The 72,089-nt window shown below is 47.3% G+C and overlaps 1 protein-coding gene across 1 annotated transcript; it reads left to right on the top strand.

Annotated features, from left to right (window-relative positions):
• Positions 1–28,838: 28,838 nt before the first annotated feature.
• LOC119953136 (microtubule-associated protein 1B-like) lies at positions 28,839–51,391 on the top strand. The gene is given in 8 exon segments (XM_038777025.1): positions 28,839–29,009; positions 31,007–31,108; positions 39,782–39,864; positions 40,746–40,886; positions 41,206–44,914; positions 46,618–46,750; positions 46,752–46,821; positions 50,170–51,391. Coding segments are annotated over 8 exon segments (4,521 nt in total). The 5' UTR covers positions 28,839–28,882; the 3' UTR covers positions 50,326–51,391.
• Positions 51,392–72,089: the final 20,698 nt, after the last annotated feature.

The following is a 72,089-nucleotide window of genomic DNA, read 5'->3' as shown; positions in this document are numbered from 1 at the left end:
CCCAGATCTTGAGGGTGGCCGCCACCACCGGGCTCGTGGTATACCTCGTGGGAGGGAGCGGCCATGGTGCCGTTACCAGTGCCCCTAAGCTTATGTTGCCGCAGGACGCCCTCTCCATGCGCTTCCAGGCTGCCCCCTCCCCTTCCATCATCCACTTTCGTACCATCGATGTATTTGCCGCCCAGTAATATCCGGAAAGGTTGGGTAACGCCAGCCCTCCACTATCCCTACTCCGCTCCAAAAAGACCCTTCTAACTCTCGGGGTGCCATGTGCCCACACATACCCCATGATACTACTCGTTACCTTCTTGAAAAAGGCCCTGGGGAGGAAGATGGGCAGACACTGGAACAAAAACAAGAACCTCGGGAGGACCGTCATTTTAACTGACTGCACCCTCCCTGCTAGCGACAGCGGCACCATGTCCCACCTCTTAAACTCCTCCTCCATCTGTTCCACCAGCCTAGAAAAGTTCAACTTGTGTAGGGTCCCCCAGTTCTTTGCCACCTGCACCCCCAAGTACCTAAAACTTTTAACTGCTCTTTTGAAGGGGAGCCTCCCAATTCCCTCCCCTTGGTCTCCCGGGTGTATTACAAAGACCTCACTTTTCCCCAGATTTAATTTATATCCCGAAAAGTCCCCGAACTCCGCTAGTATCCCCATTACCTCCGGCATTCCCCCCTCCGGGTCTGCCACATACAACAACAAATCATCCGCATAGAGCGAGACCCGATGTTCCTCCCCTCCCCTTGTCAGTCCTCTCCACCCCCCTGAACCCCTCAGTGCCATCGCCAACGGCTCAATCGCTAATGCAAAGAGTAAGGGAGATAGGGGACATCCCTGCCTAGTACCTCGATGGAGCCCAAAATATTCTGACCTCCTCCCGTTTGTTACCACACTTGCCATCGGAGCTGAATAGAGCAGTTTTACCCACTTGATAAATCCCTCCCCAAACCCAAACCTTTCCAACGTCTCCCACAAGTATTCCCACTCCACCCTGTCAAATGCCTTCTCCGCGTCCAGTGCTACCACTATCTCCGCCTCCCCTTCCACTGCTGGCATCATAATCACATTTAACAATCTCCGAACATTTGTGTTAAGTTGGCGTCCCTTCACGAACCCCGTCTGGTCTTCATGGACTACCCCTGGCACACAGTCCTCTATCCTGGTTGCCAGGACCTTTGCTAACAGCTTGGCATCTACATTTAAGAGGGAGATAGGCCTGTAGGACCCGCACTGGACCGGGTCATTGTCCCGCTTCAAAATCAAGGAGATCAGGGCCTGCGACATTGTTGGAGGCAGAACCCCCCCCTCGCGCGCCTCATTGAAGGCTCGCACCAGCACTGGACCCACCAAGTCCACAAATTTCCTGTAAAACTCCACCGGGAACCCATCCGGCCCCGGCGCCTTCCCCGCCTGCATCTGGCCTATCCCTTTAATTAGCTCCTGCAGCTCTATCGGCGCCCCCAACCCTTCCACCAGCTCCTCCTGTACCTTTGGGAACCCCAATTTGTCGAGAAAGTTCTTCATTCCCCCTCTCCTCTTCGGCGGTTCAGACCTATACAATTCCCTATAGAAGTCCCTAAAGACCCTATTCACCTCTTGCCCCTTCTGCACTACATCCCCACCCCTCTCTCTCACTCCCCCAATCTCCCTGGCTGCATCTCGCTTACGAAGCTGGTGTGCCAGCATCCTGCTCGCCTTTTCCCCGTACTCATACGCCGCACCCTGCGCCCTTCTCCACTGCATTTCCGCCTTCCTAGTGGTCAGTAGGTCGAACCTGGCCTGCAAGCTACGCCGCTCCCTTAATAGCCCCTCCTCTGGCGCCGCCGCATATTTCCTATCTACTTCTAGGAGCTCCCCCACCAGCCTCTCCCTTTCCTGCCTCTCCTTCCTCTCTCTGTGTGCCCTTATGGAGATCAGCTCTCCTCTAATCACTGCTTTCAAGGCCTCCCAGACCGTCCCCACCTGCACCTCACCTGTGTCATTCGTACCCAGATAGTTCTCAATGCCCGTTCTCACCCTTCTGCACACCTCTTCGTCCGCCAACAGCCCTACATCCAGGCGCCACAACGGGCGTTGGTCCCGCGCCTCCCCCATGTCCACGTCCACCCAATGTGGTGCATGGTCCGATATCGCAATGGCCGAGTACTCCGTGTCCTGCACTCTCGGTATCAGCCCCCTGTTCAATACGAAAAAATCGATCCTAGAGTACACTCTGTGGACGTGGGAGAAAAAAGAATACTCCCTCGCCCTAGGCCTACCAAATCTCCATGGGTCTACCCCTCCCATCTGCTCCATGAACCCCCTTAACACCTCTGCCGCTGCCGGCCTCCTATTCGTCCTGGAACTCGATCTATCCAGCCCAGGGTCTAACACCGTATTAAAGTCCCCTCCCATAATCAGGCCCCCTGCCTCCAGTCCCGGGATGAGGCCCAGCAGGCGCCTCATAAAACCCGCGTCGTCCCAGTTCGGGGCATACACATTTACCAGTACCACACTCTCTCCCTGCAGCCTACCCCTCACCATCACGTACCTGCCCTCCTTGTCTGCCACCACCTCTGCCGCCACAAACGACACTCTCTTTCCCACCAAAATCGCCACCCCCCGGTTCTTGATATCCAAGCCTGAGTGGAACACCTGTCCCACCCACCCCCTTCTCAGGCGGACCTGATCTGCTACCCTCAAATGAGTCTCCTGCAGCATTGCTACATCAGCCTTCAGTCCCTTCAGGTGTGAGAAGACCCTTGATCTTTTGACCGGCCCATTCAGCCCCCTTACGTTCCACGTGATCAATCGGGTCGCAGAGCGACCCGTCCCTACTCCCTGTCGATTAGCCATGTCTTGTCCCTTGCTCGCCCCGGGTCATCCCTTCTTTTCTGACCCGCTTCCCATAGCGATGGCCCCCCCCCCCCCCCCCCCCACCCCCCCCGGCTCTCCCCTTCTCGTCCCTGGTCTTTCTAGCAGCAACCCGGTGTCCCCCCCCAGTCCCCCCCCCTTCCCCCCCCCCCCCCCCCCCCCCCTGGCTAGGACCCCTCCTAGCCGCGATGTACCCCACATCGTACTCCCGAGAGTCAGCTGGTCTCCGCTGACCCGGCTGCTCCTGCCACATTCCGACTCCTCCCGGTTCACCCCATCTGCGCCCGTGAAAGATCCCCTTAAAACCCCCGAGAAAGACCCGCATAATCAACCCGCTCCCCCCCGTCCCGTCTCCCCAACTTAACGATATAAATACAAATACCCAATGGCAACTAAATACATAAATACTTAACTACATACTTAAATAACAAAATAATTAACTAACTATCAACTAACCGCGTGCCCAACCATCACCCTCCATCAAACAGTATAAATAACCGCAGATAACCATAACCCGAAAAGAAAAAAAAAGAACCAAAAAACCCCCCCAAGCACCCAAAGAAAAAGGGTAGGAGGGGTAAATAACTAAGGGAAATTGGAAACGGGAAAAAACACCCCATAAGAAGCTAACGACCCACAATAGAGATTTCAACAGTACAAATAAACAGAAACACCCACCAACTCGAAACCTTCAAAATATTCAGAAAAGTCAACCGTTCGAGAAAAAACACCCCAAACACTCCACGAAACTGTTACCCAGTTCCGACCTGGCCTGAAAAAGCAAAGGGCCACTTGCACAATCAAGAGTCCCCCGGCGGCTACGACCGCCGGTGCTCCCAGGTTTTAGTTCGTGTCCAACTTTTCCTCTTGTACAAAGGTCCAGGCCTCCTCTGGGGACTCGAAATAATGATGTTGGTCCTTGTAGGTGACCCACAAGCGCGCCGGTTGCAACATTCCAAATTTGATCTTTTTCGCGTGTAGCACCGCCTTTGTCCGGTTGTACCGGGCCCGCCGCTTTGCCACCTCCGCACTCCAGTCCTGGTACACCCTTACCGTCGAGTTCTGCCACTTGCTGCTTTTCTCCCTTTTAGCCCACCTCAGGACTTTCTCTCGATCACTTAGCCGCTGGAACCGCACCAGCACCGCCCTCGGGGGCTCGTTTGCCCTAGGCCTCCTGGCCATGACCCGGTATGCCTCTTCCAATTCCAGGGGCGCCGGACCGGCCCCTTCCCCCATCAGGGAGCTCAACATCTCCGCCACATATCCCGGGAGATCCGACCCCTCCAGGCCTTCTTCCAGGCCCAGGATCCTCAAATTTTTCCTCCTCATCCGAGTGTCCAGCTCCTCGAAGCGGCTCTGCCACTTCGTGTGGAGTGCCTCGTGCGCCTCCACCTTTGCCCCGATGACTGTGGCCTCCTCCTCCCTCGCGGCCATCTCCTGCTGCAGATCTTTAATCGACGCCTCTTGGATCGCCTGGGCTCCCACCAACCTGGTGGCCGTCGCGTTCATGGACTCTAAGAGTTCCACTTTCATCTCCGTGAAAAAACGGAGGAGAGCGGCCTGCTGCTCCTCCGCCCATTTCTTCCACTCCTCCGGTGCACCGCCGGCCGCCATTTTGATTTTCTTCCCCCGCTTTTTTTGGGGAGCTGCTGCCGTTTTTCTTGCCGCTCCACTCCGGGTACCGACCATAAAATCGGTCTAGTTCTCCTCAGGGGACCTTCCCCCACCGGGATTCGTTTTTTCAGCGCCGTTGGGGCCCTCCAATTGGCCCAAAAACACCTTTGTTGCAGGAGCTTCCAAATGTGCGGCTTAGCTAGTCATAGCCGCAACCGGAAGTCTCCACCATTGCAACAATAACGGTGAATGCTCAGTGGCGCTATCAGCTGGAGGCAGCTGGTACTGCAGTCACATTGAGGAGACAATCAGTGCTTTGTACCATCTGTAGCCCATGGCTGTCTGGCATCAGGCCAAAGGATATTCATAGAATTCTTGAATACTTTTCATAATTTCCCTCTCTAATGTAGCACATTTCATAAAGATGAGTATTTTTTTATTTGTATTTGCAGCTGATGAATTATTTGAATGTGATCACTCTAGTAGGAGAATGGAAACACCAACTGAAACACTAAACATCCCACAAACTGCAACTGGGTGACAGATCGGGTTATTAGGTTGTTGATTCATGGAGCAATTATAGTACATTGAATCCCTGCGGTGCAGAATGAGGCCATTCGACCCATCGAGTCTTTGGACTGTGGGAGGAAATCGGAGCACCTGGAGGAAATCCACACCGACACGGGGAGAAAGTGCAAACTCCACACAGGCGGGAATTAATAATAATAATAATAATAATCGCTTATTGTCACAAGTAGGCTTCAACAAAGTTACTGTGAAATGTCACCACATTCCGGCGCCTGTTCGGCGAGGCCGGTACGGGAATTGAACCCTCGCTGCTTGCACTGTTCTGCATTCCAAGCCAGCTGTTTAGTCCACTGTGCTAAACCAGGGCATCATTCTTTAATACCATGTCGGAGGTACTCCGTGTGGATTTAGATCCGTATCTGCTGGGAGCCATATTTGGTGTGTCAGATTTGCCGGTGATTCAGTCTGGGGTAGAGGCAGATGTTGTCCCTTTGCCTCACTGTTAGCCCGGAGCCGAATATTGCTTGCTTTGCGGTCTCCCACTCCACCCAGTCACAGTCTCTGCTTGGTCGGGTGGTCTTGATGCCATTCCTGTGTATGGAAAAGGTCAAATTCACCATCAGGGGGTTGGTGCCACCTATCCAAGGTGGCATCCATTTAGGGGATAGTCACCGTCAGTTGTTTGTGGGTTCAGGTTAGATTGAGTATTTAAGTTGTGTGTTTCTGTTTTACCGTTATCTTTGATTGTGACTTTGTTTTCTTTTGTATTCTTTTGTTCTAGTTTGTGGTGATTATTATGACTTTTTAAAATAAACATATAAAAAAAATAAACTGGGCTGTCATCTACTTCTTATGGATCTCAGGTCGATGTGAAATTCTCCTGGTGTATGGGGCCTGACGTTCCTCCAGCAAAGCAAATGGCCTACTTCTGAGTGGCAAGGTGGCAGAGTGGTTAGCGCTGTTGCCTCACAGCGCCTGGGACCCAGGTTCAATACCAGCCTTGGGCGACTGTCTGTGCGGAGCCTGCACATTCTCCCCGTGTCTGCATGGTTTTCCTCCGGGTTTCTACCCACCATCCAAAGATGTGCAGGTTAGGTAAATTGACCATGCTAAATTGTCACTTAGTGTCCAAAAGGTTAGGTGGGGCTACGGGGATAATGTGGGGGCTTAGGCTTAGGGAGTGTACTCTTTCAGAGGGTCAGTGTAGACTCGATGGACAGAATGGCCTCCTTCTGCACATGATTCTATGTGCGTATGGCTAACCGGACCAAAAGAACAACGACCACACTTATCTTCAACATTTGGGGCAAAAACACTCACCTTTTCCCGAATCAAGTGGGTCCTGAGTGGGACCTTACACCGAATTGAGGCTCAGCCAGGCACATGATGATGTGGCATTAACCCTGCTCTAAATCCCATCAGTAAGAATGGGACTCAATTCACATTCCCATTTCGCCATCACACCGCTTCATGGAGCCGAATCCGATGAGAGAATATCGTCATAGAGATCCGAAATAGACCCATTGCCAGGCTGAGCCAGGAAGGAGGTGCCACCAGAGCAAAGACAGGAAACCATTGCACAAAAAATCGGGAACTCGAGAGGGGCAGTGAATGGGTTAATCTCTGATGGAGAGAGGGCAGTGAATGGGTTAACCTCTCTGTTGGAGAGGGGCAGTGAATGGGTTAATCTCTGTTGGAGAGGGGCAGTGAATGGGTTAATCTCTGTTGGAGAGGGGCAGTGAATGGGTTAATCTCTGTTGGAGAGGGGCAGTGAATGGGTTAATCTCTGTTGGAGAGGGGCAGTGAATGGGTTAATCTCTGTTGGAGAGGGGCAGTGAATGGGTTAATCTCTGTTGGAGAGGGGCAGTGAATGGGTTAATCTCTGTTGGAGAGGGGCAGTGAATGGGTTAATCTCTGTTGGAGAGGGGCAGTGAATGGGTTAATCTCTGTTGGAGAGGGGCAGTGAATGGGTTAATCTCTGTTGGAGAGGGGCAGTGAATGGGTTAATCTCTGTTGGAGAGGGGCAGTGAATGGGTTAATCTCTGTTGGAGAGGGGCAGTGAATGGGTTAATCTCTGTTGGAGAGGGGCAGTGAATGGGTTAATCTCTGTTGGAGAGGGGCAGTGAATGGGTTAATCTCTGTTGGAGAGGGGCAGTGAATGGGTTAATCTCTGTTGGAGAGGGGCAGTGAATGGGTTAATCTCTGTTGGAGAGGGGCAGTGAATGGGTTAATCTCTGTTGGAGAGGGGCAGTGAATGGGTTAATCTCTGTTGGAGAGGGGCAGTGAATGGGTTAATCTCTGTTGGAGTGGGGCAGTGAATGGGTTAATCTCTGTTGGAGAGGGGCAGTGAATGGGTTAATCTCTGTTGGAGAGGGGCAGTGAATGGGTTAATCTCTGTTGGAGAGGGGCAGTGAATGGGTTAATCTCTGTTGGAGAGGGGCAGTGAATGGGTTAATCTCTGTTGGAGTGGGGCAGTGAATGGGTTAATCTCTGTTGGAGAGGGGCAGTGAATGGGTTAATCTCTGTTGGAGAGGGGCAGTGAATGGGTTAATCTCTGTTGGAGAGGGGCAGTGAATGGGTTAATCTCTGTTGGAGAGGGGCAGTGAATGGGTTAATCTCTGTTGGAGAGGGGCAGTGAATGGGTTAATCTCTGTTGGAGAGGGGCAGTGAATGGGTTAATCTCTGTTGGAGAGGGGCAGTGAATGGGTTAATCTCTGTTGGAGAGGGGCAGTGAATGGGTTAATCTCTGTTGGAGAGGGGCAGTGAATGGGTTAATCTCTGTTGGAGAGGGGCAGTGAATGGGTTAATCTCTGTTGGAGAGGGGCAGTGAATGGGTTAATCTCTGTTGGAGAGGGGCAGTGAATGGGTTAATCTCTGTTGGAGAGGGGCAGTGAATGGGTTAATCTCTGTTGGAGAGGGGCAGTGAATGGGTTAATCTCTGTTGGAGTGGGGCAGTGAATGGGTTAATCTCTGTTGGAGAGGGGCAGTGAATGGGTTAATCTCTGTTGGAGAGAGGCAGTGAATGGGTTAATCTCTGTTGGGGAGAGAGGGCAGCATACCGCCTCCTCCATTCATTATGCTTTGTCTCACTCCCACCTTGTCAGTGCTGCTCGGGATCAGCAATGAATTGTCAGCTTTGTTCATGAACCCCACCCAGAGAATATTTTTTTTTTAACTGCAAAGAGTAACCCTTACTGTGCTGACTGAATGGTACAAATGCCCAGCCACGTCGCTGTTAACCAGGCCGAACTGAATAGATTCAGGTTCAATAGCGCTTCAAATGTTTAATGAACTAAACCAACCTTTCACATTTGTTTTCTCTGAATTTATCAAACTCATAACCAATCGTACCCCAGTAAAGGGTTAATATGCGGTCAATTATACTGGAGCAATTTTCAGGAGCAGAATATCTGGAGGCTTTGTGAAAAGCACTGGGGACGAGTTTCTCCGTTCCCCGATGCCGATTTTGTTATCGCCGATCGGGCGGAGAATTCCTTCTGACGCCGATATCGGGGGCGGTGCCTGTTTGACACAGGTTTTGTATGCTCCGCCCCCTCCGAACCGGCAGTATCGCAGCACGCGCTGTGCACCGTTGGGACAGCCTCAGCATGTCACCAGAAGGCCCTCCCCCCGAAGCTCCGCCCCCAGTGGGCAGGGCCGGCTCAAGGCACCGGCAACTCGGGCTGTCGCCCGGGGCGCCATGTGCTCGGGGGCGCCAGAGACTCGGGTCCCGCGCATGCGCAGTTGGGCCGGTGCCAACCAGCGCATGCGCGGTGGCCGCCCGCCCCCAGGGCGGCCCCCCGGCTCGGTCCGCCCCCCCCGCTCGGTCCCCCCCCACCCCCCTCGGGTCCGCCCCCCCGCCCCGCCCTCGGGTCCGCCCCCCCGCCCCGCCCTCGGGTCCGCCCCCCCGCCCCACCCTCGGGTCCCCGCCCCCCGCGTCCGCCCCCCCGCGTGTCCGCCCCCTACGCCCCCCCTCGGGTCCGCCCCTCCTCGGCCCCGCCCCCCCCCTCGGCCCCGCCACCCCGCCCGCCCCCCCTCCTCGCCCCCACCCCTTGCCCCCCCCCGGCCCCCGCCCCCGCCCCCGCCCCCCCCCTCGCCCCCCCCGACCCCCCCCCCCCCCCCCCGGCCCCGCCCCCCCCCCCCCCCCCCAAGGGCGCCGAAGTTCAGCTTGCCCGGGGCGCCAGCAACCCTAGAGCCGGCGCTGCCAGTGGGCCGAGTTCACGATAGCGCGGTTCACATCTGGTGTCAGCCTTGCGGGAACCCGGCTTGGCAGCTGTGGACTGTGTCCAGCACCGGCACAGTCGGGCGGACGCCGTGCTGCTGGCCGGGGTGGGGGAGGCTTCTGTAAGGGCTGGGGGGCTGGTGGGGGGGGGGGGGGGGGGGGTGGCCAGGGGATGGCGAGGGGGTGAGCAGAGGGGCACTATCTGGCAGGTCAGGTCCGTGCACGGCCGGCACCATGTTTTACGGCGCAGTCGCCGCAGGTCGTCGCCGTGCCCATGCGCGGCCCCCGGACCCAGCCATTCTCCGGCCGTTTATTTTGTGGAGGCCGGGGGTTTTGTGTGGCATGGCTGCTAGCCACACACCAGTTATAGCATTGGTGAGGGCGTGCTGCCAGTTTTTTCCATGTAAAACGCCACGGATCGTCCTCACTTAGCCTCAGCAACCGGGAATCTGCCCACTGTTCTCGGAGCACAGATATGAGATAATGGGCAAAATTCTCCACCCCTCGAAGCCCGAAACACAAATTGCGATTGGGCGGAGAATCAGGGCGCCAGCCAAAATTCGCGATTCACACCCAGCGTAAACCGAACGCCATGCTCGGGTCTCTCGCTGGTGGTGATAACGGGGATTACAAACCGTGGCGGTGCGGAATGCAAAACTGGCATTTACATTCATTCACATGTCATTAGCGAGTTGGACCCCGTATGCTCCAGGCCTCCGCGATGTTCCACTCTTCTCAGGCAGAAGTCACGCAGTGCGGCTTACTCCAGGTATTTACAAGCTGGGACTGGACACCATGGCTGCTGGTGGGGAGAGAGGTCAGCAAAGTTTTAAAAACCGTGAAAAATTGTAGCACATGCTTGGGGTTGGCTGTCAGGGCGGTGGGGGGGGGGGGGGGGGGGGGCTGTAGCAGGGAGAGACGGTGACAGATACGTGGATTTGGGGTGTCTCCCACGGGATCAGCGTGGCCTGGTTTAGGATTAGGCCATTGCTGCAGGATTTGTTTTAAACGTACCCATTTGGTACAAGTTACAGGCCCCTGGCTGCTCACACTGCTGACTGCTCACTGTGTCCTGTAAATGTTCACAGAGCCTCTGGTCATTTGGGGGTCCTCCCAGGCCGCCCCTCTGGAAACCCTCAGACCACAGCTGACCCATCACCAGGATGGCCTTGGCCAAGATCAATCAGTGACACACCAGGTGCTGCCACTCCTCAGTTCATCCATCAGAAGCTCTACCCCACTGCAGGGGAAGCAGGGGACCCTAAACACAGGACACATGCCTTTGGCACCCTCCCTGGCACACTGCCCTTCATCAGTCACACTATCAGCTAGCCCACTCCTCAGCACCACAGGCATCTCCAAGCCCTGCCTGCTCACTGCATCCCTGCTCCCATCCATCCTGCCCCAGACAGGTTGTCACAACCTGTGTGTCACACCCAGGATCCACATCACACTGCAGCTACGCTCCCAGCAGATACATTCATGGAATAGTATTTTTTAAAGCAAAACAATGTTTATTCTATGAACTCAAGTTAACCTTTTTAAAACAAACAGTGAACATCTTAGCAACCATTAATTCAAATACAACCCCCAAAAAATACAACACTAAGTAATCCTTAAGCTGTCCTTTCAACATCCAGAAGACTTTTTAAAAAACCTTTAAACAGAAGCACATCAGGTTAAAGTCACTACCGAGAGCAGTTATTCATTTTAAATCACCAAAGGATCAACTCCCAGGTACAGACTACAGAGAGAGAGACTCATACACCTTCTGGTTGTGACTGCAGCCATCCAGCTCTGAAAATGAAACTAAAACACACCTTGCAGCAAACAGCCTAAAACGAAAGTAAAAAGGTGACAGGCAGCCCAGCTCCACCCACACTCTGACATCACTGATGAACACCCATTTCTTCAAAGTACATTTAGAACACTCATTTAAACACTCATTTTTTAAAGGTACTCTCACATGACAAGGTATATTATGGAGTTCACCTGACCTATAACTGCCAATTGAATTTGGCTAGGATGAGCACAAGAGCCTGCCTTTCAAGTGTTAGTCAACAGATTTCTTAGATGCTTTAAATCAAAAACCGAGCTTTATTCTAGAAATTTAGCTAACATTTGTGTAAACACACAGAGTAAGATTTTTTATCAACTACAAACATAAAGACCCCACACAGCTGCAGTAATCTATGTATAACCCTTAATGAATTCCCCCTTAACTGTTCCAATTCAATATCAAAATCCAAGTAAAACCAGAAACCACTTTTCAAAGGTGTAGCCCAGCACACGGCATTCTTACTGGTATAAGACTTGTTATTGATACTCTGTTCCCCTTTTCAAACAGCTGGTTTGAATTCCTTCCAGAAAGCAGTGATCTATTTTAAGTTATTAAGCAGTCCAGAACAGCTTTTAAAATGAAGATAGGGAGACACTTCTTTCAACCTGTGCAGTTCAAACCAGTCCAAACTCAAAGCAAAAGTAAAATCCACAGAGCCACAGCCCTGCTCCACCCACACAATGACATCACTGAAGCCATGTGATGAGACACAAACATTTCTTAAAGCGACACTCCCATGTCACCTCCTCCCAAGAGAAAAAAAGTGAACCATCAACATCAAAAATGGGTTTATTTTTCAACTTTTCACTTGCCCATTAGTAACAATTGACAGTAAACATACATTTTTTAAACAAAAATTAAAGAGGCAAACATTTTAATATGTGGTCTTCCGTGGAATCCCTCTTGATTGGCAGTCTCTTTGGACAAGAAGGTCTCTGCACGATCCATCCATTTCTCTACTTTCAGATACGTTCGTTCAATCCGATCACAAAGACTCTTATAATTCTCCAACATTGGAACAGTGGTTAACACAGCCTTCGGGCAGCACGGTGGAGCAGTGGGTTAGCCCTGCTGCCTCACGGCGCCGAGATCCCAGGTTCGATCCCGGCTCTGGGTCACTGTCCGTGTGGAGTTTGCACATTCTCCCCGTGTATGCATTCTCCCCCAAAGATGTGCAGGTTAGGTGGATTGGCCATGCTAAATTGCCCCTTAATTGGAAAAAGAAATGAATTGGGTACGCCAAATTTCTTTAAAAAAAGCAACACAGCCTTCAGGCCTTCCAATGCCTGTGGACACTCCGCTGTCCACTGAATTTTGCTACGCTTCTTCAGCAAGTCCCTCAGTGGAGCAACCATGCTGCTAAAATTTGGCACAAATTTACAGTAAAAACCACTTAGGCCAAGAAATTGCATTATTTCCCTTTGTGTTGAGGGTATTGGAAACACCCCAATAACTTTTGTTTTCACATCGCTTGAGACCATTTGTCCATGTCCAATTGTATGGCCAAGGAAAGTGACTTAAGCTTTCCAAAACACTCTTTTGGCTCGGTTTACCACCAACCCATCTCCTGAAGTCAATCGAATAACTCCATCAGATGCTTCAAATGTTCTTTCCATGTCTGACTAAAAATCACCAGACCGTCTATGTATACCGCACAATTGGGTAATCCTTAAATGACTTTGTTAGTTAACCGTTGAAATGTGGCTGGGGCGTTGTTCATGCCAAATGGCATAACTTTGAGTTGGTATATACCATTTGGAGTCACAAAAGCTGAAATCTCCTTCGCCCTTTTGGATAAAGGTACCTGCCAGTAACGTTTAAGTAAATCCAGTTTGGAAATAAAGCTGATTGTCCCACCTTCTCAATGCAGTCCTCTAACCGTGGGATAGGATAAGAGCCTGTTCTTGTAACTGCGTTCACCTTTCTATAGTCCACACACAATCGTTGGGTACCATCTGGATTTAGTACCATCACTATGGGTGAGCTCTATTGGCTGCAACTCACTTCAATTATGCCATTTTTAAGCATACTTTCAATTTAATTTTGAACCTGTGCAAATTTTAGAGAGTTCAGTCTATATGGATGTGGTTTAATTGGAACAGCATTTCCCACATCTACATCATGTATAACCATTTTAGTACTTCCCACTTATTTCCACAAACTTGCCCATGTGATATTAATAACTGTTTCAGGTCAGTTTGTTTTTGCTCTGGAACGTAACTCAATAATTTATCCCAATTTTTAAGAACATCCTCATTATCCAATTTAATTTGAGGAATGTAAAATTCAGAATCATCTGGATTCGCTTCTTCACTTTGAATTAGAATCACTAAAGCCTCCTCCTTTTGCTCTCCTGCCCTTTCAAAATACCTTTTAAGCATATTCACATGACGCACTCGGTGAGTTTTCCTTCTATCTAGCGTTCTTACTAAATAATTCACCCCATTCAATTTCCTTTCAATTTGATAAGGTCCACAAAACATTGCTTTTAAAGGTTCACCTACCACGAGTAACAATACTAAAACTTTATCTCCACTGACAAAACTACAAACTTTTGCCTTCTTGTCCATTACCTGTTTGATCACATGCTGCGCAACTTTTAAATGTTGTCTAGCCAATTCACCTGCTCTATTTAATCATTCCCTAAAATTTGGCACGTAATCCAATAGTGTAATTTCCGATTTCTCACCCACCAATTTCTCCTTAATCAATTTAAGTGGTCCTCTTTCCTCATGACCAAAATTTAGTTCAAAATGACTGAATTTGGTTGACTCATTTGGTGCATCCCTAATTGCAAACAGTACAAATGGAATTCCTTTATCCCAATCCTCTGGATAATCTTGACAATAAGCCCTCAACATTGTATTTTACGTCTGATGCCACCGTTCTAATGCTCCCTGCGATTCTGGATGCTATGCAATTGATTTCAACTGTTTTACTCCTCAGCTATCCATAACCTCCTTGAAAAACCTCGAGGTAAAATTTGATCCTTGATCCAATTATATTTCTGTGGGTAGTCCATATCTAGTAAAAAAATTAAGTCACTCTTCCATAATCTTATTAGCTGCAATATTGTGTACTGTAATGGCTTCTGGAAACCTAGCAGACACATCCATTATAGTTAAAAGATATTGATTCCCACTTTTCATTTTGGAAGCGGTCCTTTGCAATCAAAAAAGACCCTTGTAAAAGATTCCTCAAATGCTGGAATGGGTATTAAGGGCGCTGGTTTTATCACCGTTTGAGATTTCCCTATCACATAACATGTGTGGCATGATCGACAAAATTTAACTACATCTTTATGTAGTCCAGGCCAATAAAAATGTTTTTTGTGGGCAGCACGATGGCACAGTGGTTATCATTGCTGCCTCACGGCGCCAAGATCCCAGGTTCAATCCCGGCTCTGGGCCACTGTCTGTGTGGAGTTTGCACATTCTCCCTGTGTCTGCGTGGGTTTCACCCCCACAACCAAAAGATGTGCAGGGTAGGTGTATTGACCATGCTAAATTGCCTCTTAATTGGTAAAAATGAATTGGGTGCGCAAATTTATTTTAAAATTTATTTTAGCTTGAGTTTTCCTTACTCCCAAATGACCACCTACTGGTACCTCATGTGCTACTCGCAACACCTCCTTTCTATACCCGAACGGCAATACCATTTGAACTTCTGCCCACTTTTCATCTGCCTGCATATGTAAAGGTCTCCATTTTCTCATTAAGAAATCATTTTTAAGGTAATAAAATTCTGGTATACACCCAGATTCCTCTTCCGTGTATGCTTACTGATACATCTGTTTTATTTTTATATCTTTCTGTTGTAACTCCGCCAACTTTCCTGAACTAAAAATAACCACCTCATCCTCCACCTGTTCTGTTCTTTTCCAACCATCTGATCAAAAATCGTTTCTGATAATTGAACTTCAACTTTATCTTCAATCTTTGATTTCACCTCTTGTCTTCACCTGACTTTGTGACCTTGTTATTACACAATCACGAAAGATCCCAGGATATTCGTCCTTCAACAATTCAGTTGTTTGATTTTCCACTGGCTTATCAACCACAGTAGGCATCACTTCCACCTGCGATCCAGCTATATCATTACCCAAAATAAACTGTGTTCCTGGACAGGATAATTTCTTTATTACCCCTATTACCACTTCACCACTCTTCGCTGGAATTTCCAACCTCACCTTTATATAATGGAACACTACTCTTCTCACCATGAATTCCACATATTACCACCATTTCTGGTAATATTCCTCCCAAACTACATAACTCCTCATCTCTTACCATTAAAGATTGACTAGCTCCCATATCTCTTAAAATTCTGACTGCTTCATCTACTCCTCCTGGTACACAAGAGTAAACTTTACCCACACAAGTACATTCTTTAAAGAGATCTGCCACATTCTTAACAATCACCTCTTGGTCAGGCTGTACATTCTTTTGCTCCTCCCTCGCTTCAATTGGGTTTTCCTTTACCACTTTAACAAACCCCACTGGCTTATCCTGTTTTACCACATCAGCCTTCCCAGTGCTTTTCTTAAACCCTGTGACTTTACATGGCCTAGTTTATTACAGTAAAAACATCTGAAACTTTTCATTTCTCTTCCACTCTCCTGGATTTCTTTTTTAATCTGAGGTACACTATCCTTATTATCTCCCATCAGATCCCATTTACCTTTACCACTTGAGTATTTCTCCTTTCCCCAGTTTCTATCCCTCACAGGCTGAAACTGATGTTGGAAACCAAACTTTGATATATGAACCAATTTATAATCATCTGCCATTTCTGCCGCTAATCTCACAGTTTTAACCCTCTGCTTATTCGCATGTGTTCTCACTACATCAGGAACTGAATTTTTAAACTCCTTCTAAAGTATAATTTTTCTGAGAGCTTCATACGTTTGGTCTATTTTCAAAGTCCTTATGCACCTATTAAAATTACTCTGTTTGATCCTTTCAAATTCTATGTATGTTTGACCAAGTTCTTTCCTTAAATTTCTAAATCTTTGTCTGTAGGCTTCAAGCACGAGTTCATATGCACCTAAGATGGATTTTTTTCACCTCCTCATAAGTCTCAGATACCTCCTCTGATAGTGATGCAAACACTTCACTAGCTCTACCTACCAACTTTGTTTGAATCAGTAATACCCACATCTCCTGTGGCCATTTCATTTGTTTAGCTACCTTCTCAAATGAAATGAAAAAGGTTTCTACATCCTTCTCATCAAATCTTGGCAATGCTTGGACATATTTAAATAGATCCCCACCAATCCTTCGACTATGATGCTTTTGCTTACTATCCTCATTGCTATCCTCAGACTGTACGTTTCTTTTTACCTCCGCCAATTTTAACTGACTGTCAGGTTCCATGGCCAATTTCTGAATGTTCAAAGTTTCTCTCTTTTTCTTTTTCCCTCATCTGTACTTCCCCTTCTCTCGCGTTTTGTTCTGCTTGGGCTATTCGTTATTTTCCCTTTCCCCTCTCTCCTTTTCTTTTTGTTCTGTTCGGGCTATTCTTTCTATTTCACTTTCTTCTCTATCCTTTTCTTTTTCCCTGATCTGTACCTCCCTTTCTCTTTCTTTTCCCCTCTCTTCTCTCTCCTTTACTTTTTCCCTGATCTGTACCTCCCCTTCTCTTTCTTTTTCCCTCTCTTCTCTCTCCTTTTCGTTTTCCCTGATCTGCACCTCCCTTTCTCTTTCTTTCTTGTTCCATCATTTCATATTCAAGCTGCTTTAATTCTTTTACATGTTAAAGCTGCTTGATCTGTAATTGAATTCTTGCCATTTCCAATGATTCTGACTGTGTCTCAGGCAATTTTAAATGCTCAGCCACCGCCGCAATTACCTCTTCTTTTCATATTTTGTCAGGCTATGTTAACTAAAATGTTTTTGCCAAATCTAAAAGCCTTTTTTAAATCTTTGTTTGTAAGGTACTGCGTGTGCCCTTCTCCATCCCCAAAAACTTCTGAGCCTCTGAAAGAACCATTGTCCACAACACACTCCCTATTTAAACTTGAATACAACACCTGAAAAGCAAACACAAATATGCTCACCCTTCACTGTCTTTAAGTTCACTAAGCCAACCAATGATTCTGACTGTGTCTCTTGCAATTTTAAATGCTCAGCTACCGCCGCAATTACCTCTTCTTTTTGTATTTTGTCAGGCTACATTAACTGGCAAGAATTCAATTACAGATCAAGCAGCTTTAACACAATCACGAAAGATAGACTTTTATCCCACGAGCCCCCAAGTTTCTTATGGGCCAGGGTTTTGAAAACTCCAGAGTATATCATGGAGTTCACCTGACCTACAACTGTTTATTGAATTTGGCTAGGATGAGCACAGAGCCTGCCTTGCAGGTGTTATTCAACAGAGTTCTCCGGCACTTTTAATCAAAAAACAAGTTTTATTCTACGAATTTAATTAACATTTTTATAAACACAAACAGTAAGAATTTTTATTAACTACAAGCATAAAGACCCCACACAGCTACAGTAATCTATGTATAGCCCTTAATGAATTCCCCCTTAACTGTTCCAATTCAATAACAAAATCCAAGTAAAACCACAAACCCCTTTTCAAAGCTGTGGCTCAGCGCACGGCAATTTTTTTTTTTAGAAAACATTTTATCGAAGCATTTATAATTTTAGCACACGGCATTCTTACTGGTATAAGACTTGTTACTGATACTCTGTTACCCTTTTCAAACAGCTGGTTTGAATTCCTTCCAGATAGCAATGATCTCCTTTAAGTCATCAAGCAGTCCGGAAACAGCTTTTGAAATGAAGATAGAGAGACACTTCTTGCAATCTGTGCAGTTCAAAAAACGTCCAAAACCCAAAGCAAAAGTAAGAGCCACAGCCCAGCTCCACCCACACGATGACTTCACTGAAACCATGTGATAAGACAAAAACATTTCTTAAAGGGGCACTCCCATGACAGAAGGAACTGAAGGCACTGTTGCTAATTTTGCAGATGATACAAAGATATGTAGAGGGTCAGGTAGTATTGAGGAAGCAGGGGAGCTGCAGAAGGACGTGGACAGGCTAGGAGAATGGGCAAAGAAGTGGCAGATGGAATACAATGTGGAAAAGTGTGAGATTATGTGCTTTGGAAGGAGGAATGGAGGCATAGACTATTTTCTAACTGGGGAATTGCTTAGGAAATCAGAAGCACAAAGGGACTTGGGAATCTTTGTTCAAGATTCTCTTAAGGTTAACGTGCAGGTTCAGTTGGCAGTTAGGAAGGCAAATGCAATGTTAGTATTCCTGTCGAGAGGGCCAGAAGACAAGACCAGGGATGTACTTCTGAGGCTGTATAAGGCTCTGGTCAGACCCCATTTGGACAATTGTGAGCAATTTTGGGCTCCGTATCATAGTGTGTGCTGGCCTTGGAAAGGGATAAGAATGACCCCTTGTGGAATGAAGAGCTTGTTGTATGAGAAACGGTTAAGGACTCTGGGTCTGTACTCATTGGGAGTTTAGAAGGATGAGAAGGGATCTTATTGAAACTTACAGGATACTGTGAGGCCTGGATAGAATGGACTTGGAGAAGATGTTTCCACTTGTAGGAAAATCTAGAACCAGAGGACACAATCTCAGACTAAAGGGACTATCCTTTAAAACAGAGATGAGAAGGAATTTCTTCAGCCAGAGGGTGGTGAATCTATGGAGCTCATTGCCTCAGAAGGCTGTGTGGCCAAATCAGTGAGTGTCTTTAAGACAGAGATAGATAGGTTCTTGATTAATAAGGGATCAGGGGTTATGGCGAGAAGGCTGGATAATGGGGATGATAAAAATATCAGCCATGATTGAATGGCGGAGTAGGCTCGATGGGCCGAGTGGCCTAATTCTGCTCCTATGTCTTATGTTGCCCTAAGCTCACTGGACCATCTGGGAGTGCCCTATGTTAACAGAAAAAACATACAGCTCATTTGCGACCACCAGATGAAGATCATGCACGTGTGCGCACGCTTCTCGGGGAGTGTGCTCCTCGATAGCTGCATCCTGAGGTAGTCGGTCATCCTCAGCCTCTTCGAGGACCACCCCAGGATGGGCGGCTGGCTCTTGGGATATAAGGGGTACCTGGCTAATGACGCCAGTACGGATGCCGGTGACCGAATCGTAGACCCGGTACAACGAGGCCCATATGGCCACTCGGCCTGTCATAAAGCAGTGCATGGGAGTCCTCAAGATGTGATTCCAATGCCTTGACTGCTCCGGTGGTGCCATCCAGTACACCACCCAGAGGGTCGCCTGCTTGTTGTTGTCTGCTGTGCCATCCACAACCTCACACAGCAGTGAGACAATGAGTTGGGGGTTGGTGATCATTCTCCCCCCCATCATAAGAACATAAGAACATAAGAACTAGGAGCAGGAGTAGGCCATCTGGCCGCTCGAGCCTGCTCCGCCATTCAATGAGATCATGGCTGATCTTTTGTGGACTCAGCTCCACTTTCCGGCCCGAACACCATAACCCTTAATCCCTTTATTCTTCAAAAAACTATCTATCTTTACCTTAAAAACATGTAATGAAGGAGCCTCAACTGCTTCACTGGGCAAGGAATTCCATAGATTCACAACCCTTTGGGTGAAGAAGTTCCTCCTAAACTCAGTTCTAAATCTACTTCCCCTTATTTTGAGGCTATGCCCCCTAGTTCTGCTGTCACCCGCCAGTGGAAACAACCTGCCCGCATCTATCCTATCTATTCCCTTCATAATTTTAAATGTTTCTATAAGATCCCCCCTCATCCTTCTAAATTCCAACGAGTACAGTCCCAGTCTACTCAACCTCTCCTCATAATCCAACCCCTTCAGCTCTGGGATTAACCTAGTGAATCTCCTCTGCACACCCTCCAGCGCCAGTACGTCCTTTCTCAAGTAAGGAGACTAAAACTGAACACAATACTCCAGGTGTGGCCGCACCAACACCTTATACAATTGCAACATAACCTCCCTAGTCCTAAACTCCATCCCTCTAGCAATGAAGGACAAAATTCCATTTGCCTTCTTAATCACCTGTTGCACTTGTAAACCAACCTTCTGTGACTCATGCACTAGCACACCCAAGTCTCTCTGAACAGTGGCATGCTTTAATATTTTATCGTTTAAATAATAATCCCGTTTGCTGTTATTCCTACCAAAATGGATAACCTCACATTTGTCAACATTGTATTCCATCTGCCAGACCCGAGCCCATTCACTTAACCTATCCAAATCCCTCTGCAGACTTCCAGTATCCTCTGCACTTTTCGCTTTACCACTCATCTTAGTGTCATCTGCAAACTTGGACACATTGCCCTTGGTCCCCAACTCCAGATCATCAATGTAAATTGTGAACAATTGTGGGCCCAACACGGATCCCTGAGGGACACCACTAGCTACTGATTGCCAACCAGAGAAACACCCATTTATCCCAACTCTTTGCTTTCTATTAATTAACCAATCCTCTATCCATGCTACTACTTTACCCTTAATGCCATGCATCTTTATCTTATGCAGCCAACTTTTGTGTGGCACCTTGTCAAAGGCTTTCTGGAAATCCAGATATACCACATCCATCGGCTCCCCGTTATCTACTGCACTGGTAATGTCCTCAAAAAATTCCACTAAATTAGTTAGGCACGACCTGCCTTTTACGAACCCATGCTGCGTCTGCCCAATGGGACAATTTCTATCCAGATGCCTCGCAATTTCTTCCTTGATGATAGATTCCAGCATCTTCCCTATTACCGAAGTTAAACTCACTGGCCTATAATTTCCTGCTTTCTGCCTACCTCCTTTTTTAAACAGTGGCGTCACGTTTGCTAATTTCCAATCCACCGGGACCACCCCAGTCTAGTGAATTTCGGTAAATTATCACTAGTGCATCTGCAATTTCCCTAGCCATCTCTTTTAGCACTCTGGGATGCATTCCATCAGGGCCAGGAGACTTGTCTACCTTTAGCCCCATTAGCTTGCCCATCACTCCCTCCTTAGTGATAACAATCGTCTCAAGGTCCTCACCTGTCATAGCCTCATTTCTATCAGTCACTGGCATGTTATTTGTGTCTTCCACTGTGAAGACCGACCCAAAAAACCTGTTCAGTTCCTCAGCCATTTCCTCATTTCCCATTATTAAAACTCCCTTCTCATCCTCTAAAGGACCAATATTTACCTTAGCCACTCTTTTTTGTCTTATATATTTGTAAAACCTTTTACTGTCTGTTTTTATATTCTGAGCAAGTTTACTCTCATACTCTATCTTACTCTTCTTTATAGCTTTTTTAGTAGCTTTCTGTTGCCCCCTAAAGATTTCCCAGTCCTCTAATCTCCCAGCAATCTTTGCCACTTTATATGCTTTTTCCTTCAATTTGATACTCTCCCTTATTTCCTTAGATATCCACGGTCGATTTTCCCTCTTTCTTCCGTCCTTCCTTTTTGTTGGTATAAACCTTTGCTGAGCACTGTGAAAAATCGCTTGGAAGGTTCTCCACTGTTCCTCAACTGTTCCACCATAAAGTCTTAGCTCCCAGTCTACCTTAGCTAGTTCTTCTCTCATCCCCTTGTAATCTCCTTTGTTTAAACACAAAACACTAGTATTTGATTTTACTTTCTCACCCTCCATCTGTATTTTAAATTCCACCATATTGTGATCGCTCCTTCCGAGAGGATCCCTAACTATGAGATCATGAATCAATCCTGTCTCATTACACAGGACAAGATCTAGGACCGCTTGTTCCCTCGTAGGTTCCATTACATACTGTTCTAGGAAACTATCGCGGATACATTCTATAAACTCCTCCTCACGGTTGCCTTGACCGACCTGGTTAAACCAATCGACATGTAGATTAAAATCCCCCATGATAACTGCTGTACCATTTCTACATGCATCAGTTATTTCTTTGTTTATTGCCTGCCCCACCATCTCGTTACTATTTGGTGGCCGATAGACTACTCCTATCAGTGACTTTTTCGCCTTACTATTCCTGATTTCCACCCAAATGGATTCAACCTTATCCTCCATAGCACCGATGTCATCCCTTACTATTGCCCGGATGTCATCCTTAAATAACAGAGCAACACCACCTCCCTTACCATCCACTCTGTCCTTCCGAATAGTTTGATACCCTCGGATATTTAACTCCCAGTCGTGACCATCCTTTAACCATGTTTCAGTAATGGCCACTAAATCATAGTCCTTCACGATGATTTGTGCCACCAACTCATTTACTTTATTCCGAATACTACGAGCATTCAGGTAAAGTACACTTATGTTGGTTTTTTACCTCTGTTTTGAATCTTAACATCTCCAGTTTTATTCCTTTTGTTATTACTGGGCCTATTCACTGTGCTCCCCTCAGTCACTGTACCTTGTACTGTCGCCCTTATGGATTTCTGACTATGTCTTCTCTGCCTTGCACTTTTCCCCTTACTTCCTTTTGTTTCTGTCCCTGTTTTACTACCTTCCAACTTCCAGCATTGGTTCCCATCCCCCTGCCACATTAGTTTAAACCCTCCCCAACAGCTCTAGAAAACACCCCCCCTAGGACATCGGTTCCAGTCCTGCCCAAGTGCAGACTGTCCGGTTTGTATTGGTCCCACCTCCCCCAGAACCGGTCCCAATGCCCCAGGAATTTGAATCCCTCCCTCTTGCACCATCTCTCGAGCCACGCATTCATCCTATCTATCCTGACATTCCTACTCTGACTAGCTCGTGGCACTGGTAGCAATCCTGAGATTATTACCTTTGAGGTCCTACTTTTTAGTTTAACTCCTAACTCCCTGAATTCCGCTTGTAGGACCTCATCCCGTTTTTTACCTATATCGTTGGTGCCTATGTGCACCACGACAGCTGGCTGTTCACCCTCCCCCCCTAGAATGTCCTGCAGCCGCTCCGAGACATCCTTGACCCTTGCACCAGGGAGGCAACATACCATCCTGGAGTCTCGATTGCGTCCACAGAACCGCCTGTCTATTCCCCTTACGATCGAGTCCCCTATCACTATAGCCCTGCCATTTTTCTTCCTGCCCTGCTGTGCAGCAGAGCCAGCCACGGTGCCATGAACCTGGCTGCTGCTGCCTTCCCCTGGTGAGCCATCTCCCTCAACAGTATCCAAAGCGGTATATCTGTTTTGCAGGGAGATGACCGCAGGGGACACCTGCACTGCCTTCCTACTCTTGCTCTTTCTTTTGGTCACCCATTTTCTATCTCCCTCAGTAACCTTCACCTGCGGTGTGACCAACTCGCTAAACGTGCTATCCACGACCTCCTCAGCATCGCGGATGCTCCAAAGTGAGTCCATCATCCTCTCTCCATCATTCTCTCCCCATCATTCTCTCCCCCCAATCATTCTCTCCCCTCCCACCCCCCATCATTCTCTCCCCCAATCATTCTCTCCCCCCCATCATTCTCTCCCCCAATCATTCTCTCCCCTCCCACCCCATATCATTCTCTCCCCCCAATCATTCTCTCCCCCCAATCATTCACCCCCCAATCATTCTCTCCCCCCAATCATTCTCTCCCCCATCATTCTCTCCCCCCAATCATTCTCCCCTCCCCCAATCATTCTCTCCCCCCCAATCATTCTCTCCCCCCCCCCATCATTCTCTCCCCCAATCATTCTCTCCCCCCATCATTCTCTCCCCCAATCATTTACCCCCCAATCATTCTCTCCCCCAATCATTTTCTCCCCCATCATTCTCTCCCCCCAATCATTCTCCCCTCCCCCAATCATTCTCTCCCCCCCAATCATTCTCTCCCCCCCAATCATTCTCCCCTCCCCTCAATCATTCTCTCCCCCCAATCATTATCTCTCCCCCCCAATCATTCACCCCCCCAATCATTCTCTCCCCCCAATCATTCTCCCCCCCAATCATTCTCTCCCCCATCATTCTCTCCCCCCCATCATTCTCTACCGCAATCATTCCCTCCCCCCCAATCATTCTCTCCCCCAATCAATCATTCCCTCCCCCCAATCATTCTCCCCCCAATCATTCTCCCCCCAATCATTCTCTCTCCCCCCAATCATTCGCTCCCCCAATCATTCTCCCTCCCCCCCCAATCATTCTCTCCCCCAATCATTCCCTCCCCCCCAATCAATCTCCCCCCAAACATTCTCCCCCCCAATCATTCTCCCCCCAATCATTCTCCCCCCCAATCATTCTCCCCCAATCATTCTCTCCCCCATCATTCTCTCCCCATCATTCTCTCCCCCACCATCCCCCCGATAATTCTCCCCCCGAATAATTCTCTATCCCCCAATCATTCTCTCCCCCCAATCGTTCTCCCTCCCCCCCATCATTCTCTCCCCCCCAATCATTCCCTCCCCCCATCATTCTCCCCCCAATCATTCTCTGCCCCCCAATCATTCTCCCCGCCAATCATTCTCCCCCCAATCATTCTCTCCCCCATCATTCTCTCCCCATCATTCTCTCCCCCACCATCCCCCCCATCATTCTCTCCCCATCATCCTCTCTCCATCATTCTCCCCCCCAATCATTCTCCCCCCAATCATTCTCTCCCCCATCATTCTCTCCCCATCATTCTCTCTCCATCATCCTCTCTCCTTCATTCTCTCCCCATCATTCTCTCCCCATCATCCTCTCCCCATCATCCTCTCCCCATCATCCTCTCCCCATCATCCTCTCTCCATCATCCTCTCCCCCATCATCCTCTCCCCATCATCCTCTCTCCATCATCCTCTCCCCCATCATTCTCTCCCCATCATCCTCTCTCCATCATCCTCTCTCCTTCATTCTCTCCCCATCATCCTCTCTCCATCATCCTCTCCCCATCATCCTCTCCCCATCATCCTCTCCCCATCATCCTCTCTCCATCATCCTCTCCCCATCACCCTCTCCCCATCATCCTCTCTCCATCATCCTCTCTCCTTCATCCTCTCGCCTTCATTCTCTCCCAATCATTCTCTCCCCCATCATTCTCTCCCCATCATTCTCTCCCCCACCATCCCCCCCCATCATTCTCTCCCCAATCATTCTCTCCCTACATCATCCTCTTCCCCATCATTCGCTCCCTCCATCATCCTCTCCCCCACCATCCTTCTCTCCCTCCATCATTCTCGCCCCAGCATTCTCTCCCTACATCATCCTCTCTCCATCATCCTCTCTCCTTCATTCTCTCCCAATCATTCTCTCCCCATCATTCTCTCCCTACATCATCCTCTCTCCATCATCCTCTCGACTTCATTCTCTCCCCATCATTCTCTCCCCCATCATTCGCTCCCTCCATCATCCTCTCCCCACCATCCTTCTCTCCCTCCATCATTCTCGCCCCATCATTCTCTCCCTACATCATCCTCTCTCCATCATCCTCTCGCCTTCATTCTCTCCCAATCATTCTCTCCCCCATCATTCTCTCCCCATCATTCTCTCCCCCACCATCCCCCCCAATCATTCTCCCCCCCCAATAATTCTCTCTCCCCCAATCATTCTCTCCCCCAATCATTCTCCCTCCCCCCATCATTCTCTCCCCACCAATCATTCCCTCCCCCCAAATCATTCTCCCCCCAATCATTCTCACCCCCCCCAATCATTCTCCCCCCAATCATTCTCCCCCCAATCATTCTCTGCCCCCCAATCATTCTCCCCCCATCATTCTCTCCCCATCATTCTCTCCCCCACCATCGCCCCCTTCATTCTCTCCCCCATCATTCTCTCCCCCATCATCCTCTCTCCATCATTCTCTCCCCCAACATTCTCTCCCCATCATTCTCTCCCCACATCATCCTCTCCCCATCATTCTCTCCCCCACCGTCCCCCCCATCATTATCTCCCCAATCATTCTCTCCCTACATCATCCTCTCCCCCATCATTCGCTCCCTACATCATCCTCTCCCCCACCATCCTTCTCTCCCCCATCATTCTCGCCCCATCATCCTCTCCCCATCATCCTCTCTCCATCATCCTCTCTCCTTCATTCTCTCCCCATCATTCTCTCCCCATCATTCTCTCCCCATCATCCTCGCCCCATCATCCTCTCTCCATCATTCGCTCCCTCCATCATCCTCTCCCCCACCATCCTTCTCTCCCTCCATCATTCTCGCCCCATCATTCTCTCCCTACATCATCCTCTCTCCATCATCCTCTCTCCTTCATTCTCTCCCCATCATTCTCTCCCCATCATTCTCCCCCAATCATTCTCTCCCCCCAATCATTCTCTCACCCCAATCATTCTCCCCTCCCCCACCATCATCCCCTCCCCCCAATCATTCTCCCCTCCCCCCATCATTATCCCCTCCCCCCCATCATTATCCCCTCCCACCCATCATTCTCCCCTCCCCCCATCATTCTCACCCCCAATCATTCTCTCTCCCCCCCCACACCCCCAATCATTCTCTCCCCCCAATCATTCTCTCCCCTCCCACCCCCCATTATTCTCTCCCCCAATCATTCTCTCCTCCCCATCATTCTCTCCCCCCCAATCATTCTCTCCCCCCCAATCATTATCCCCCCAATCATTCTCTCCCCCCAATCATTCTCTCCCCTCCAATCATTCTCCCCTCCCCCAATCATTCTCTTCCCCCCAATCATTCTCTCCCCCCAAATCATTCTCTCCCCCAATCATTCTCCCCTCCCCCAATCATTCTCATCCCCCAAATCATTCTCCCCCCAATCATTCTCTCCCCCAATCATTCTCCCCCCCAATCATTCTCCCCCCAATCATTCTCCCTCCCCCCCAATCATTCTCTCTCCCCCCGCAATCATTCTCTCTCCCCCAAATCATTCTCTCTCCCCCCCAATCATTCTCTCTCCCCCCAATCATTGTCTCTCCCCCCCAATCATTCTCTCTCCCCCCCCAAATCATTCTCCCCCCAGATCATTCTCTCCCCCCCAATCATTCTCTCCCCCAATCATTCCCTCCCCCAATCATTCTCCCCCCCAATCATTCTCTCTCTCCCCCCCCAATCATTCTCTCCCCCCCCAATCAATCATTCCCTCTCCCCCAATCATTCTCCCCCCAATCATTCTCTCTCCCCCAATCATTCTCTCCCCCCAATCATTCTCCCTCCCCCCCAATCATTCTCTCCCCCCAATCATTCTCCCCCCCAATCATTCTCCCCCCATCATTCTCCCTCCCCCCAATCATTCTCTCTCCCCCCGCAATCATTCTCTCTCCCCCCAAATCATTCTCTCTCCCCCCCAATCATTCTCTCTCCCCCCCAATCATTGTCTCTCCCCCCCCCCCAATCATTCTCTCTCCCCCCAAATCATTCTCTCCCCCAAATCATTCTCCCCCCAGATCATTCTCTCCCCCAAATCATTCTCTCTCCCCCCAAATCATTCTCTCTCCCCGCAAATCATTCTCTCTCACCCCAGATCATTCTCTACCCCCCAAATCATTCTCTCTCCCCCCCCCCAATCATTCTCTCTCTCCACCCTCAAATCATTCTCTCCCCCCAAATCATTCTTTCTCCGCCCCAATCATTCTCTCCCCCCAAATCATTCTCCCCCAGATCATTCTCTCCCCCCAGATCATTCTCTCTCCCCCACAAATCATTCTCTCCCCCAAATCATTCTCCCCCCCGATCATTCTCTCCCCCCAGATCATTCTCTCTCCCCTAATCATTCTTTTGCCCCCAAATCAATCTCTCCCCCCCTCAAATCATTCTCTCTCCCCCCAAATCATTCTCTCTCCCCCCCAAATCATTCTCTCTCCCACCCCGAATTCATTCTCTCTCCCCCCTCCCAAATCCTTCTCTCTCCCCCCAAATCATTCTCCCCCCCAAATCATTCTCTCCCCCCCAAATCATTCTCTCTCCCCCAAATCATTCTCTCTCTCCCCCCAAATCATTCTCTCTCCCACCCCGAATTAATTCTCTCTCTCCCCTCCCAAATCCTTCTCTCTCCCCCAAATCATTCTCCCCCAAATCATTCTTTCCCCCCAAATCATTCTCTCTCCCCCCCAAATCATTCTCTCTCTCCCCCCAAATCATTCTCTCTCTCCCCCCCATCATTCTCTCTTCTCCCCAATCATTATCTTGCTCTTCCCCCCCAAATCATTCTCTCTCTCTTCCCCCCAAATCATTCTCTCTCTCTTCCCCTCCCCCAAATCATTCTCTCTCTCTTCCCCCCAAATCATTCTCTCTCTCTCTCCCACCCAATCATTCTCTCTCTCTCTCCCCCCCCCCCCGAATCGTTCTCTCTCTTCCCCCCAAATCATTCTCTCTCTCTCTCCCCCAAATCATCCTCTCTCTCCCCCCCAATCATTCTCTCTCTCCCCAAATCATTCTCCATCCCACGCCCAATTCATTCTCTCTCTCCCCCCCAAATCATTCTCTCTCCCCCCTAATCATTCTCCCCCCCCCCTAAATCATTCTCTCTCTCCCCCCAAATCATTATCTCTCTCTCCCCAATCATTCTCTATCCCCCCCCAAATAATTATTCTCGCTCTCCCCCCAAATCATTCTCTCTCTCTTCCCCACAATCATTCTCTCACTCTCTTCCCACCCCCCCAAATCATTCTCTCTCTCTCTCCCCCCTCCCATCATTCTCTCTCTCTCTCCCCCTCCCATCATTCTCTCTCCCCCCCCCCCCCCCAAATCATTCTCTCTCCCCCCCCCCCCCAAATCATTCTCTCTCCCCCCCCCCCCCCCAAATCATTCTCTCCTCCCGCCTTCCCAGATTCCCGCCTCCATCCCTGATATTGATCTGATTTGAAACTAAACAAGGAAATGGAGAAATCGCGCCTCCGTAACTCCGGATCCAGGTGAAGGATCGCCTGGCTCGCCGCCGCTGATTGGCTGGCGGTGTGGTAATCCTGTATATGAATGAGCTGTGACGCGGTGGGCAGGGTTCGGGGCCTGGCAGCAGCAGCGATGGCGGCTCCGCAGCGAGGAAGCGGCTCCGGGAGCGGGCAGCAGCGCCCAGCCTCCGCCCTGGTGGTGCTGGGCGAGTCCGGGAGGCCCGAACTGCTGCGAGATGCCATTGTCCAGGTCCAGCGGGGTGAGGCCTGGCGCTGACACAGTCCCGGGCGGGGGCACGGGAGCTGGGGGATTGCAACCTGGTTATTACCATACACTGAGTAGCAGAAACACCTCCCGTAAAACGCGCCCCTGGGGCTTTGTATCAACCTTGCCGGGACTGTCAACGTGTTGTAAATGGTTAATACCCGATGCTGGGATATCGACACTTCCCCATGGGGGGTGTCTGTACCAACCCCTCGCAAACCGCTTGGTCGCACTTTTTGCATGGGATTTGGGGGATTTTTGTTGTTGTTTGGAGCGATTTTTTTGGGGTGGGGGCTGAAAACGCCCCTTTTGCTCCTTGTCTAAAACCCCAGAGGCAGGAGCTGACTGCGGTCCTGTGATTGCCGGAGAGCCCTGGCCTGTCCCTCTGGAAGTGAATCACAAATGCTCTCACCCTCGGGCTGCTCTCTGGGGGTGGGGGGTGACGATCCTCTTTTTCTCGTAGTTGGTTAGGAATTGGTTTAACAGTTTCTCCCGCTCTCCCAATAACAAAACAGCCGTCCACGTTACCGAGGGCCGCTTGTAATTTTTTTTGGGTGGGGTGGGGTGTGGGGTGAATATTTTCCCACATGTATCCTCGGGGCAGTTGTAATCCGAGATGGGCTCCCGCCTGTCTCTGCAACGGTGGAATTTGAATTTTTTAATGCATTCCCGCAGAAACGCCTCCTTGCGTCTGCTTTGCGGGATATCCTGTTCCTGTGGCATCCCAAAAACATGGGAGGGAGGGGCGACATTAAAATCTCGATCCCGATTTCCCTGTAAATGTGCAGAGATGATCTGCGGCTTCCAGGGTTAGTGACAGCGATTTCCATGTTGCAAGCTCCCACGGTCCCTGTTTAATGTCAGAGAACTGGATACATTGTATCAGAGTGTAATTGACACAATGTGTCATTTCCTGTTGTATCGTCGTGTGTCGGTTTCCTTTTATGACCAATACAATGAGTCAGTTTCATCTTCTGATACATTGTATCTATGGTCAATTTCCTGCTCATACAGTAGTCATTGCCTTGGGCTTATGTTTAATGCAGCTAAATCAATGCAAGTGATGTTGTTACCCCTTCCCTGCCTCACCTCCCCCACCCCTCCCAGCTGTCCCAATTTGCTATTATCCATTAGCTTTATTTAAAAATCAGGTTCTGTGTGATACCCGCTGTCTCCTCAGCTCCCCTCTTCTCTTCCCCCCCCCCCCCCAACAGGACGCCTGATTTCTCCCCCCCCCCCCCCCCCCACAGTTGCTCTGTCATCGCTAAACAATTGTGTACAGTGCGGATCACTCTAACTTTTGTTATCTGGGTAGGCACTCATTCGTGGTTGGAATAGTTGTACAATGAATTGTGAAAATAACAACAGCAGTGTGGGAAAGGCTGAAGCATTTCGGGCTGTGCAGTGTGAATCAGGGTGATGACCCGTGGTCAGGACTGAATCACTGACCTGAAACATTAACTGATTCTTGGTCAGTTGCATGGCTGGGGGTAGGAAGTTGCCCAGTGTCACCAAAATGATACTGGGACTGAAATGGTCATATGTGGCAATACAGTGATTAGAACTGCTGCCTCACAGCGCCAGGGACTTGGGTTCAATTTCAGTCTTGGGCGACTGTGTGGAGTTTGCACTTTCTCCCCATGCCTGCGTGGGTTTGCTCTGGGTGCTCTGGTTTCCTCCCACAGTCCAAAGATAGGTTAGTTGGACTGACCATGATAAAATTGCCCCTTGGCTAGGGATGTGCAGATTAGATGGGGTTAAGGGAATGTGGAGGGTGTGTGGGCCTCAGTAGGTGCTCTTTCAGAGGGTTGGTGCAGGCTCGATGGGCCAAATGGCCTCCCTCTGAACTGTAGGGATTCTAAGATCTATTGGATAAACTTGGCTTGTGTGCACCAAAGCTCTTTAAAGCTGAAGCCTCGCTTCCTTATTTCAGCTCTTTTCCCCCATGTCCATGTGGTTGCCTCCCCCTGACCGCTAGTGTTTCTTTTCCAGGGATCCTCTCCTGGGATATTGATGCTGCTGACTTCAGTCTGGATGAACAACTCAAGCTCTTTGTGTCCAGACACTCTGCTACCTTTCCTGATGAAGAAAAAGGTGAGTCCTCCATTTAATTTGTTGCTGTGACTTGTGCAAACATGTAGACTGCAAACGTCTCCCAGTTCCACCCAATGGTTCTTTGCAATCCTTGGCAGCAGATTTTCAGTGAATTTCAAACACGGAGAGTTTGAGGACTTTTTTGTCTGTGTTTGCTAATATTTCTATTGGGGTGACTTAAGGATGGGCTGGTTTTAATTGTGAGTTGATTATACATTTTTCTTCCTGTCTCAAATTATCTATTTATACAGTGATAGCAGCTTTCGAGATCTTGGACCATCCCCAAACACTCACTGACAGGAGTACTGTTTGAAGTGTAGTTACGGATGCAGCAGCCATTTGTACAGAGCAAGTTCTGTCGCCTGTTAGTTGTGGGATAAATATTGGCCAGGAAACTGAGTGGACCTCCTGCAAATAATGTTGTGTGATCTCCTGCAGTACAGGAGCTCAAACATGTTGTTCCTTTTTAGGGCTGGATGGTTGAGATTCCAACCCAATATCTCTGGATCACCCAGCAGTGGTGCACAGATCAAATCATCAAATGTCCACATCTGAAGGTTGCAATTTTCAAGCTGTGTTGAGTGAGCTGATCTCGGCCTCCATAAGTATGGACTCCCAAAATTGGCTTTGGTACCCATGGCCAGGAAGAGGGATATTGAAGCCAGGGTTCTTGCTTATTTTTTTTGTCCAGGCATCAATCCCCTTAAGTCCAGAGATGTGGGGGTGTAGCTGAGTGGATATCTGTTCTTTTGGAAGGTTTGTGGTGGGGCAAAAATCTGAATCTGCTGTGATGCCCCATAAAGGGGAATATCCTACTGTGGCTGGCTGGCCAACCTCTTACAGGAAAGATGGATGGATGGTTGGACTGGAGGGTTGAAGTCAGCTGATCTCGTGGAGATGGCATCTTCAGTCAAGGAAGATGACCTCGAGTGGATGAAGAAGAGCAGATTTCTGCTCCGTCACCCTCGCCTCTGCTTACTGATTATGGGGATGTGAGCTATGAGCATGTCATAGAATTTACAGTGCAGAAAGAAGCCACTCAGCCCATCAAGTCTGCACACATCCTTGGAAAGAGCACCCTACGTAAGCCCACACCTCCACCCAATCCCCTTAAGTCCAAAGATGTGCAGGCTAGGTGGATTGGTCATGCTAAATTGCCCTTCGTGTCCAAAATTGCCCTTAGTGTTGGGTGGGGTTACTAGGTTATGGGGATAGGGTGGAGGTGTGTTCCTGGGTGGGGTGCTCTTTCCAAGGGCCAGTGCAGACTCACGCAGACACTGAGAGAGCGTGCAGACTCTGCACAGATAGTGAGTGCCCCAAGCCGGGAATCGAACCTAGGACCCTGGAGCTGTGAAGTAACCACTGTGCTATTGTGCCGCCCCTAGGTGACTGAGGGAGTCTCTGTGAATGAATGAGCATCACAGGGTGCTCGAGTCATCTGCCCTGTGAGGTATCCTGTTCTCCAACACTCAGCCCTTTGTAGTGTGGGGTCCTCTGACTGGCTGGACATGAAGCCACAACTTTCACAGCCTCAATGGGCTGAAGTCAGTGGTTCCAACAGGAGGAGCCTGTGTCGCACAAGCTGCATGTTTTGGTTAGCTCCGTGCAGCAGAGGTCCCAGCAGCACTATTTGTAACTAGGGAGTCTGTCTCGGCGATTTACCTTTCAATTGTTTCCCATTGTTCTCACTTCCTGGACCTCTGTTCAAATCTGATGGTGGCATGTGACTCATCAAAGATAAAATATTTGCATTTGTTTGAATAAATGTAATATCTGGAAGTCTAAAGCTGTTCCTTAGTGATTCCATCCTTCTCTCTGGTAGTTTCCTGAGACTGAATTTGCATCTTGATGTTATATTTAATTGATGAGTTTCTGTCACTAAGACTGTGTATTTCCATCTCATTACGTTGGTCCACTCCTGTCCCAGCTCATCTACTGCTGAAACCTTCATCCATGCCTTTTCTATTTGAACTCCTTTCTGGCTGACCTCCCCCATTCCCTTTGTAGACTTGAGGCCATCCAAAGTTCCACTGGCCCAGTCCGAAGTCCCCTTTGATCATCTGCCCTGTGCTCATCGTGGCTCCCAATCTGGCAATGCCTCGGTTCAAAAATTCACATCCTTGTTTGTAAGTCTGTAATTCTGCTCCTCATTGTCGCTGATCTCCACCAGCCCTAAAGTCCCATGAATATCACTGATTTTAATCACTGCACCATTGGCTGTGTGCTCTCACCTAAGGCCTTTAGCTCTGGAAATTGCTTCCCAAATGTCACCATCCCTCCTCCTGTCCTTTGGGACATTTCTTAAAGTCTACCTCTGATCCAAGCTTTTGGCAACCGATCCCTAACACTTCCCTTTGTGACTTGGCATCAGATTTTGTTTGCTAATTGTGCCTTGGGATGTTTTGTTATGTGGAAGGTGCTATATGAATGCAGGTTGTAGTCCCTAACCTCGAGCCAAATTCCAGCCAATGAAACGTGCTGTTAAAATGCAGGAAATGTGGCAGTTGATTTGCATACAAAGATTCATCAATACTGAAGACAATTTGCATGCGATGTTGTTTGAAAGGTAAATTTGACTTGGGCAGCAGAAATTACACCTTTTCCAATAGTAACAGTGGGACCTTTCACATCCACCCAAGGAGGGTTGGTGGAGCCTCAGTTTAACATCTTATCACAAGTTGCCGCCTTCAACACTGCCACACCCTTTCAGTAAAGCACGAGTGCAGAGAGCTGGGATCAATGCCAGCCCTTTAATCATGGATATCGATTGAGTGACGTTCATTTGGGAGGTGTAACAGATATCAATAGATGTGTGGGCACTTAGAATCAGCTGAGCTGATTTGGACGATCAGCCATGATCTTATCAAGAGGCTGAATGGCCTTCAATATTTCAGTATTGGATTCCTGTTTCTTACTGCGTGGCAGATAGTCTATTCTGTGCTTTGATTCTGGTTGTGGGGCACTTGTGGTTTGACTGCCGTGCCTGTTATTTTGTCTGGATTTCTATCCTTCCACACTTCCTCCTCCTCACTCTTGTCACAAATCTTTCCCTGTCCAATGTTAGTCGGGTGGGGGGGGGGGGGGTTGCGACAGGGGTTGAGTGTGGATTCCTTCTGACTGTTGCCAGCAGGTGTTCATGCTTTGGGGCGGGCATGAATGTTAGGAATCTTGGCCATCTGTGTCCATGCATGTTTTGTCTACTTTCTGTTCCTGCTTCTCTCTGCTCCCAGAAGCAGGGTTTAGTGATTGAACACTGAGCTGAATGTGGTTTGAAACAACCTCAGGGAGGGGTGTGCATACTTTTAATGGCTGCATGCATCTCATCTACATTTATAGACACCAGGAATTCATGCAAACAGTTCTGATTTATACCAAGTATAGTTATCAAACCAAAGAGAAAATGCTGGAAAATCTCAGCAAGTCTGGCAGCATCTGTAGGGAAAGAAAAGAGCTAACGTTTCGAGTCCGATGATTCTTTGTCAAAGCTTTGACAGTCATCGACAGAGCTTTGACAAAGAGTCATCGGACTCGAAACGTTGGCATTTTCTCTTTTGTTTCAGATTCCAGCATCTGCAGTAATTTGCTTTTATTAAGTAAAGCTATCATCCTGCATCAAAGATTGTGGCCAACCGACTTGTCCAAAAATGGGAATGAAATAAATAAAAATTGGGATGTTTCTAACAATCTGTTCATTTTGGTAGCATCAGTTGCTAACTGTACAAAGTATGTATGATTGTGCTGTGGTCTGAGCATTCCCCTGCCATCAACATCCTCGGGATTGCAATTGATCAAAAGTTAATTGACCAGCCATATTACCAGAACAGGTCAGAAGCTGGGAATTCACTGGTGTGACACCCCCTCCCGACTCCCCAAAGCCTGTCCAATATCTACAAGTCACAAGCCAGGAGTGTGATGGAATATTGTCCACTTGCCTGGATGAGTAAAGCTCCAGGAAACGTGACACCATCCAGAACAGAACAGCCCCTTGATTGGAACCATCCACCGCCTTCAACATTCACCCACTCTCTCCACCAGCAACTTACTAAGCCAACTGTGTGCACCATCTCCAAGATGCACTGCAGGAACTCAACCAAGACTCCTGTCACCAGAAGGGCATGGGTAGCAGACGCTTATGAACACCAGCACCTGCATGGATTTGCCCCTTCCCCCAACAAAGTCTCGCCCCATCTTGACCTGGGACTAATGTTCCTTCACTGGTGACTGGGTCAAAATACTGGAGCTCTCCATAATAGCCATGAAAATGAAGTTTTGTGAAGGTGGCTCAGCACCACTTCAAGGACATGTAGGGATGGTAAATAAATGCCAGCTTTGCCAGTAGAGGAACCTTTTTCCCTTGGCAGAGTTCAAAAACCAGGGGTGATGGATTTGAGCGAAGCAGCAGAACGATTGGAAGGCACACTCTTGCACAGAGGGCGGTGGGTATCTGAAATTCTCTCAGTTGGTGGAGGAGGCAGAGACCTTAAACTCTATTTAAAAAGTACCTGGATCTGCACCTTAAGTGCTGTAAGCTGCAGGGCTATTGGCCATGTGCAGGAAGATGGGATTGGAAAGGGAACCTGGGTGGGTGTCTTTGGGCCAGGGTGGTCCCCTACTGTGCTGTATCATTTCCCCCCAGTGATGCTAGCAGCAGAGCTGGGGGAGGTTTCCTGAATATTTATTTCTTAAATCAATATCACTAAAGCAGATTATCTGTTTATTTTTTTAACTGCATCCTGCTGTGCACAAATTAGCTGCTGTTTTTTCTATAACAATAATGACTGGACCTTAAGTACTTTGTTAGCCGAGAAGCACTTTAGGGCATCCTGCTGTTGAGGCAGCAGTGGTTAGCACTGCTGACTCAACGTCGGGCACCTGGATTCAATTCAGGCCTTGGGTGACTGTCTGTGTGAGGTTTACACGTTCTCCCCATGTCTGCGTGGATTTTTTCCCACTGCCCAAAGGTGTGCAGGTTAGGTGGATTGGCCATGATAAATTATTATTTGGTGTCCAATGGTTTGGGGTTATGGGGATTGGGTGGGGGAGTGGGCCTGGGTAGGATACACTTTCAGAGGTTTGTGAATACTCAATGGGCTGAGCGGCCACCTACTGCACTGTAAGATTCTATGCTTCTAAGTTCCTTAGTACAGAGCTTGAATATTGCTGCAAAGACAGGCATGTGACTGAAACTGCCTCCAGGCCTGTTTGAGAGATGCACAGTGAACTGATCTGAATAGTCATTGTCCCACAGGATCGCTTTGATATGCTATGTTTTGCTGCTATTTCCTTTTCTCGTTTTGAAGGGCAGTATGTGATAACCTTGCATTCACTGCAGTTAGACCCCCTGCTAACAGTTCACAGGAAGAATGGCTGTTATCCAACAAGTGACTTTGTTCTGACCTGCAGCATTTGGGGTGGGAGTGAATTGAGCTGCACTGTAACACACAGTTTTTATTTTTTTCTGTTGAAAATCTTTACATTGATTTTTTTGGATTCTAAAGTCTCTTCTGGCTGCTCCTGCAATTTGACCCAGAGCCTGCCCTTTGAATCATTTTTTTTTTTTGGCTTCTTTCCATTGGTGACCTGTCTGGGATTCTCCCAGATCATGCTCCTCTGACTGGGATGAGCCCACAGTACCTCCACAAGAGAAGTGGTGCCAGTCTGACCCCATTTCACAGCTGTTCGGCGTGGCATCCCAACTCACCGATGTCCCATTCGAGCCTCCCACCATTCCTTTTCATCTCAGCCATCAAGTCCAGGGACATCAGCAAGCCACAGCCTGGCAACTTCAAACGCTGTCCATCCAATTAGTGCATTATGGAAAGGAATACGTTTGGGTAATGGTCCAGGCAAAATCTCATCCAGGAGGAGAGAGGCCCATGTGTACAGGAGATAGATTTGCAGTATAATCAACCTGCATCCAGGAGTATTATTGATGGCCTAAGGGACTCTCCCTCGAGATGGCGCATTCCATTCTCTGGCGAGAACTCCAGTTTTACACAGCCCTGGGCTGATTCATTTGTTTTTAATCTGTTATGATCTCCAGCCAGATCCTAATTTTATCTGCTTGATTTGCATCCTGTTTGCTGTCCCTGTCAAACACTCCCAGGACAGGTACAGCATATGGGGCTAGTTCAAAAGTAAAGCTCCCTCTACATGTTCCCCATCAGACACTCTCAGGACAGGTACAGCACTGGGTTAGATACGGAGTAAAGCTCCCTCCACACTGTCCCCATCAAATACTCCCAGGACAGGTACAGCGTGGGGTTAAATGCAGAGTAAAACTCCCTCTACACTGTCCCCATCAAACACTCCCAGGACAGGTACAGCACGGGGTTAGATACAGAGTAAAGCTCCCCCGTCAAACTTTGCTAGTTATACGTTGCTGGTTACCGTGTTGAATCCTGACCACAGCCCGTCCTTCATCAATGGGGGGGGGTGTGGATTGTTCGATAATGCACCATTGAGTGGTTTTAGTGTCTTAAGTGCTATAAATGCAAATTAGTTGTTGTATTCTGTTTTGAGTTTCCCAATACTTTGAATAACAGTCTGGTCAGTTTTTCTTTTCCTATTTCATGCACTGTTTCTGGAGGGTTTAGCTAACTTGGTGCAGTGAGATGGGGGAATGATCAACAGAGGCAGTGCCAAGTTGTGGCGGAGGAAGGAAATGCTGTCTGTGTGGGGCTGGGTTGTGGAGGAGGAAGGAAATGCTGTCTGTGGGGCTGGGTTGTGCAGGAGGAAGGAAATGCTGTCTGTGGGGCTGGGTTGTGGAGGAAGGAAGTGCTGTCTGTGTGGGGCTGGGTTGTGGAGGAGGAAGGAAGTGCTGTCTGTGTGGGGCTGGGTTGTGGAGGAGGAAGGAAATGCTGTCTGTGGGGCTGGGTTGTGGAGGAAGGAAATGCTGTCTGTGTGGGGCTGGGTTGTGGAGGAGGAAGGAAGTGCTGTCTGTGTGGGGCTGGGTTGTGGAGGAGGAAGGAAATGCTGTCTGTGGGGCTGGGTTGTGGAGGAAGGAAATGCTGTCTGTGTGGGGCTGGGTTGTGGAGGAGGAAGGAAGTGCTGTCAGTGTGGGGCTGGGTTGTGGAGGAGGAAGGAAATGCTGTCTGTGTGGGGCTGGGTTGTGGAGGAAGGAAATGCTGCCTGTGTGGGGCTGGGTTGTGGAGGAGGAAGGAAATGCTGCCTGTGGGGCTGGGTTGTGGAGGAGGAAGTGCTGTCTGTGTGGGGCTGGGTTGTGGAGGAGGAAGGAAGTGCTGTCTGTGTGGGGCTGGGTTGTGGAGGAGGAAGGAAATGCTGTCAGTGTGGGCTGGGTTGTGGAGGAGGAAGGAAATGCTGCCTGTGTGGGGCTGGGTTGTGGAGGAGGAAGGAAATGCTGTCAGTGTGGGGCTGGGTTGTGGAGGAGGAAGGAAATGCTGCCTGTGTGGGGCTGGGTTGTGGAGGAGGAAGGAAATGCTGGGTTGTGGAGGAAGGAAATGCTGTCTGTGTGGGGCTGGGTAATTTCTTCCTGATTCAGACAGAGGATGAGCCCATGTTGAGTGTGTGCCGACAGATGTTGGAACTGTACGGCTACATGGAGGCCTTGCTGCTGTCACCAGTTAAACTGAACACATTGAGAAAGAGGGGGTCTCGGAATTTTCATTCCTGTTTGGGGTAGCAGGGTAGCATGGTGGTTAGCATAAATGCTTCACAGCTCCAGGGTCCCAGGTTCGATTCCCGGCTGGGTCACTGTCTGTGTGGAGTCTGCACGTCCTCCCCCTGTGTGCGTGGGTTTCCTCCGGGTGCTCCGGTTTCCTCCCACAGTCCAAAGATGTGCGGGTTAGGTGGATTGGCCATGCTAAATTGCCCATAGTGTCCTAATAAAAAGTAAGGTTAAGGGGGGGGGGGTTGTTGGGTTACGGGTATAGGGTGGATACGTGGGTTTCAGTAGGGTGATCATGGCTCGGCACAACATTGAGGGCCGAATGGCCTGTTCTGTGCTGTACTGTTCTATGTTCTATGTTTGACAGTACTGAAGGTTGGGTTTGATTATAGTCACTTCACCTTCTTCCAATGAGTGACTGCTGAAAGAAACAGCCAAGGAAAATGGTCGGGTCACTAGGTGAGAGTCAGAAATCCTGATTATTCTTGAAAAGCTTTTCACTTGGTGTCTTGCACTTAATACGTTTCCTTAAATTCCTTCAATTCTGTGACAGACCCGTCCCCACTAGTACTGTACCCCAGTGTTATACAGTGACAGACCCGTCCCCACCAGTGCTGTATCCCAGTGTTATACAGTGACAGACCCATCCCCACCAGTACTGTACCCCAGTGTTGTACATTGACAGACCCGTCCCCACCAGTACTGTACCCCAGTGTTGTACAGTGACAGACCCGTCCCCACCAGTACTGTACCCCAGTGTTATACAGTGACAGACTCGTCCCCACCAGTACTGTACCCCAGTGTTGTACAGTGACAGACCCATTCCCACCAGTACTGTACCCCAGTGTTATTCAGTGACAGACCTGTCTCCACCAGTACTGTACCCCAGTGTTGTACAGTGACAGACCCATCCCCACCAGTACTGTACCCCAGTGTTATACAGTGACAGACCTGTCCCCACCAGTACTGTATACCGGTGTTAGCCAGTGACAGACATGTCAGGTGGTGTTTCATTATTCAATTTGTTCTTGTTTTTTCTGCCTTAGGCCAGAAGATCCTCCATCACCGTGGTGATGCTCTGGAAACATTGGTTTTGATAAACCCCTCAAATGAATGTCTGTGTGCTGAGGTGAGGTATCAGCTGTTCCTCTTTAACCTCATGGCGCTTCTTTATATTCCAATCCACCACTCCTCCCCATTACTCACTCTCTCAGGTTTTGAGCAGCTTCTCTCCAGTAGCTCAGTGCGGGTGGAGCAGGGCATTCTGTCTGCCTGACTCAATGTGGCTGTGTGGTATCAGATCTGTCTTGTGGTGGGCGGACATTACAGCTTGCTGCGTTTCTGGTTGTTGCTGGTAATCTCCTTTGGTTAAGGTTTCTTTATGATTTTGCTGCAATTTGAGCATCACTCGTCTAATCGGCCGTGACACGGCTAACACTCTCTTGCCTTTGAGTCAGGGAATTTGTGTTTGGAGTTCCACCCCAGGCTGACCCTCCCAGTGCAGTACTGAGGGAGTGCTGTACGGTCAGGGGTGCTATCTCTCAGATCAGACTTAAAATCAAAGTTCAGGTTCTGTGTGACTGTGAAGGATCGTGTGGTTAAGATATTTAAGAAGAGTCGGGAGTGTTAAACCCATCCCGCCTTAGCCAATATTTCTCTCAACCAACATTACTAAAGCAGATTTTATGATCATTTATCAAATTGCTGTGTGCAAATTGACTGTTTTCTAGTGTTTGTGATTGATAGTTAGCTGTGAAGTCCTTGGATGTTGCAAGCTGCTATATAAATGTAAGTTCTTTAATTGGATCAGTTCAATGGATGTCCTCCAAAGGAGCACTTGTGGCTCTGATTCCTCTGACACTGAACTTGGTGCCACCCCATTTGTCCACTTTCAAACGAGGCTCAGCGCGGCAACTGGGGACAGAAGGCTGACAAAAATGCAAGGCCCTATTACATTTTTAAGAAGATCTGTTTCCACAGCTGATTTTCGTGTTGCTCTTTTGGTTCTAGGTACGGACTCTGATATCTGCAGAATCGAGACACAAGCTTCTGGTGTTGGCTGGACCGTGTCTGGAGGGATCGGGTGACCTACTCTTGCAGAAAGGATCCTTCACATTCCAGGACTTCATCCAGATCTTCACAGACAAGGAGGTTGTCTCCAGCAATGCTATCTTCCCCTTTTGCTGTTAACTCTTCTACCACACTGCCCCTTAAAGTTAATGATTTCAAAGTTGGACTGCACCTTTGTTTGTTTAATGCTCGGGCTTGTGTCCAATCCTGTGCTGTATTCTGTGCTGGGAATGTTGAAGGACGGTTTAAAATGAGGATAAGAATTTTAAAATGGAAGCTTTGAAAACCAGGAGGTAATGGGATATGCAGCAAATTGCAGCAGTGTTTTGGATGAGCTGAAGTTTATACCAATGTTAATGGGATGGTGTATTGATACGTTGACATTTTGCTTTCCTCTTAGATCGGGGAGCTGTTGAGTTTCACACCACCTGCCAACAAGGCCAGCCTTACTCTTGCCTGCCCTGACTTAGGGGAATGGAAGAAATCCAGCTTGGAAAAACACAGTCTCCAAGAGTTCATTGAGATCAGGCTGAACCCTCCAGTCTCACAGCTGGAGATGGAAGGGTTGCAGGAATTCCTGGAGTATCTCTCCGAAACCATGGAGTCATCTTCGCCCTTTGACCTGCTGGAGCCCCCGGCCACGGTGGGCTTCCTGAAGCTCTCCAAACCTTGCTGCTACATCTTCCCCGGAGGCCGGGGGGACTCTGCCTTCTTTGCCGTCAATGGCTTCAATATTCTGGTGGATGGGGGGTCGGATCAGAAATCCTCGTTCTGGAAGCTTGTGCGTCACCTAGACCGGGTCGACTCTGTCTTGTTGACCCACATCGGAACTGACAACTTGCCCGGAATCAATAGTTTGCTGCAGAGGAAGTTGGCAGAACTGGACGAGGATCAATCTCTCGGCTCTGAAGTGAACGGCGATTGGATGAAACATCTTATTTCTCCTGAGATCGGTGTCATGTTTCTCAATGCACCTGAAAGGCTCCAACATATTGAGAGAAATAATGTCCGTCGAAGTGTTGATGAGGTTAGTGTGACGCTACAGTATCTGGATCTACTGCGTATTGAACCGCTGCCACTTTATAGAACTGTTGGCAATGCTTTAGAACCAATCATTCTCTTTCAAAAGATGGGAGTTGGACGTCTGGAGATGTATATCCTTAACCCAACTAAAGGCAGTAAAGGCCTGGACTTCTTGATGCAACAATGGACAGGCAATGGTTGGCCCAAAGGAGGGGACACTCCGATTCAGTGCCTGGTGTCCGTTTGTGCTCTTATTGTTTGGCACCCAGCAAGTAAAATGGAGAAGATAATCAGAGTACTGTTTCCTGGTTGCACTCCTCAAGACAAGATATTGGAGGGACTGGAGAGGCTGAAGCACCTGGAATTCTTGAAGCAACCCTCGGCTACCAAGAGTGAACTGGAAGCTCTTCAAAAAGACAAGGGCCCCAAACCTAAACGGGCAGAAAGTCGGGAGAGTCTCAAAAGCCTCACCAAGGCGGGATGTAATTCTGCGTCTAGCCTGGTGGGGGCAAGGCCAGGGTCTGCCAGGGACAAACACAGGGTGGAGAGGAAGGACAAGCCTGGCAAACCCAAAGCTGACACGGCAACAGCAAGCGAGGGAGCGAAAGAGTCTCATTCGAATATGTCGGCAGAACTGAAGGCTCGAGACCAACTTGGTGACAAACTGAAAGCGGACACCAAGCCAAAACTGCAAAAGAAAGAGGTCAAATCAATGAAAATGGAAGAGAGCAAGGATGGGAGGGTCTCTAAAAGGGATGAAAGAAGAGAAACTGAGGAGAAGAAACTGGTGAGAAAAGATGTGGCAAAGCAAGTTAAGAAGGAGCCTAAAAATGACGAAGGAACTGGAGCAAAGACTTCCCTTAAAAAAATGTCTGCAGTTTCTGCTAACGGCAGAAAGAGTTCAGCAAAAGCCAATGTGCCAAATAAAGAGGTCCGAAAGGATCCCAATCCTGCAAAAGGACCAGTCAAAGTCAAACCCAAAGTTCAGAAAAAGGGGTCTGCAGCAGAATGCAAGCAGGCTCCAGGCAGTGTATCTCTCTCGGAGAAGGGAGTTGAACTGGGCGCCTCCAAGTTGTCCACACCAGAGGACATGACAGCAGATTTTGAAAAGCTGGAGCCAGCCGGACCGGAGGTGCAGGCTGGAGATGTTGAGGTATTGAACCAGGCGAAGACGGTGTTGGAAGGGAGTGAGGGGACAGTGATGGTGCCAGATGAACCGTCGCCTGATGAGGGCTTTACCACGATGGAAAACGAAAGTGAGCTCGAATCTTCTCCCCAAGGTGACGATCAAGTTGTCAACGCTGGCGTCATGGCAAGTGAGGAAGCCGTGGTCTTGGAGTGGCCTGAGGTGCAGAAGGGATGCAAGGAAGAGAAACTGGAAGCCAGAGGTGATGCCAAGGCTGAATCCGATCAAGGTATGATTAGAATTAATCATATTAACGGTCTGATCTGTGATACTGAAAATGAAGATGGTTTTGAGATGGAAAATCCTGATAAGTTCGGGTACTTTGATGAAAAGTTGAGCCCTAGTAGGAACATGGCGGCCCTTTCACCTCTTGCTAAGACCCCACGGAGTGATCGTAGTGTCAATTTTGACTTAACACCAACTGAGCTTGGGCCACCAGATGAAATGAAAGGGCAGATGTTTGTCAACAACCAGGAGATTCTGGAGGACCATTGTGCAAGCTCTGAGGAGAGGACCTTGGAGATGGTGTCTCCTCCAGGATCTGGCCCTGCCAGTGCTGGCCACACCCCTTTCCATCAATCACCAATTGATGAGATCATTCCCAGAAGTGAAGATGGTTTAATTGAGAGAGTGTCCAGCCTCCTCGATGAGGAAACCCAGTTGAATAATGCCTGTAATAAGCCTGTAGATGGTGGACCCCAGTCAAACGCGAGGCTGCATTTTGAGAATGCCAATGCTCCGCTGGACAGACACGCTGGCTATCTGACCTTGAGTCCATTCAAGGAAATTGTCCCTGATGTCTCGCCAACTCTGACAACCCCTTCATTGCCAGCTGAAGTTGGTTCTCCACATTCCACAGAAATTGAGTCTCTGTCCGTCTCCTTTGAACAGGTACTGCCACCTCTGAGTGAAGCTCTGACCTCTCCAAGAGAGGACAATCAGAGGGGACCTCTCAATGGTCTTTCTCCTGAACACGAAGCACTCTCTGGGAAAGGCGACCCTCCTGGCATGAGCCTGCCCTTGAAGTCATTGCAAGATACGTTTCGGCCTCCACAGGTGCTGCCAGTCCATTCCTCGGCAGATGGGGATTGTGCATTAGCTCATGGCGATGGAGTTGATGGGCATTTGCCACGTGTGGTGGGCCTTCCATCTGAATCCCCTCATGATGTTGACTTGTGTCTCGTGTCGCCGTGTGAATTTAAGCACCCAAAGACTGAACTCTCCCCTTCCTTCATTAACCCCAGTCCACGAGAGTTGTCAGATGAGAGTGATCTTTCACAGGAATTTGCCAAGCCAATTGTGCAAAGGAGAGGTCACAAGTCTCCCTCCAGTAGAAAGGCAGCGCTGGACGAAAGGACCCCAACCTCAGCTAGCGAGTCCCTCCCAACCCTCTCTGGTTCTGATGCCCAACGTGGGACTGAGGACTGCCCATCCATCACTGCCGATGGGGGCATTGACTCAGAGGAAGACTCTGAGAGCCTTCCTGCCGACAGGTCTCATCCACCCTTGTCCTCCAGACCACCTGACCCCCCTCCCGCCCCAATGAAAGACCCTCACCCACCCCCACCCCAACCTGGCACCTGCATGGTAGACCCTGAGGTGCTGACCCAGAACTCTACCAAAAACGTCTCCGAGAGGACGAAAGGCAAAAAATTGGGTTCCAAGCCGACTGTGGGCTCAGCTGCGAGGAAAACTGAAAACACTAAACAATCGACTCTCTCCAAACCAAAAGGTCCCCAGCTGACGTCAAAGGAAGTAGATAAATTGGCCACGAGCAATAAGAGCGGCCAACCTGGAAAGGTGTCCCGGGTGAATTCCAACCAGTCGATCAATTCTGAGGAGAAGAAGGGAAGGAATCCTCAAACCACAAGCTCCAAACCACTTCGCAACACTGTCACAGGTCAGTTACAGAATGCAGGTGAGATTTGCAGCATAGGCCAATTGGGCCCCAGGGACCTTGCGCAGGGTTCTTCCAATTGGATTGAGGTGTCTATATAAAGTCCGGTTAGACCACAGCTGGAGTACAGTTCTGGGCACCACACCTTGGGAAATATTGATCTTTGAAGGGGTGCAGTATAGATTGACTAGAATGTTAACAGGATTGGATTACGAAGACTGATTAAACTAGGCTAGTTTTCTCAGAGTGGGGGGGGGGGGGTGGAATTTGACAAATTTTATCTTGCGGATTTTTAAAGAAATGAATAGCCTAGATGGAGAAAACCCTTTTTTTTTTCAGTAATTGAGTCCGGATCATTCAGGAGAGATCATAGAATCATAGAATTTACAGTGCAGAAGGAAGCCATTCAGCCTATTGAGACTGCACCGGCCCTTGGAAAGAGCACCCTACTTAAGCCCACGCCTCCACCCTATCCCAGTAACCCCACCTAAACTTTTTGGACACTATATTTAGCATGGCCAATCCACCTAACCTGCACCTCATTGGACTGTGGTAGGAAACTGGAGCATCCGGAGGAAACCCACAGAGACATGGAATGTGCAGACTCCGCACAGACAGTGACCCACGCCAGGAATCAAACCCATGGGTAGCATGGTGGTTAGCATAAATGCTTCACAGCTCCAGGGTCCCAGGTTCGATTCCCGGCTGGGTCACTGTCTGTGCGGAGTCTGCACATCCTCCCCCCTGTGTGCTGGGTTTCCTCCGGGTGCTCCGGTTTCCTCCCACAGTCCAAAGATGTGCGGGTTAGGTGGATTGGCCATGCTAAATTGCCCGTAGTGTCCTAAAAAGTAAGGTCAAGGGGGGGTTGTTGGGTTACGGGTATAGGGGGGATACGTGGGTTTGAGTAGGGTGATCATTGCTCGGCACAACATTGAGGGCCGAAGGGCCTGTTCTGTGCTGTACTGTTCTATGTTCTATGTCTCTGGTGCTGTGAAGCAACTGTGCTAACCACTGTGCTGTCGTGCCGCCTGACGTGTTGCAAAACACTTCATGCAAATTGCAGAATTCTCTCCCACGGGAAACCACAGAAGTGAGCTTAATTAATCATTTTAAACCTGAGATTGATGGATTTGCCGCTCGGTAAACCGTGCTATAAAAGTATATGGTGCTATGCTGGGGGGGGGGGGGGGGGGGGGGGGGGTGCTGGATGGCGTAGAGATGCAGGACTGTCCTTTAATGAGAATTGCTGGGCTGAACCGAGGGGCTGAATGGCTGAATCCCATGCTGCTGCTGGACATATTGTTTTTGTTGTCGCTGCCTTTCCTGGAGCTGCTGGTATAGTGTTGCCACATCACGTATCACTGGGCTGATGGAGCGGATTGCTTCACTCCTGTGTTAGTCATGGCTCAGTACACAACTCCATGGCTTCCAAAGTTGCACAGTTCCTTTTTTAAAATGGCTCAGATTGGGACTTGGGCACTTTAAGTTGACTGCAGGTGAGCAGGCATCTTTTCTCTCCCCCTGCTTCAAAAGTGGTTGGTTCCCATTTGATGCTAGTCCATTAGAGGGAGAGACAATTAATTTTGTTCTGTTTTGCAGCATGTTTATTGGCAGCAGCACTTCCTAAATGATAAAGACTGGCTCTAGTTAAAGCCATCTTCCAACTGCAGCGACCCTACTCATTGAATGAATTGTTGTTGTTGCAGGTCCAGTGAGCAAATGCCCTCCTGTGGCGCCACCTGTGTATGTTGACCTTGCCTACATCCCCAATAACTACAGCGCCAGAACGATCAACACAGACTTTTTCAGAAGGCTGAGATCTTCAATCTATGTCACAGAAAGAGATATCCATGAGGAACATCCTGGACTCGCTCTTGGAAGGCAAAGCAGTGTGGGGGAATAATATCCAGGTGAGGGGGATTTTGATCAATCACCAGCAGCACCCCTCCACATTCTTTGCAGCCTTGACAATGCTCATACCTCTGCGCTCATTTAATTCCAGCCTCTTGTGTTTCTCTGATTTCAATCACTTCGCTATTGGCCCTTGTATCTTCAGCCGCTAGGCTCCAAGTTCTGGAATTGCCTCCCTAAACCCCCACCCTTTCCCGGTTCTCTCCCCTCTCTTTACGGCGCTCCTGAAAACTGCCCCCTTCAACCAAGTCGGTCCTAATATCTCCTCGACCAGTTCTCTCTTGCATTCTTGTACATTAAAAGCTATTTTTTTTCTTAATTCTTTCATGGGATATGAGTGTCACTGGCAAGGCCAACGTTTTGTTGCTCCGTCCTTAATTACCCTCTTGACAGTAGGGATGGTGGACTGTTGTCTTGAACCACTGCAGTCCCATCATCTGGTGGATATAAATGTAAGTGCAACAATGCTGCACTGTCAGAGCTGCTGTCTTTTAGAAGGAATGAATGTTAAACCAAGGCCACATCTGCCTTTGGTCAATGCAAAAGATCTCGAGGCATGGTTAGCACGGTGGCACAGTGGGTTAGTGCTGCTGCCTCACGGCGCTGAGGTCCCAGGTTCGATCCTGGCTCTGGGTCACTGTCCGTGAGGAGTTTGCACATTCTCCCCGTGTCTGCGTGGGTTTCGCCCCCACACCACACAGGTGTGCAGAGTAGGTGGATTGGCCACACTAAAGTTGCCACTTAATCGGCAAAAATGAATTGGGTACTCTAAATTTATAAACAAAACACATCTCAAGGCGCACTTTCAAAGGACAGGAGAATCCTCCCAGGTACCCTGGCCTATTTATATCCGTCGATCAACATCACACAGCTGACCATCTGGTCATTATCACAGTGCTGTTTGTGAGGATTGTGCTGAAATTGGCTGCTGCATTTCATAGAAAAAAAATAGGAGCAGAAAGAGGCCATTCGGCCCTTCCAAGCCTGCTCTGCCATTCATTATGATCATGGCTGATGCAGGTAACAATACCAACACCCGATCCATTCTCGTACAGCCCTCTCTATATTGGACATAACTAATGTCATTGTTTCTCCGGCACCCAGATATAGAACATAGAACAGTACAGAACAGAACAGGCCCTTCGGCCCTCGATGTTGTGCCGAGCAATGATCACCCTACTCAAACCCACGTATCTACCCAGCAAATTGGCAATTTATCATGGCCAATCCACCTAACCCGCACATCTTTGGACTGTGGGAGTTAAGTGCTATATCTAACTGCTTCTTGAAAACATACAATGTTTTGGACTCCTCCTTCCTGTGGTTACGGATTCCTCAGGATCACCACTCTGGGTGAAGAAATTTCTCCTCATCTCTGTCCTAAATGGTCTACCCCATATCCTCAGACTATGACCCCTGGTTCTGGACACACCCACCATCGGGAACATCCTTCCTGCATCTACCCTGTCTAGTTCTGTTAGAATTTTATAGGTTTCTATGAGAATCCCCCTCGTTCATCTGAACTCCAGCGAATACAATTCAAACCGATTCAATCTCTCTCGTATGTCAGTCCTGGAATCAGTCTGACCTTTGCTGCACTCCCTCCAGAGCAAGAACATCCTTCCTCAGATAAGAACATCCTTCTTCAGATAAGGAGACCAAAACTGCGCACAATATTCCAGGTGTAGCCTGACCAAGACCTGAATAATTGCAGCAAGACATCCCTGCTCCTGTACTCTAATCCTCCTGCAATGAAGGGCAGCATATCATTTGCCGCCTGCTGTACCTGCATGCTTACCTTCAGTGATTGTACAAGCACACCCAGGTCTCGTTGCACATTCCCCTCTCCTAATTTATGGCCGTTCAGATGATAGTCTGCCGCCTTGTTTTTGTTACCAAAGTGGATAACCTCCTATTTATCCAAATTACACTGCGTCTGCCATTCATTTGTCACTCAGCTTGTCTAAATCACACTGAAGGATCTCTGCATCCTCCTCACAGCTCACCCTCCCACCCAACTTGGTGTCATCTGCAAATTTGAGATATGACTTTTTGTTCCTTTATCTAAATCATTAATCTATATTGTGAACAGCTGAGGTCCTAACACCGATTCCTGTGGCATCCCACTTGTTACTGGCTGCCAATTTGAAAAAGACCTGTTAATTCCTGTCTGCCAACCAGTTTTCTCCCCATTTCAATACACTACCCCTAATCCCATGCGCTTTAATTTTACATGCTAATCTTTTACGCAGGACTTTGTCAAAAGCCTTCTGAAAGACTAAATACACCACATCCACTGGCTCCCCTTCGCCAACTCTACTAGTTACATCCTCGAAGAATTCCAGTAGATTTATCAAGCATGATTTCCCCTTCATAAATCCATGCTGACTCTGTCCGATCCTACCACTGTTTTTTTCTAAGTGCTCTGCTATAGAATCTTTGGCAATGCATTCTACAATTCCTCCCCCCCCCCCCCCCCCCTTTTTTTACAGGTGCCAAGCTTCCTGGTCTATAATTCCCTGCTTTCTCTCGACCTCCCTAAATACTTGAGTTACATTAGCCACCCTCCAATCTTCAGGAACTGTTCCGCAGTCTGGAATCCTGGAAGATGACCACCAATGCACCCACTATTTCTACAGCCACCTCCTTCATTACCCTGGGATGTAGATTATCAGGCCCTGGGGATTTATCAGCCTTCAATTTCCTTAACATCATTTCTCTACTGATATTGATTGTCTTCAGTTCCTCCTCCTCACTAAACCCTGCATTCCCCAACATTTCTGGTATATTATTTGTGTTCTCATTTGTGAAAACAGAACCAAAGTATGTATTTAGTTGCTCAGCCATTTCTTTGTCACTTGTAATTCAAGATAGTACAAGAGTAACTACACTTCAAAGGTACTTCATTTTGACACTAGAAGGTTCTTTGGATTACCCTGAGGTTGTGGAATGTACAATATAAATGCAAGTTGCCTCTTTACTCTAAGAGGTACTTGGAGGAAGTTTAGTAACCTACCCCCATGGCATTTTGTACAGACTGTATCTTTGACTATAACTTTGTTCTGCTTTTTCCACACTGTTGAGGTTGAGTAACGGGAAGATTTTTTTCTAAATGGGAAGTGGCCACAAGGCCCAATAAACATGTTCCCTTTTCATGAAATTACCCAACTCCCCTGTGACCTTCCGTATTCCTCCAATCACGTGCCCCAGGCAGCACTTGACAACAGTCTCGTGGGCCCACTTGTATATGTCCTCCCCAAGGAATTCCACAGGGTTTTCTGATGTTCTGGAATGTTCCTCGTTGGCTGCCTTTGCGTTGTATGTGATACTGTCCCTTTTCTTTGAAGGTCACCATAATCCCGACCTTTGACTCTCCAATTATGCACGAGTGGTACCAGGAGACCCACGAGAGGCAGCAGTCATTGAACATCACTGTGTTGGGGAGCAACAGTACGGTTGTCATGCAAGAGGAGACCTTTCCAGCGTGCAAAGTTGAATTTTGATCAGGAATATGTGCAACGTGACTGAACTGAGAGCTTTTGCGGTGGGCAGGAAATGGAAACCCATGTTGGTTTAATCCCACCGACCTGCCCTCGGCAAATACGTAGACCATTCTCTGGAGTGTGATGCATCAAGTAATGCGTGTAAACCCCCAAAACCTTTCTCCCAGCTCATGTGATGCTTCAAAAGTTGCACAATCTTGCCAAGCCCCAGAATTCCTCAAATACCAATGAACTGGGCTAGAAGCCAAGATGTCACAATGGGCAAAAACTGGGGGATGGGGGGGTGCAGAGCCAGTTGGGTCCAAGGGTTTAAATTGGTGCCTGGTGGCACCAATTACTTTTAAATGTTGGCCAGTTGCCCTCTTAACAATGACTAAAGGATTTGGGATGTTTTGGTCCCCAATTTGCCAATCATTTGGAACAAAGTAAGAGAAGCAAGGGATTGAACCATCATTGGTTTCTCTGGGGCTGATTTTTTTTTTTTTTTGTTATGGTCTATGGACTGCCAGCTTGGCTTGCAAGCCTATTAATTTCTGCCCATGCTGGTGGCTCATCTGATCTAGGGTCTATGGTAAATGGGATTTGTGATTTGAGTATTTAAATGTTTTTTGTTTACCTGGCATGTCACTATGAATTACAGCTCTCATCACCTTTAGGTGCTCAAGTCCTCCTAGTGGAATCCTAGGAGGTAACCTTCACTCCTGCAATCTCGTGCTACAGAAACTCTGCTGGGTTTTGGGTTCCTTGATGCTGACTTACCTCTGGTACTTTAACCCGGTGACTCATTCTTCATGCAAGTCTAGATGATGAGTCAGCAGGTAATTTGACTTTGCCTCATTTTGTCGGCTGGCTTAGGCTGAGGCCCATATCAATGCCCAGCAATTGTCGAGCTCTCGGACTAGGCCCAGAAACCATGCCAGGGATTGGATTCACTGCTCCAAGAGCAGCATGGTAGCGCATTGGTTAGCACGGTTGCTTCACAGCGCCAGGGTCCCAGGTCCGATTCCCAGCTTGGGTCACTGTCTGTGTGGAGTCTGCACGTTCTCCCCCGTGTCTGCGTGGGTTTCCTCCGGGCGCTCCGGTTTCCTCCCACAGTCCAAAGACGTGCAAGTTAGGTGGATTGGCCATGCTAAATTGCCCTTGGTGTCCAAAAAGGTTAGGTGTGGTTACTGGGTTAGGGATACGGGGATAAGGAGGAGGTGTGGGGCTTAAGTGGGATACTCTTTCCAAGGGTCGATGCAGACTTGAAGGGCCGAATGACCTCCTTCTGCTCTGTAAATTCTATGAAGAAGCCTCTGCTTCAACCTAACCATGTATCCAAATAATGTTGGATTGGGACCTGTGACTGAATAAGCCCAAAGCTTGGCAAAGTCTCCCATAACTCAGTAAGATGATTATGTGGCTTTCCTAATCATGAAACAATTTTACTTGGTCACTTTTAGTTTCTAAGGAGAGTGGTGAGTGAGCCGTCAGTTTTGGGAAGATCTTGTAACTGTCCAGTTCCTGGTCTAATTGTGCAGCCTTCGTGGTGCTACCACCAATCATGCATGTTTCCTGGCCAAGTTTGTTTAAAATGTTTGGCCACTTATTTACACTCTTAGCTAATCAACTGATGGGTCAACAAAGGAGCACTGTTTCATCAAGTAAAAAATGTCACAGCGAAAATCATTAGTTGAAATCCAGTTCCAAAAGAGAAGCTACAATTCACAACTACTTGATGTCGGACAGGTTTTTAATCTAGATTTCTATGGCTACTAGATTTCAACACTTAGACTTGGAGAGAACAAAAAGTCAATTAACCTATTAAATCACTGCTTCTAGAATGTTCCACCATAAACAGAAGAAGCTTTGATAGTTCTCAATATAAAATATATATTGCATGCTAACCGGCTTCTATTAAATATTGTGGGTGAGGGTAAGTGATGAAAATTAGGACGATTGTATTCCTTCTTCCTTCCAGCCCCCCCCCCCCCCCCCCACTCATCCGAATCAAAGCCCAGGGCGACAGAGGGAGTATACAACCGGCAGTGATTGGGGGGGGGGGGGGTCCAACAGCGAGATTCCAGTAAGATTTAGATTGATGGATTGAAGAGGAACACCTAATCTCAATTCTCACAGATGTTTATTTATGCTGTCCAATCACCACCTTCAGTGCAATAGGAAGTGAAGGAGGCAAAAGACAATTAAAACTCAAGATAGTTTGTGATCTTAGTTTATTTTTAAATGTAAAGCATATCTCCACCCTTCCAACAGGAGCAATCAGTGACGTGACTTGCAATTTGTTCATGGCGACATTTGACATTAACTTATTTATCTGCCAATCGTAAAATGCTTTGACAGTCGGTGAAGAATTCCAACCAACCAGTAAGAGTTTTGGTTCTCTTGAGTTGGAGATATGAGGCGGGTAAGTGTGTAGATTGCTGGCTGAGGAAGACTTGGAGATCGCTGCTGTAAGGCTTCACCTGTGTGTTATCTGGAAGTACCGTGTTCCTGAAGGCCGCAGTGTCTCCATCTTAACACATGATGATTTAATTACTGGCTGGGGAAGGAGCCCTGACCATCTGCCCAAATGTCTCCATCAACCTAACACTGATTGTAATTTGATTGTCTAGCCAGACGCTGACATGGTCAACAACTCGGTCAACAGGGCAACAGCCATTTAACCGGCAGAGAATCGAGTGATCGATGGTTTATGAAAGTAGTTGAAGGAACAGGCGGATGTATTTTGAAGCAAGTTAGTCTATTGGTAATACGCAGGCTAAACTCAGATAGGGGTGGGGGCAGTTGTGGTTAGAGAAGGGGCAGAGTGACTGGGAGGTGTGTTACAGAGTGCACGGAAACTCTGTTTGCAAGGTCAAGTTAAAGTGTGGTTCGCTATTATTTGAGTTGCCCCAATTGCAGGTTTATTTTGTCCAGACTTTGAAATGAACTATTAATACAAATGGCCATTCGCCAATGAGGGTAGGGAGATGGGTGGGGATGGGGAAAAGGATAGATTTGGGGGAGAATAGATTGGTGTGGTGGGGGGGGTGCTGTCTTGTGAAATCAAACAAGGCAGCCCCGATATTTACAAAGCCAGAACTGTTTCGGACCCTCCCAGAGAGCCCCTTAGTATGTATGATAACCTGGGGCATGCTTTCTCTCTCTCTCTCTTTCTCCTTGTTGTTTACACTGAGCTCAACAACATGGCTCCAACTTTGATTATCTTGTGTCCTGGCGTCAGCTCATTGAATCCAATACACTCCTTTGAAAAGCAGTAAAGAAAGCTCGTGACACGCAAGCATGTAACTGAATAAGCTGCGATTTCAATCCAGTTATTTATTCTCAAAATTAATATATAATAAGCTTTTGTTTATGGTTTACACTATTTTGTATTGCTGCTTTATCTGAGCAGCACTTGTTCATGTTGATCTTGTGTCGAACCTTCCATTGGGTATTTTTAATGTGAGGTTTAATCAGTATTAAACACTAATTGGTGAATTATTTTAAGGTTAATTCAATGGAGGATGCAAACTGTCCTGATTGCATTTCATTGAGAACTGTACTGTATTCCTGAACATGTATGTGAAACTTTCATAACTGCTGACTGTGCCATACATTGACAGGATATTGGTGTTTTTTAAAGGGTGGTGTGTTTACACATCAGTAAGTGGGGCCTGTGCCTATCTCAAATAATTCGTAGGAGACGATATCAAACCACTTGGTTAAAAACCATGTGTGGATTCAGTTGATTTTTAACCTAAGATTTGCTGATAGCTGCAGAGTTTTATACCCCAAGAGGCAATCAATCCTCTGCATAAAGTTGGGGCTCCATGCAATTTGACTCTATCCCACTCAATTAGTAAACACCCATGTTTTATATTGTGTTAATTGGTTCGTGGGCGAGGGCGAAGGGGCAGTGGCTTGGGTGGGTCTCTATTCAATGTTTCACTTTAATTAGGGAGATGTCTGCACGGACTTTCGAGTCGCTCCCTCTTGCTGTGCAGAAATCCAGGCTGCTAGTTATTCTCACTTGCTTTTAAAGATTATCGTGTGTGTGCGCGCATATACACAGACTGGTCTATCTGTTGGCACTACTGTTAGAATTTCTGGCTTTACAATGAAATTGAACAATAAAATTTCAATAAAGGGACTGATTTTCCTTTGTGCCTTTTCTTCCTAGGTACCATTTCACCCAAACTTATAATAATCACTTATTGTCACAATGAAGTTACTATGAAAAGCCACTAGTCGCACATTCCGATGCCTGTTTGGGGAGGGCGGTATAGGAATTGAACCTGCGTCATTGGCCTCACTCTGGATCACAAGCCAGCTGTCCAGCCAACTGAGCTAAACTGGCCCTCCAGATAGGGTGGAGGTGTGGGCTTGGGTAGGGTGCTCTAGGGCAGCCTGGTGGCGCAGTGGTTAGCATTGCTGCCTCACGGTGCTGAGGTTCGGGGCAGCCCAGTGGTGCAGTGGGTTAGCCCTGATGCCTCACAACGCTGAGGTCCCAGGTTCAATCCCGGCTCTGGATCACTGTCCGTGTGGAGTTTGCACATTCTCCCCGTGTTTACGTGGGTTTCGCCCCCACAACCCAAAGATGTGCAGGGTAGGTGGATTGGCCACGCTAATTTGCCCCTTGGGGAAAAAATGAATTGGGTACTCTAAATTTAAAAAATAAAATAAAAAATGTTTTAAAGGTAGGGTGCTCTTTCCGAGGGCTAGTGCAGACCCGATGGGCCGAATGGCCACCTTCTGCACTGTAAATTCTATGGTCCCACATCAGTCCAGGAATATGCCTCCTTTGCCCTGGACTCCACCCTCTGGCTGCCCCCATTATAGCAAACTGTTTCTCACTATCCTAGGATTTAATCACCTTGAACACCTCATTAGATCACCCCTTAATCTCCATATTAGAGGGGATTCAAGCTTTGCCAATGCAACCTGTCCTCCTAATTTAATCCTTTCAGCCCTGTGGTCTTGATATTCAGGTTCCCTGGGTGTACGACCTGCTTCAAAGGTCTGGTAAGCAATTGCCCACTCATCAATCCACAAGATAATGAAGATCGCGGTGACTAGTTTTAGTGTTTGAATCCATTTTGTTAAATGGGAAGAGCAGGATCGGCCTGTGCATTCCCAGAGGATGTCAGCTGACAGTGTCTGATTTATGATTTGATCGTGCTGTTGGTGTGTCAGGGATGGGGTGAGCTGTTGCTGTGGAAACAGGCAGAGAATAACTCTTCCCTGTGTTGCCATGAGGATTGCAGTACAAAGTACCCTTCATCGCACCCTGCTTTAATCGGGTGGTTTGTGAGAGTGAGTTTAACATTGTTAAATGCTGGAGCAATGCTGCAGTTCTGTAAGGATTAGTTTAAATCCGCTTTTCTGTTACAAATATTTTGGATCTTTTTGGTAATGCATCTGGGCTGCCCCATTTAGAATTGTCAATGGCACGTGGGTCCCACGCACACTGACTCTCACTGGGGTACGGGTTCCACACACACTGACTCTCACTGGGGTACGGGTTCCACACACACTAACACTCACTGCGGTATGGGTCCCACACACACTGACTCTCACTGGGGTACGGGTCCCACACACACTGACTCTCACTGGGGTCTGGTTCCCACACACACTGACTCTCACTGGGGTACGGGTCCCAAACACACTGACTCTCACTGGGGTACGTGTTCCACACACACACTGACTCAATAGGGTACAGGTTCTGCACACAGAATGACTCACTGGGGGTACCAGTCCGACCAGCACTGATTCTTACTGGGGGTATGGGTTCCACACACTGACTCTCAGTGGGGTAAGAGTTCCACTCTCTCCAGAGTACGGGTTCCACATATACTGACTGACTCTCTCTGGGTTATGTGTGCCACACACACTGACTCAATAGAGTACATGTTCCAATATCATTGCAGCACATTGATGTTTGTGATAAACTCTGGCTATCCTACTTTCTCAATGCAATCTTCAATCAACGAATAGGGTCTGAATCCATTTTTGTTACACTTTCTTTGTGGTAATCGACACACAGTCTTTGTGATCCATCTGGCTTCAACACCATCATGATTGATAATCTCCAGTTACTGTGACAGGGCTCTGAAATGTCATTTTGAAACATGAATTCAGTTTCCTTTTGCACTTAAGTTAATTTTACTGGATTCAGTCTAGGGATATTGTCGTCTTAACTGAACTATCCACATCATCTAAATCTCTTTTCTCTAGATTATTTTCACAAATTCCTTTTGTGACTGCAAAAGACTTTTTGGAAGGTAACTCAGTATCACAGATTGCTAAACACTTCTCATTGTCCAATTTAATTAGACAAACGTCAATTTCAGAATTGTTCATTTCTACCCCCTTTTCCCTTATTTACCACGATCAGTGCTTCCTTCTGGCTATCTTCCCTGTCCAAGTACATGACACACTCTGATCCTTTCCTTAGTAATTACTAAATAGTTCATTTCACGGTGGCGCAATGGTTAGCACTGCTGCATCACGCCGCCGGGTTCAATCGGGCTCTGGGTCACTGTCCATGTGGAGTTTGCGCATTCTCCCTGTGTTTGTGTGGGTTTCGCCCCCACAACCCAAAGATGTGCAGGGTAGGTGGATTGGCCATGATAAATTGCCTCTTAATTGGAAAAAATGATTTGGGCACTCAAATTTTTTTTTTTATTGTTCACCTCACTCAGTCTCTTTTTGATCTGGTCCGGCCCACTAAACCTTTGTTGCCCTTTTAATAGTGAGGCTCTATTTATAATATGATATGTCCCAACAGCGTCGCCAATACTGTGGGTATTTCTAGTTAACTCGGTGAATCACAAGTCTTTCCCTTATATCAGTCAAATGACCACGCAACCAATTAGTCAGTTCAAAAGATGGTTTATTTACACATACTAGGATTGTCGTGTTAAGCACATTGAGATAACACTGGCTGCAACTGGATGCAGCTATAACTCAAGTCGACACCAGACCTTGAGTTTAGTTCAACTTGCTTCATTGAACCTGTCACACAGTTAGCACAGTTCTCTGTGAGTTCGACACTCTGCTAATCTTGCTGTGATTTCTCTATCTAGACTCAACCAGACTAGCTCTTCTCCATGTGCTGTATGCGTTACGTGATATGTACACTGGACTCGCTCTGTAGATGTCCCGAGTTGAAAGAGGCGGAGTGTGTGTGCCTTGCACCTTTTATAGTGGGAAACCACCTCCCAAGTGTTCTGCCTGCTGATGGTTATGTCCTGTCCCCTGTGCTCATTAGCTGCCTGTCTGTATCTCATTAAGTGCCTGTCAGCATATCATGACAAGGATTACTTCGACATGCAAACACAATATCTACTACGAGTTAAACTACACCTATCAGCTACAATTACCTATACTTCAGGGTGAACGGCACTGTGCAAATGGATAAGGCCTTTATCTTGATCACGTGGCTGGTTCAAAGAAGTGGCTCTGTCTCTGCAGGGCTCATCCGTCAGGTAGCGATCGTTGGTCTTGAACTTGGCTGGCTGATCATTATGCTGCGATTGGTGTGGGCACAGGCCAATCCCAAAAGAGGCTGGCACAGGCCGGATCCAAAAGAGACCGAACACATGGCTGTGCTCTTTTGTTCTATTGTCCTGGGAAAATGGGCCATTAAAATGCAAACGAGCGGAGGTTTCGATCAGGTCTGGTTACCTGTGTTTCAGATACACATAGGCTCTGTATCTGTCTGAGTCCTGGGTTTGCCATAATTCCCATGGTCCTTTGCAGGTGGCCATCTGTCACATCATCCTGGGGAGCAGTTTACAAGCTCTGACTCACTAATTTCTCCTGAGTGAGCTTGTGTGGCCTCCTTAATTCATGACCAAAAACTGATTTGAAAGGACTAAATCCTGTTGACCCATTAGGGAGGTCTCTAATAGTAAACAACAAGAATGGAGTTCCTCTATCTCGATCCCAATCCTGTGGGTATACGCTCTCATCATAGTCTTTAAAGTCCGATGCCATCGTGTTATTCAGGATGATAGGCTGATGACCTAAACTACTTTATCCCCAGGCTGTTCATTGCTTCTTTAAACAACTGTGGCATGAAGCTCGAACCCTGATCCCACTGTATTTCTTTTGGTAACCCATATCTTGTAAAGAATTTGCTCAACTACTGTACCACCCAATATCACTTCTGGAAATCTCACAGACATGGTTGTCAGCAAACATTGTTTTCCACTTTTAGTCTTAGGAAGGGGCCCTACACAATCAATCAGGATCCTGTTGAAAGGCTCCTCAAATGGTGGAATTGTAATTAATAATAATCGCTTATTGTCACAAGTAGGCTTCAATGAAGTTACTGTGACAAGCCCCTAGTCTCCACATTCCGGCGCCTGTTCGGGGAGGTCCTATATGGGAATTGAACCCGCGCTGCTCGCCTTGTTCTGCATTACAAGGCAGCTGTTTAGCCCACTGTGCTAAACCAGCCCCTAAAGCTGTATGTTTGATTGCTGCTTGAGGTGTTCCTATCACATGACACCTAAGATGTGTTTGACAAAATTTCGATACTTCTGTATGTATCCAGGCAATTGAAAATGTTTTTGGGCAACACGGTGGCACAGTGGCAGCACTGCAGCCTCATGGCGCCGAGGTCCCAGGTTCGATCCCGGCTCTGGGTCACTGTCCGTGTGGAGCTTGCACATTCTCCCCGTGTTTGCGTGGGTTTTGCCCCCGCAACCCAAAGATGTGCAAGGTAGGGGCTGTTTAGCACAGGGTTAAATCGCTGGCTTTGAAAGCAGACCAAGGCAGGCCAGCAGCACGGTTCGATTCCCGTAACAGCCTCCTTGAGCAGGCGGCGGAATGTGGCGACTAGGGGCTTTTCACAGTAACTTCGTTTGAAGCCTACTCGTGACAATAAGCGATTATTATTTTCAGGTAGGTGGATTGAACACGCTAAATTACCCCTTAATTGGATGGTCCATTAGAATCGAGGTGCGTGAAAACAGTTATTTCAGTATAAATCAAGATTAACCCAAAATCCACTTTTCTATTTCTTGGTTACTGACTACTAGGAACAAACCATGGGAATTGGGTATTCTAAATTTATATTTAAAAAAAAAGAAAATGTTTTTGTAACCTAACTTGAGTTTTCCAGCCATTGGAATGTTGTGAGCCACTCTCGATGTATCATTCTGTCACCGGGATGATATCACTACTTGATGCACTACCACCCACTTTCCATCTGCCAGAACAAGAGGCGGTCTCCATTTCCTCATTAACGCATTTTTAGCCTAATAACACACTGGAATACAATCTTCTTGTACCAAGCCGCCTGGTATGATTGCCTGTAACGGCACTATAACTCTACTAATTTCACAGAACTAAACACTTCAATCTAATTCTCTAAAACCTTCTCCAGAGTAATCTTTTCACATTCAGATCCAGCTAACTTGAGTATCACATCCTCCCCTGTTTTACTTTCTTCCTCTTCCTGTTTGAATTTGAGTTTGTGACTTCATCAACATCTGTGACCCAGCTACATCAGTGTACACATAGCCTTTCGATTCACCAACTCCAAGCCAGTCAATGCATTTTTAAACATGCAAAGAACCCCAAAATCTGTTATGATCTGTTGGGTGGTAATTGATATGCAAACCAAATCCCAAAGGAAAACTTGGTAAACTATCGCAACTATTTTGGACCTGTATTTTACTACAAGAAGATATGTGTACTGGAGTCAGGAGCCACAAATTCCAGTCATACTTTTGAAGATTTTAAATATTAAATTCAAACATTTATTAAGAAAAGAAGAAGAAAACTTAAACACACGAGATTACTTTTACACAGTTAAAATTAGTATTCAGAACATTTCCCCTCCGAAAAGATTCCTTCTTGGTTAGACTCAGAAATAAACATCCCTTTAGACAACAATCCCTTACCAATATTCAAATCTATTAAAACAATTCCAGTGTTATTACCAAAAGGCCCTCTGTTGCTATAGGAAAGAGATGTCTCAGGGTTTTCCTCCCCCCAGTCTGCTGTGGAAAAATCCAAAAATGTTTTTAAAAATCTTTGCTTTCTGAAGAAAACAGAAAACGTTTCTGGATTGGCTGAAAACAGCTTCACTTTATTTCTTTTCACAGCTCTCTCCCAGCACAGAGTACACTCCAAGAGGCCTTGCATAACCTCAACACAGCTCCCTATAAATGTGTTTCTTTTCCACATTTTTCTTTTCCCGTTGTCTTTATCTTTCTTTGAAACATACCTTTCCCAGAAAATTAAAAAAAATTATGTTCTCCTTATGACCCACTTTTTGGGTCAAATAACCTTGCCTTACTTATTCATGATTTTTCCCAGTTATAAATCATTTTTACTTCCTTTTGAAATTAAACAACTAAACACAACAAACCCTATTTATCTCCTAATGCAAATTTCTACCCATGTCTTATTTATCTGCAGGACATCCAACTTCATCATATCCACTTCAAGTGCCTGCCGTTCACACCAAGACCATTTGATGTTCTAAACCTTGCAGGCCAACTGTCTTCACTTTAATCAAATTAGTCGCACAAACACACCACGCACACATGCATACCCATGCACTCACACCCACCCACGCACACATACACAGCCACACATGCACACACATACCCATGCACCATGGGTACTCTAAAATTTTTTTAAAACTATCTGTACCTCCACTCATACAACCTACTATGATGGATGTCGGGCTTTTAGATATATTGTATTATATATATTTGGGCTAGTGTGCGACTGCTACAGTCATGCTTTTAAAATTCCAGGTTTGAAAGGCAGCCAGGTTTTGTGGAGATAGAGGTGCAATTAAAGCATCATAAAAATAAGATCATAATTCATTCCAGCCAATCTTATTCTTTCCTTAAGTTGGGCTAATGGAATTTTATTTTATTAAGAGGGTTCCCTGGGGAGTGGATAATTAGAGACATTGGGCGGGATTCTCCAATTGCCGGTGCCGAAATCGCGTTCGGCGATCGGCCAGTGAATTCCCGCTTACGCTGGAATTGGGGGCGGCGCTGTTTTTGAAATGCTTCGCCCCCTCAAAAATGGCGTGCTCGTAGAGTACGTCGCATGTCGTTGGGGCGACCTCAGGATATCACCTGAGGCCCTCACACGATGCTCCACCCACGATTGGCCAGGTCCCCGACGGCGTGGCACATGCGTGCTCACACCGTTTGGGGACCTCGCATGGCGGCTGCGGACTGAGTCCAACACTGCAGCAGTCGGGGGGGGGGGGGGAGATGTTCCTCTGGCGGGGTGGGGGGGCTTCGTTGGGGGCTGGGGGGACTTGTGGGGGGTGTTCCAGGAGTGGCAAGGCTGGTTACAGGGACAGTTTTTGTCAGGCCGGTTCCGCGTGTTGCTGGCGCCATGTTGCACAGCTCGGCCACCGCCATGCGCATGCGCAGCCATGGACCCGGCCATTCTACAGCCCTACCAGCAGATAAAGCCCGACTGAGGATCGGTGTTGGGGCGGCACCCAGAAAAAACTTGTCAGCCTTCATTGTTTGTTTAGTAATTTTCTGTATTGATGATGATTATTCTGAGTTCCAACTTTGTTATTACCTTAGCATTGCCTGTTACTATTGGGGTGTTACTAGAGTCCTCCACCATGAAAATTGAGGCAAAATATTGATTTAGCATCTCTCTTATTTTTGCGTTCCCCACTATTAACTTCCCGATCTCATCCTCTGGGGGAACCAATCTTCACTTTACCTACTCTCTTCCCTTTTATATAGTTATAGAAACTTTTGCTATCCTTCTTCATATTTTGCGCTCGTTTTCTTTACCATTGCTCTTTTTATTATATTTTAGTTGTTGATCTTTAAAAGTTTTTCAATCTTCCAGCCTGCTCCTGGACTTTGCAAAATGGTATGCCTTAGTTTTATCATTAACTTCCTTGTTTATCCATGGATGTTTTTTCTGCCACTTACAATTTTTCTCCCTCTCTGGAATATATATTAATTGGGAGGAATTGAATACCTCCTCAACCAACTACCATTGCTCATTGACTGTGCTACCTTTTAGTCTTCCTGCCCACTTCACTAGGGCTAAACCTGTCCTCAAGTTGAGGTAATTACCTTTGTTTAACTCCAGAACGCTAGTGTGGGATTCCAGTTTCTCACCCTCAAACTGAATTTGAAATTCTATCATGCTATGATCACTCTTCCCGAGAGCGTCCTTAATTATGAGGTCATGTATTAATCTCTCATCGTTACGCAATACCAAATCCAGAACAACCTGCTACCTGATTGGTTCCAAAACACACTGTTCCAAAAAAATAGTTTTAATACTTTCAATGAACTCTCCCTTGAGGCTACCCTTGCCAATCTGATTAATCCTGTCTATATGCATATTAAAATCACCCATGATTAATGGTGTACCTTTCTTACAAGCCTCCAATATTTTCTGGTTTATACTGCGTCCCATTGCGGAACTACTGTTTGGGGACCTATAGATTACTCCCACCAGGACCATGTTCCTTTGCTATTTCTACCCAGACTGATTCCACATTTTGATCTCCAGTACCTATTTTATTCCTCACTACAGCACTGACCCCTTTCTTTACTAGCAAAGCAACACCACCTCCTTTTGCTTTCTGTCTATTCTTCTAAAATACTTGGATATTCAATTCCCTGACCTGGTCTCCTTGTAACCATGTCTCAGTAATCGCCACCAAATCATAGCCTTTTGTCTCTATTTGCACTGTTAGCTCATTAATTTATTTCTGAATGCTTTGTGCATTTAAGTTTGTTCTATTATCACATTTCCCTGCTCTTCTAGGATTTTATTTTCTAGTGAAAATCTGCCTCATCACTAACACTTCTACCTTCTCCTTTAACTTTTTGATTTTCTAATTTTCCATACAACTGAACCTTCCTGCCCACTATTTAGTTTAAAGCACTTTTTTCAGCCTGAGTTATGCGATTCGCCAGGATTCTGGTCCCAGCATGATTCAGGTGAAGACTGTCCCATTGGAACAGCTCCTTCCGTCCCAGTACTTCCCAATGTTCCATGAATTCAAACCCATTTCTCTCACATCAACCTTTGAGCCACACATTTACCTCTTTAACCTTATTGACCCTGTGCCAATTAGCTCATGGCTCAGGTAGTAATCCGGACACTATTCCCTTTTTGGTCCTGCTTTTTAATTTAGCCCCGAGCAACTCATATTCATATTTCCTCAGCAGAGCCTCTGTCCTTGTTTTACTTATGTCTTTGGTACCTATATGGACCACAACTTGACCTTTGCCCTCCCACTCCAAGTTCCTCTGTAGCCCAGATGAGATATCCAGAACACAAGCACTAGGTAGGTGACACAACCTTCACAAATCTATCCTGGTCACAGAAGACAATATTTCATAGAATTTACAGCGCAGAAGTAGGCCATTTGGCCCATCGAGTCTGCACCAGCCTCCCTAGCCTACACCTCCATCCTATCCCCATAACTCAGTAATCCCACCCAACACTAAGGGTAATTTTGGACACTAAGAGCAATTTATCATGGCCAGTCCACCTAACCTGCACATTTTTGGACTGTGGGAGCACACACGGGGAGAACATGAAGACTCCACACAGACAGTGACCCAAGCCGGGAATCGAACCTGGAACCCTGGAGCTGTGAAGCAATTGTGCTAACCACAATGCTACCGTGCTGCCCTAAATATCTATTCCCTAAACTTACTGTTCTTGATTACGACTACATTTCTCTTCCCCCCCCCCCCCCCTCCCCAAATAGAGTGGCTCCCTGTACCATGGTGCTGTGGTCAGTTTGCTCATCCTCCCCCCAGTCTCCTCTCTCATCTACACAGGGAGCAATAACCTGTTGAACAAGGGCAAGGGCTGAGGCTCCTGCATCCCTACCTACTGGATCACTCCACCTGCCTCACTCGCCCTCACACCTTCCTGTCCCTGACGACAGGCCGAATTGAGACATTTTTGCTCAGCTGCAGCATCCCTGTGGTTTTGTTGCGTTGCTTCATAGAACATAGAACATGCAGTGCAGAAGGAGGCCATTCGGCCCATCGAGTCTGCACCGACCCATTTAAGCCCTCACTTCCACCCTATCCCCCTAACCCAATAACCCCTCCTAACCTTTTTTGTTAAAATGGGAAAACTACAATAATTGTTTTTTAAAACTGTATTAAGCTACCCCAACTTTTGAAATTACCTTTTAAACAGCTGGCCAATCGTGCTGTTGCACGGCAGATTTTGCATTTGATGGTATGTAAATATGTCTGTGTGAGAACTCGAGACAAAGAACTTCTGAAAGCACGGGCAATGTTCAGAATAATTTGCACCCCGAGCGGTTTGTGTTTTGTTTTCTGTGTTTGCTGAAGGTTTTGCTGCAATGTCACCACCTGCTGGCGGTTTGGGGCAGTGTCAGGCAGCTGCTCGGCTGTTGTTTTGATCCTGGTCTAGACCCCAAAGCGTTTGGTGTGATCTGGCATGGGATGAGTAATGTTTTGTTTAAAGTCGACAAAGTCTGAGACCCAAGACATTCGCTCAGAGAATAATGTCACAAGATTCCACAGTTTTTGAGCAAACAAAATAAACTTTGCCAAACAAGGTCAGAAACATAAAACAATTTACAATGTCCATTTTATACTCTAACATTCAGAGTTAATGTACGGGACCATCCTGTTTATTCCTTTATTTCTCTTTTCTTTTATTTTGCCATTATTATTTTTGATCCACGGATGATTAATTGACATGTTTCTTTTAAGTCAAGCAGCAGAGGGAATGGGTAATTCAGAAGTTATAGGAGAGAACTAATTTGTCAAGGGGCTGGGGAAATGAGCTGTAGTCCAGAAGCCAGTGTTGAGAGTAGTGAGGTACTGAGGAGGGTATCAAGGTCGCAGGAGTGTACCAGCAGACAGAAAGGTGGGTTGAAGTGTGTCTACTTCAATGCAAGGAGCATCCAGAATAAGGTAGGTGAACTTGGAGCGTGGATTGGTACTTGGGACTACGATGTTGTGGCCATTACGGAGACATGGTTAGAACAGGGACAGGAATGGTTGTTGGAAGTTCCGGGGTATAGATGTTTCAGTAAGAGTAGGGAAGGTGGTAAAAGAGGTGGAGGAGTAGCATTGTTAATCAAAGATAGTTTAACGGCTGCAGAAAGGCAGTTCGAAGGGGATCTGCCTACTGAGGTATAATGGGCCGAAGTTAGAAATAGGAAAGGAGCGGTCACATTGTTAGGAGTTTTTTATAGAGATGTGGAGGAAGAAATTGCAAAACAGATTGTGGATAGGTGTGGAGGTCTCAGGGTAGTTGTCATGGGTGACTTTAACTTTCCAAATATTGATTGGAACCTCTATAGATCGAACAGTTCGGATGGGGCAGTTTTTATCCAGTGTGTGCAGGAGGGTTTCCTGACACAATATGTGGATAGGATTTATGACCATTTGGAAAGATGCAGCTTAATCCGGGATAGTCAACATGGATTCGTGAAGGGTAAGTCTTACCTCACAAATTTGATTGAATTCTTTGAGGAGGTAACTAAGTGTGTAGATGAAGGTAGAGCAGTTGATGTCGTATACATGGATTTTAGTAAGGCGTTTGATAAGGTTCCCCATGGTCAGCTCATGGAGAAAGTAAGGAGGTGTGGTATAGAGGGAAATTTGGCCAATTGGATAAGTAACTGGCTATCACATAGAAGACAGAGGGTGGTGGTGGATGGAAAATTTTCAGACTGGAGACCAGTTACCAGCGGTGTACCACAGAGATCAGTGCTGGGTCCTCTGCTATTTGTGATTTTTATCAATTACTTGGACGAGGGGGCTTATAGGGTGGGTCAGTAAATTTGCTGATGACACCAAGATTGGTGGAGTAGTGGATGAGGTGGAGGGCTGTTGTAGGCTGCAAAGAGACATTGATAGGATGCAGATCTGGGCCGAAAAATGACAGATGGAGTTTAACCCTGATAAGTGTGAGGTGATTCATTTTGGTAGAAAAAGTTTGAATGCGGATTACAGGGTCAACGGCAGGGTTCTGAGGAATGTGGAGGAACAGAGAGATCTTCGGGTTCATGTCCACAGATCTCTGAAGGTTGCCACTCAAGTGGATAGAGCCATGAAGAGAAGGCTTATAGTGTGTTAGCGTTTATTAACAGGGGGCTTGAGTTTAAGAGCTGCGGGGTTATGCTGCAACTATATATGACCCTGGTGAGACCACATTTGGAGTATTGTGTGCAGTTCTGGTCACCTCATTATAGGAAGGATGTGGACGCTTTGGAGAGGGTGCAAAGGAGATTTACCAGGATGCTGCCTGGTTTGCAGGATAGGTCTTATGAGGAAAGGTTGAGGGAGCTAGGGCTTTTCTCTTTAGAGCGGAGGAGGATGAGGGGCGACTTAATAGAGGTTTATAAGATGATGAGGGGGATAGATAGAGTGGACATTCAGAGACTATTTCCTCGGGTGGATGTAGCTGTTACAAGGGGGCATAACTATAAGATTCAGGGTGGGAGATATTGGAAGGATGCCCGAGATAGGTTCTTTACTCGGAGAGTGGTTAGGGTGTGGGATGGACTGCCTGCTGTGATAGTGGAGTCGGACACTTTAGGAACTTTCAAGCGGTTATTGGATAGACACATGGAGCACACCAGAGTGACAGGGAGTGGGATAGCTTGATCTTGGTTTCGGACAATGCTCGGCACAACATCGAGGACCGAAGGACCTGTTCTGTGCTGTACTGTTCTATGTTCTATGTAACACTCTGCCAGTCTCTGCTGGTTTGAACAGGAGTGTCAGACTTGTTGGCACCAGAGAGAGAGAGATGGGATGGGCCTTGGTTTGATTAATTGGCTGGTGGCTAATAAATTGGCCAATAGGCCGTACTCTGCATGGTAACAGGTGGTGATCGGATCCTATCCCAGTGGAATGATTTTCAGAGTCTCAAGGAGCCTCAGTTCGGCTCCTGGGAACACAAGGACAAGGTCCTGCTCTCTCTCCTCCATGTTTTCTCCGGAAAGGCTATATTCCTGGGGCTGCAGAGAATCTGAATGAATGAATCTACTGGAAAACCATCACCAGCTGCAAACAAAGACAAAAATCCCCTCTCTCACTCTCCAGAAATGCTGGAGTATTTCTGAAGCTACAGTGACCTGAATGAATCTACAGTAAATCCACAAACTGAAATCAAGGTTTGAAAAGGAGTACGGTGCTGGAAAACACCATCTGAAAAAAAGACTTTTTTTTTCCTTTTACTTATGATTTTGTACACTTTTCATCTCCTTTGTCTATCTTAAGTGTGTGTGTAGAGGATGGAGGCAGTTAAGGTGGGGAATTAGATAACAGTTAACCAGATGTATTTGCTATATCTTTCATTAGTTCTTATTATAAATTGTGTTTAGATTTACAAACCTGGTGACTGTAATTATTGGGCAGCCAAAGGCCAAAGACTTTGGCAATTTTTCTAAGAATTATTGGTTCATTCACTTATGTTGTGACTCCAGGTTACATGGGACAGGAATTGACCATGCACTAGCCCAGGGTATCGTAACAAGGTAGATATGAATTAGGCAAACTGTAGTCAAATGCACTGCACTACACAATAAATGATAAATGCGACCAGGTCAGATCCCCTGGATTTCTCTTCAACCCGCCTATGCTTCAGTAAACACTTGTGATCAACCAATCTCATTGAAACTCTGGGCTGGATTCCCTCCCCCCCCCCCCCCCCCCCAGCCACATGTTTCTAGGCAGCGTGCGTTCACTGATGATGGCATTCTATCTTCCCGCCGCTTATCAATGGGGATTTGCCATTCTAACCATCCCACACCGCCGGGAAACCTGCGTGCAGTGGTGCGCTGCCAGCGGGAAAAGCGAATCCTGACGATGGAGAATTCCGGCCTCTGTCTCTCTCACACGGGAATCCAGTCTTAACCTTTGAAAATCTAGCCTTGGAATTCTTTCCAGATGTTGCTCTGATTGAGGGAGACTTTCCTTGACATCAAGGCAGCATTTTAACCAAATGTGGCATCAAGGAGCCTTAGCTAAACTGGAGCCAATGGGAATCGAAACCTTCCATTGTTATGATTCCAGCTGATGTTACCACTGGACGGTCAAGTCCCAGAATGGAACCCGATTCCGAATTTTTATTTTTGTTTAGTGACATGGATGAGTTAGCACTGCTGCCTCACAGCACCGAGGTCCCAGGATGAACAGAGTTTCAGGACTGCTGATTAACTTTTAACAAAAGAATAAGACATTTATTAAATAAGGGAAGATGAACTATGATACACTACTACTTCACCCCAACTATGCCTTCACTATTACACACAGATCTGGAGGGATGACACAGTTACAAAATATATCTTGTATTCTAATGTTCTTAGTAGTACATAGTCCATGTAAACTCCAAATTGTGGTCAGACACACCACACTCTGAAACCAAGTGACAGGCACCACCCAAAATAACTTCTGTGGATTTCTCTTCAAATCCCCCCAGATGCTTGTCACACTGTGAGTCAACTGGTCTCACTGGAATTCTGACTTCCACACGAGCGTTTCCAAACTCCACTTTAGAAGAACACATTTTGAAATCTTCTGCCACACATGGCTTTCTCTCGGATGCCTTCACCAATGATCCACATCCAGGATTTCAGTCTCTCCTTTCAGTATTCCTCTGCCCTGGATTGCCACCTGCATTTAAGCTTCCACACGATATAGAACATAGAACAGTATAGCACAGTAAGGCCCTTCGGCCCACGATGTTGTGCCGACCATTTATCCTAATCTAAGATCTACCTAACCTACACCCCTTCAATTTACGCAGGTACCCAGCCACGCCAACAGAACACCACTGCTTCTCAGGCTGTAAAGTGTTACCAACCTGAGGATTCCATCATAAGTCTGTTCTTCCCGCTAGCAAACTTCTCCAGGTCTGCACCTTTCAGCTCTGTCTGCAACTGAGCGTCTTTCTCTGCCTCTTTTGTCAACTTCAGTGAACAGTACCTTGTTCGGACTCCACATATTTGTCCCTTTGACTTTGTCTTCCTGGGATTTTCTGTCCTTTAGCTATTCTGAGATTTTCTTTCTGCCCCTTACTTTATTGTCCTGCCTGTACTGGCAGATTTTGTTCTTTTGAGAAATCTGCTTTCTACAGTTCCCTTCCTTGTGTCCAGCCCAGTCTGGCTCCAGCTTACAACTAACTCAAAGGTTCTTGCTGTTGCAGGGTGAGCCTTTGGTTGCTAGGCAACAGTTTCTTTTTTTTTAAAGCCTGTAACTGCATTCACGTCATAAAACCTCAAATACAATGCAGGCACAGTTTAAAGTGAAACTAACCCCTATAGACATGCAGGCACCTTTGTTTAACATGAAGCTAAACTAAGGTTTTAACCCTTCCTGAGCACAAAAGTACAGAAACACAAATTAAGTTAAACTTATATTTTATTACTAATACACTTAATACGAATAAAGATTATTTAAACTATTTCTATTTTCTGGGGCAGCACGGTGGCACAGTGGTTAGCACTGTTGCCTCACGGCGCCGAGATCCCAGGTTTGATCCCGGTTTTGGGTCACTGTCCGTGTGGAGTTTGCACATTCTCCCCGTGTTTGCATGGGTTTCGCACCCACAACCCGAAGATGTGCAGGGTAGGTGGATTGGCCACGCTAAATTGTCTCTTAATTGGAAAAAATGAATTGGGTACTCTAAATTTATAAAATAAACTATTTCTATTTTCTTTCACCATCGCCACCAAGGGAGAATCTAACCCAGTGCTCCTTGGCATTCAATGGCATCTCCTTGCTACCTCACCACCACACAATCTGGAAACAATAAATTTAGAAGGCCTCATTTTTGTTTTCCAATTTAGCGTGGCAAATTCGCCTAACCGGCACATCTTTTTGGGTTGTGGCAGTGAGACCCACATAGACTCCACACGGACAGAGTCCTGCGGCTGGGATCGAACCCAGGTCCTCGGTGCTGTGAGGCAGCAGTGCTAACCACTGGGCCACCGTGCTGTTCCCCCCATAAAATGTCTGTTGATTGTGTCTCACCAGGCTGCTCAACTACAGTCGGCATGGTTAATATCTGTGATCCAACTATATCATTGCCGAAAATAAATTGAATCCCTGCAATTGGTAATTTCTCTACCGCCCCAACCATGACCTCTCCTGTTTCCAAATCACTTTTTTAAACGTGAAATCGACCGAGCTCTTCCATCAATTCCATTAGCACCTTCTCCTGCAATATTCCTTCTGGACAGCAGATGGCATGAATGACTGGCTAGCCCCTGTATCCCTTAACAGCTTTTCCTGCTCCTCCCAGTAAACATGGATATACTTTGCCTTCACATATAAAATCTTTAAACTTTTCTCAAGGCAGCACGTTGGTGTAGTGGTTAGCACTGCAGCCTCACGGCGCCGAGGTCCCAGGTTCGATCCCGGCTCTGGGTCACTGTCGATGTGGAGTTTGCACATTCTCCCCGTGTTTGCGTGGGTTTCGCCCCTATAACCCAAAGATGTGCAGGCTAGGTGGATTGGCCACGCTAAATTGCCCCTTAATTGGAAAAAATGAATTGTGTACTCTAAATTTACTTTTAAAAACTTCTCTCTAACTCGTCCTTCAGAATTTCCTTGGGTAGGTTGTGAACACATTCCCATTTCTTTGCCTAATACTGGTTCTTCCTTTTTCGCCCATACTAAGGCTACTGGATTATCTTGCACCTGGGTCTCTGAGCGCTCGACACTCTTACTTACATAACTCTTCGGCATTCCTATCACTGCAATTGGTCTCCCATTTAACTTACAACAATTTAATCTTAATGTCCAGCCTTTATACAATGGTAGCATACTACTTTGCTTCTTTCCCCTCTGCCTTCCACCTTTCCATCTTGAATAGACTGGTATCCTTCAGCTCACTCATTATTGCTTACACTTTTACCACGAGGTTTTCTACATCTCCAATTTCCTTGCTGATTTCCATATGACCCCTTTCCTGCATTTGATTGATTGTGTGAAGTATCAGCTTAAACAGCAGCATTCCTAATCTTTCCACATTGTCTTTCATCTAGTTAATGGAGCGCTATTTCTAAATTCATCCATAAAAGTAGCCTCTCTTACATTTTCAAAACCCTTGTCTAATTTCAAAGCCCTGAACCATTGATCCCAGAGAATTTCTTTTTCTCTTGCAAAATCTATAAATGTCTGATTAGGTTTCTTTCTTATAGTCATCAACTTCAACTGGTTGGCTTCTGGGACAAGTTCATAAGCATTGAATTTTGCCTCCTATACTATCTTGTAATCTGCAGATTGTTCCTCCGATAAACTCCCATCCACATTCATGGCTGTACCTGACAGAGTACTCTGTAACGTTATAGTCCAAGCATCGCTTGGCCAATTCAATTTCACGGTTATCTTTTCAGACGAGGTGAAATACCTTTCTGCCTCACGGCGCCGAGGTCCCAGGTTCGATCCCAGCTCTGGGTCACCGTCCGTGTGGAGTTTGCACATTGTCCCTGTGTCTGCGTGGGTTTCACCCCCACAACCCAAAGATGTGCCGGCTAGGTAGATTGACCACGCTAAATTGCCCCTTAATTGAAAAAAAAAATGAATTGGCCACTCTAAATTTATTTTTTAAATATATATATCTTTCAATTCCATCCTCTGAAAATTTAGATTCTTAGTTACATCAAATTCCTCAAAGTCGCCATCAGAATCACTCCCTCTCCTTTTTTCCTTTGTCCTAAGTTTCACTTCAGACAGTCCATTCTTTAGAACATAGACATAGAACATACGGTGCAGAAGGAGGCCATTCGGCCCATCGAG

This window comes from Scyliorhinus canicula, chromosome 18 (genome assembly GCF_902713615.1).
Source record: "Scyliorhinus canicula chromosome 18, sScyCan1.1, whole genome shotgun sequence".
Lineage (NCBI taxonomy): Eukaryota > Metazoa > Chordata > Chondrichthyes > Carcharhiniformes > Scyliorhinidae > Scyliorhinus > Scyliorhinus canicula.
This window is presented reverse-complemented; position numbering and strand designations above follow the sequence as displayed.